Below are 72089 nucleotides of genomic sequence, written 5' to 3'. Positions count from 1 at the left end.
CAGTTTGAGATCTCTTTTCTTCTAACACACTGGTCATCCAACACGCATGATGAAACGCACAAATTACTGCAAAACTCTGGCTATCTAAGTGATCTAGTTAGCCTTCCAATTTACATATCGACTAAAGAAGGGATTTAAAAAAAATTTGTTGGTTATGGGCTGGATGTGGAATTGGAAGAGGCTTTTTTTTCTCTCACAATGTCACAATCAAAGTGCGTTTGTCTGACCTGTCAATCTATCATTGCATTTCCAAAGAAGGAAAATGTGGAAAGACACTTTCGAACTGTTCATAAAAACTATTAAACTGACTTCCTCTCTGAAAAGTGATCTGAGAAAGGAGAAGGAACTAAAATCGCAGTTAATTGGACAGTCGTCATTTTTCACTCGGCTGAATTCAAAAGCAAAGGCAGACACACCGAAGCATCGTTCCGGGTGAGTCACTCGATCATTAAGCATAAGAAGTCCTTCCAAGATGGAGAGATGATAAAAGAGGCCTTCGTTGAGGCAGATGGCTAGGGAGAAATTCCGGCTGAGATTTCAAGACCCCTGGCCAGAGAAAAAGGAGTTTCTCCTTGTCATTAAACATGCAGAATACAAGCAACTTAATAACGATCAATGGCCGCTAGACTTGGCATTTTTTTCCGATCTGTTCAACATGTCAAATGAGCTTAATTTACAGCTGCAAGGAAAACCACAGTCAATATGATTAGCTCAGTTAATGCTTTCGAACGAAAAATGCAACATCTGTACTCAAAGTTGCAGCGCCTTGATTTGGGGAACATCCAAAACCTCGCGTCAGAGCTGGAGACGCAATGGAAGGCGTGTGCACAACTTGACAGGATACGCTACACAGAGCAGATTGAAACTTGTCTGTCAGACTTTGACAGACGGTTTCAAGACTCAGCTTTACTTGAGCCAATCGCTACATTTAAGTGCTATCCATTTAGGGAAGATGTTGAGGGTGATTCACCCGCATCAAAAATTGCAACACTGTTTCACCTAAAACTTCTCTACAGTGGAGGATGAGATTTTGACACTACAGGATAACATTCAGCTGAAGTATGGGGCTCATGGACAGTTTTGGAACTTAAGTACCCAAACATAAGGAAATGTGCTACCTCCTTGACTTCATTATTCGGCTCTACTTATTTATGCGAGTCAGCCTTTTCCCACATGAAGATTATTAAATCCAAATACTGCAGTGACCATAAATGTATTGAATTGTTATTGTGCCATAAGGGTTAGTCAGTTATGCAAGATACAACAACATATATTTTATGTATAAAGTATACTCAGTATATATATAGCATTTTTAATGTAGGTAGATCATTTCGACCTGGTCATTTTAAAAGTAGCTCGCAAGCTGAAAACAGTGTGGGCACCCCTGCCCTAGCACAAGAAGTACTCCCGGGATAAATAAAAAAGAAACCACTTGACGTCATCCAGACGACTGAGAGTCAGGTGTAGAGGATGACAAAACTCACCTGGGTGGAGCTGAAGAGAAGAAAGAGAAGAGCTGGGTTGTTGTGTTTATACCACTGTTTGAAGCCTTTTCAAAAGGTATTTTTGAAAATTAAAGGTTTTAGCAGACTTAGTATTATTTTTAAAAAAGTGATCATGCTGATTCACATAGCAATAGACCAATAAATTGAATGTGTATCATGAATAAATTAATGGCGAATCTTCTCAATTTACATTTTTCTAAAGTTTTTGCATGCGAATAACTTTGATAATTTCAAAGTAGCTACAGGGGCTGTTACAGGGAACTGCATTAATTTGAGAATTGCAGAAAGAGACGTGTCACTAGGATTAATAAGGCTGAAATTAAATCAATTCACCATAACCAGATAACATTCATCCAGGAGCACTCAGAGAGGATAGCAATTAAATCTATATATTGTTAATGTAATCTGAAATAACTGTATGCTGGGGACATTTACACAGACTGCAGGCTTTCATGTGCCCTATTTATAAAAATTGTGATCAGGCTGATCCTGATAATTAAGGCCAGTAATCTTAACATCTATCAAAGTAAACTAAAGAAAGCAATTATTAAGGAAAAGAAAAACTCGTGGACACACTCACTTGTGTACTGGACCCCATCCCCACCACACTACTTAAATCCTGCCTTCATGCCATAATCCTGACTGTTACAACAATAATAAACTCATCCCTTAACACTGGCTCTGTGCTGCTCACTTTTAAAATTGCTTCTGTAACCCGAATGTTTAAAAAGTCTGGTCTTGATGCTGACAATCTTAACAATTTCCGGCCTATTTCCCACTTACCTTTCCTGTCAAAAGTTCTTGAGCGTGTTGTAGCTTCCCAACTCACCAATTACCTAACCTCTAATAATTTGATGGAACCCTTTCAGTCTGGTTTCAGGGCGCGGCACAGCTGTGAAACTGATCTGCTACGGGTAACCAATGATTTGCTTATGGCAGCAGACTATGGACAAACCAGCATATTAATTCTGTTAGACCTCTGTGCAGCATTTGACACTGTGAGACATGACATCCTACTGTCCAGAATGGAGAACATGCTGGGTATCTCTGGCACTGCCCTCCAGTGGCTCAAGTCCTATCTGACTGATAGGCAAGAGTTTGTTAGTCTTGGCAACAGCAGATCCAGCTCAGTGCCAGTCACACAAGGAGTTCCTCAGGCCTCTGTCCTCAGTCCTCTGCTTTTCTGTATTTACATGCTTCCCCTTGGCCATATTATCCGTAGCTATGGACTAGGTTATCATTTTTATGCAGATGATACTCAACTCTAGTTCAATGTTAAATGTGGAACTTCATCAGAGCTTTCTCAGCTCACAACCTGCCTTAGTGAAATTAAAACCTGGATGGAGCAGAACTCTTTAAAATTAAATTGCAATAAAACTGAACTCCTGCAAATTGGGACTAAAATGCAACTTAATAAAATGAGCTCCTTCCCAGTCTATCTTGGCGGTGATCTCATCAGACTCATCTCATCTGCCTCTACTGTAAAATATCTTGGTGTCATTTTTGATTCCTCCCTTTCTTATTCTGCCCACATAAATCACATTAAGAAACTTTCTTACTTTCACCTCTGTAACATATCCCGTGTTCGCTCCTTCCTCTCCTCTAATGCTGAGAAACCTGTCCATGCTTTTATCACATCCCGCATCGATTATTGTAATTCCCTACTGGTCCCTTCTAATCTTATATCACAGCTCCAGCTTATTCAAAACTCAGCTGCAAGAGTCCTTACTCGAACCAGCAGCAGTGAGCACATCACACCCATCCTGCTCTGCCTTCACTGGCTCCCTGTGTCTTACAGAATCGAATATAAAACCCTACTAATAACCTACAAAGCCTTAAATAACCTCGCACCAAACTACAGCAGTGACCTTCTTCATCACTATGTGCCTGCCCGCCCACTAAGGTCCTCTGATTCTGGCAATCTTGTTGTACCCCACACTAATCTACACTCCATGGGTGACAAGGCCTTCAGGTGTATAGCGCCCAGACTCTGGAATGACCTGCCGAAATTAATCAGGTCAGCTGACTCCATGAATTCTTTTAAAAAACAACTCAAAACTCATCTGTTCAGGAAGGCTTTTAGCTCTACTTGACTTTACTACCCATCTCTCAGTTTACTTCTCTGTCAAGATGCTCATGTAACCTGTATGTTTGTGTGCTAGACCATCAATTATGTTGTCTGGTTTTTTTTTCAGAATTCACTGTCTTAATCTTCTTTCTTTATTTATTTGTTTGTACAATGCTATATACTGTATATGCTGCCGTTCTTTATTATATTCTGTAAGTGCCTTGAGCATGGGAAAGGTGCTATATAAATAAAATGTTTTATTATTATTATTCACACAATTAACTTACCATGCATATTTGGGATGAGGGAAGAAAACCACAGTACTCAGTGAAAAACCCACAAAGACAAAGAGAGACCTTACAAGCTCTACTTAGATAACAAGTGGGTGCAGCATTTAAACTCAGGACACCAGATCTATGAGACAGTAGCATTAACCACTGCAGTGAAATGCAACTCTGAGACAAGAAGACATTGAAAAATCCAAAGGAACAGAATGTATTTAAGGCTGTTAAGATATGCAAGATTAACATGATGGATAAGGTGTAAAGACCATTCTGGGACACAGGCAACACACACAAATGTTGGGCGTCAATTTCAGTTTCAGCTCAGATTCCATTAGTTGGTGCATAACAATTCTCTTGACGTGATCTTTGGTTTATGCATCATTGTTGTGGTTACAGATGGGCTGCAGATAAGTAAAACATTTGTAGTTCCACACACGTCTTTTAATATAAGAAATAATGTAGTTTTATAATAAATGATTTAAGCAATCATGATAAAGAGAGAAGACAGCACTGCAGTATACAACTGAAAATTCACAAAAAATACTTACTATGCATAAGGAAAAAAGAGCTTTCATTGGGTATGCCCAGTGGAAGGAGCTCTAAACTTCAGCGTCATATTTTTTTTTTTTTTTATTACAATACACAGACTAATATTCTAGTAAAACTGTAATTCCATGATGTATTTATTTTGGGAGCATGATTAAGCAGAGTTGGAAACGAGAACAACTATGTAGACCAATCACTGCTTTAGTTGTGCTTTATAGCAACTCTGCCCAATGAAGTGTACTTTCTGTTACCATATTCTGAACTCCTCTAACTTCCTGGAGCAGATCTTTTTTCTTCCTAACATTGTCTGTGCTAACTTAACTATATAGGAAAATTCTGAGTGAATGTTTTGGTCATATATAATAGATTCAAGACTGTCTGTACTGACATAAATGTCTTCTCGAAGCCGAGACACTTCATACGGTCTCAGATGCGGACTTGGAAAAATTCCCTGCTACAGCATAATAAGGTGCTTTTATAAATATAGGGGTCACCTTCAAGGCTCTCAGAAGGTACCAAGACAGGGCGCCATCATTAACTTAGTCTTCTCTGTTCACAGTCCAGAAGCTCAGAGACCTCACTTCAGTTTTCCGCTCCAAACCACAATCTCTTAGAGACACCAACACGTATAAAGGACCCTCTGACCAGAAGCTAGTGTTCATTGGAACCAGTTCAGTCTCTGCACTAGACACTCCACTTTTGGCTAGCTTGTGGACATTCCACCTTCATTGTGATCTCTTCATGTGCATGTACTTATTTTTTGACCTTGCTTTCTTTATTTACTGTATACAGGGTTTTGTCAGCTACATATATTAAAACCATGTATTTTCCCAGTGGTATGATGAACATATCATCAACAAATATCTCGCTAACTCTGAAGTATTCTTGGTTCAGCTCTGCATTAACTGGAGATTAAAGAAATTATAGGAAATTAAGTAAACCAAGTCAGCGTTAAGACCTTTTTCTTAGTACAGGCTTATTTTTCCAAAGAATTCACAGTCTGGTGCAGGCATCTAGTAAGTGGCATAGTAAGAGTCTTGATAAATAAAGCGCTGAGCAGTAAAGTCTGGACCCTTATTACAGCATGATTATTTGACATGAATGGTTTAGCCCTCCTAACTAATAATAAGCTGTCTGGCATATGATGAAAAAGCACAGCAGCCAATCTTTCATGAGCGCAAAAATCAATGTTGTGCATGTACATGGTTATTTATCAAAGGTTCCACAGTCCACAGCTAGGCATATTTGATGCTGCCTTGGGACTTTTAATCTATTCTCTTTGTTTTTCATTTTGTTTTGTTTACTGACGATCTTCCACTGTTTCTAGCGAACCTGGCTGGCCACCATGTGTTGGTGTTGTGGTCATGTGATATGTTGATCATGGTCACTTAATGGATATTTGATGGTGTGGCCTTGATAATGTTGAGTGTGGTCATTTTCGTGTGTGATATAAATTTACCGGCTTTTGAAGAAACTGGGCTCAGCTTTTTGACATTTACTTGCTTTTTTACTTTGAGGAACTTTTCCATCCACGAATATTAACTTCAATTGTAAATTACTTATTGAGACTGTGAACCACCAGGGGGCATACCACAACTCCAAACCCAGACACAGACAGGCTAAGACACAAGACTTGCCAGACAATACACCTTTATTTAAGTGGGGAAGCGTTTTTCTTTTGCTCCCCACTTCACAGCACAGTACAAAAGCACCAACTAATATAACACCCAGTCTCTTTTCTTCCTCTCTCTTTCTCTTCTTCATCTCTACTCCTCCTCGCAAGCTTTGTCCTCCACTTCCTGACTCTGGGCCCTCGCTGTGAGGCTGGCAAGTCCTCTTATAGGGGCCAACCCGGAAGTGCTATTGTTTTTCCATCCACATGGTCTGTAAGCACTTCCGGGTTAGGCGGAAACCCCATATCATATGGCTCCTCCATTTTTATAGCACCCCCTGGTGGAACCCACAGTACTCAACAGGGCTGAGATAAACAACTCCAAGTCCCATAGTGCTTTGTGAGAATCTGGGGGACCGCTGCAGTCCAGGGGAGCTGCCATCTAGCGTACTTTAGGAAGCAGTGCCCTAAAGAGGCTGCCTTCCCCAATCCTTCCACTTCTTGGGCGTCCCAGTCAGGTTGGACTGTGGGCCGTCTCATACAACATCCATCCATCCATTTTCCAACCCGCTGAATCCGAACACAGGGTCACGGGGGTCTGCTGGAGCCAATCCCAGCCAACACAGGGCACAAGGCAGGAAACAATCCTGGGCAGGGTGCCAACCCACCGCAGGACACACACAAACACACCCACACACCAACCACACACATTAGAATCGCCAATCCACCTAACCTGCATGTCTTTGGAATGTGGGAGGAAACCGGAGCACCCGGAGGAAACCCACGCAGACACGGGGAGAACATGCAAACTCCACGCAGGGAGGACCCGGGAATCGAACCCAGGTCCCCAGATCTCCCAACTGCGAGGCAGCAGCGCTACCCACTGCGGCACCGTGCCGCCCCTCATACAACATGTTAAAAAAAAATTATGGCAATTCTATAAATAGTTTTGAGGCAAAAGCAAGGGTCAAAACACTAATAATTACAGCTTTGCAAACTTGTCCTTGGAGAAAGTAAAATTTTAAGTCATAAACAACAGTCCTTACTTTTGAACTAAGATAGAAGGTTCTTCAATCTATGCGTTAAAACATGCAGAAAAATGTACTTCTCGGGCCTTGTAGTTGTAATAATTCAGACATTGAGAAGTTTATGACATCTACAGTATATGCTCCAAGTCAGAAAAGGTTAAAAAAAAAACATGCTACATTAATTTTGAAAAAAAAAAAACCCTCAAAAAATCACTGACAAGGTTGATTTACCTCTTCTCCACTCTAAAGGCATACATTCCAAGTTATTAGATATCTGCATTTTGTAGTAAGTTACAGCAGCCTATTCAGCTTACAAGGGCTCTTCCAAGTTAGTAGCTGTTATTGTATTTTACGAAATTTGAAATTAATGAGCTATGGAGAGCTATCTTCACTTGTGTCTTTCTTGTCATCTTTCAGTAAAATGACTTTCTAACTGGACTGTCATTTTCAATAAATCTGTTTGAAACAGAGCTCAAATCTTAACGTATTAAGGTCAAGAGCTGATGCAGAGATATGGGGATTGTGTAATGAGCTGACATAAATTTAATTTATTCTTTTATATTTAAATTCATGTTTGTTTACATTTTATGTCACGTTATTCACATAGTTTTAATGTTACTCTGTGCTGTGCTGTTTTATTGGATACAACGGGTAAGCACTTGCACACATGAAATCACAAGTCATAGCATCAATTAGTTCTCACTTTCCAGGCAAAAAGTGCTTAAACTTGGGAAAACCATTAATAAAATAAAAACCATAATTATAAAAAAATAATAATATTTCATGAAATTTACAAATTACTTTACAATTCAAGACTCATGACTTGTTTTGCTATATTAGGGTTAGAAAATCTGATCATAGCTTACAGATATAGGTATAAAACTCTCACTCCTAAAACCTGTAAAAATAAGTAAAACATTTTGTGATGTAATTGTAATGCCTAATTACAATCAACAGAATGACTATCAAAAACTTTGCCCTTTAACATCTGTAATAACAGTTGCTATTGTCACACATGTATGTTGGAACATCAGCTTCCAGTCTGATCTGAGATATGTAACACACCCAGGATGAGAGGGGGCAATGTATAAATTGTGTCATCTCCTTTCCTTCCACAGTGCTGAGAAGACACCCAGCGAGAGCAACTGACTCTGCCCCATCTGGTCCACTCCCAGAGGAAGGCGTCTATTAGTGGACTAAGCACAGGGATCACAGGACAGGGATCCTACAAATGCTGATGCACTCAAAAGAGCCAACTAATTCAGCCTCAAAAAGGCTATGTTTTTTGTTTTGTGTTAAAGCCCTTTTTCACGCCAATGAGTGTTTTTGCTTTAGAAATTCAATTGATTAAATGTATCGATCAGGTTGCCACCCAGCATTTCTTTTTGGACTCAGTCATTTCCCTCACCCAACAATTCTACATACCAGTAATAATGTTCCAATGCACCATGGAGGTAGAAGTCTGAAAATCCATGGGAAGTAGTGTAAAACAAGGAAAGGTGAGGAAATCTTAAGGTTCTGTTCAATTGTTTTTTATGGTCTTACAAATGCTAACAATCAGGAGAAGAAGTCATGTAGCTGACACACAAAACAGAAATATTAAGAACAGAAGCAACAAGTCTGAAAATGGGAACATTTAAGGGGAAATGACATGTGGAAAAGTAAGGGAAATAAACTTAAGTCACAGTGGAGTCTAGAGGAAGAGAATATAAAAAAAATGTTGGAACAAGGATCAGACAAAAAAAGATATTGGAACACAGTGACCATCATCTGTATGTCCAGGCTATCTTGTTATAATATGTATATGCAACATGAGAAAAATATCGTATCACAGCATCTTTTGATTGCTATTAGGTAGACTTTAGATTTCTTCAACCATCAGTTACAAAATTTGGTTATTATGGGAATATATCCATCCATCTGTTATGAAATCAGCTTAATCCAGTTCAGGGTGGTGGGGGATGGAACCTACCATGGTGAAAAGTCAGGAACCAATGCTTAACGGTGTGCCAGTCTACCACAGGGCACCACTTACTCTCACACCCACATTCATTCATTTGATAACAATTTTAGAGTCACCAATTAAACTAATACTCATGTTTTCTGGATGAAAATTAGGGTTTATAGTTTAAATTAATAGAATTTTACAAGTTTTACAAGAGGAAAATAAGAGATCTTCATTTTTTTCAGATATGTGATTGTAGGGTCTCAGAGATTTTGTTGAAGAAAAGGATAAGAGAACAAAGCCTTCATTGTTGTTTTTTTAATGTTAGGAGATATTGGTGAACTCTCAGAGAAGTTTTCTGCTTACCATTTACAGTTCAAATACTGTATTTTTCAGTCTTTCCAAGAGAAAAGTGCCAATATACAGTATAGGAGAAGTCCCATCTGTTGTTACATAGAATATAAAATTCACTTCATCACATTCTTCTATATAAGGTTAAGTGGTTGTGCATGGAGAGTCCTAGTCTTGATGGTCATAGAGTGCAAACAGCCTAGAGCCCTTTTCACATCGCAACTTGTAGAGAGCTCAGTGTCCAGTGCTTCTGAGTTTAAGTGCAATTGTGACCTGTGATGGCTGAACTCTAGTTCATTTTTTTGGAGAAACTAAAACATAAAATAGGAAAGAGGTTAGATGTGTCCCAATTATCAGTCATTGCTTTAATTTTAGAGATGCCAAAGTGTGTTTTTCACTGTTAACAAGAAAATCATCTGAGTATCCAAACCAAAAGTTGGACTTCATTACTTTGGGATAATGTGAAAAACCAAAATGAATTTCACTGTAATCAGTAAATTTGACAATAATGCCCCTATATATTAAATGGTTCCCAAAAACAAAACACAACACATGGAACTGTAATGACAATAAATAGAAGAAGGGCAATGGTAGTGCTTAATTTATCTGTTTCAGAAAATATGTGTATAGCATGATTGACCTCCAGCCTGCCTGTGAATATACACCCACACACACACACAAACACATACACACACGCACACATGCATACACACACGCTTGTTTTCTTAGAATACAGCATCAATGAGTTTAGGGGGACAACATCCTTGGATAACACACCATAGGACAAAGTGGGCATTGCCCATTTTGCTAGGCTTTTTATTGACACTCAAGGCCCGTTCAGACAGCAGATTTAACAGGTATGCAGAAATTCAGCTACAACCCACCTGCATTCCAGGATGAACACTAAAGTGGATAGCCAAACTGCAGCTCATACTAACACTTTGGTCAGATCTATACTTCATCTAATAGCAAAGGAGTACATTGGAATTGAGATGACAAGCTGGCAGAAATTCTTGTAACAAAAAGGAAACCAAATGTACATTTATTTTAGGCTTGCAACCACAAACTGAACTCTTTTGGATGTGATGGACAACATAGGGCAAATATAAGCATGCACCAGATCAGTAACTGGAAGGGACCAGGATTCAAAAACCAGAGGTTACATCTTCCTTCAGAACTAGCTGAATTCACCTCATCTGTCTCTTTGGGTACCTGAAAGCTGAGAATCTATTCTCTTTGAGGAAGCTGAATGCTGATGATATGTTCTGTTTGTGAGCAGAAAGCTGATGAACCACAGTCTTTGGGGTGAGAAGCCATCGGCTCTCAAAGAGCTTTCAAACTTTCTTTGGCCTGGAAGCTACTCTCCATGGAACTTTAGAGATGGATGGCCTGAACTAGCTGTAAGATCCACTTGGCCAAGCCAAGCTCTAAGTCAGTAACTGGGCCTGTTCTAAGAAGACTGAAAAGCAGCCACTACTTCAAATAGGGAACTTCAGCACCTATACTTTTGTGCCAGAGAGAGTAATGCTTTTCCCTGTTAAGTTGCAGAGGGCATAGCAAAGAGCCCAACAATGAGCAGAGGAAGGGAGCATCACAAACACCACACCACAGGCAAAGGACCAAGTAGCAAATACCAAGAGTGTACTCCAATGCCAGAAGAGTCCTCCACTTGAACCTGAAACAACATCACCCTTAAAGACTTGGTATAGACTTGAACAAGATAAATCGACAACTCTTAATAGCCAATATACAGCCAGTCTCTTCTGTGTATATTGTTTGTTTGTCTCATCTATCTTGCATTCTGCCTTCTATGTCAGCCAATATGCAGTTGTCAGATTTCTATAAACCTTCTGTTTATCAATAAATTGCATTTGTCTATTAAAACAAGTTTTGATTCACTTACCTTAACATACGTCTAATGACTGGAAAACATTATGACAGAGAAAGGTAAGGAAAATAAAGCGGGAGCCTTAACAAATGTTTAATTAATTACCAGCATTTCCAAAGATAAAACTGATAATTTAATAAATCATTGATTAACATCAATCAATTCTTTTTCTCACGTTCTTACACATTTTCTGACATTTCATTTTTTGGTGTCCCTGGGTGGGCAGAAACAGATTCCCTCAATTTCCCACAATAACTTGGTGTCCATGGGTGGGCAGAACTTAAAATTCTCACATGTCCTACAATATGACAATGCAACTGATATACCAGTTTGTAATATCTGGGGAAAGGTACAGCCCAAAAACATTGCAAAAGAGGATGAACTTAAAAGCGTGGGTTAAAGTGGAAGATATAGAAGGGTTGTTCAGTCCTGCTCCTGTCATTTACTGTTCAATCATTTTCAGCATTTAATCTTTTTTGTTGTTTGAACATCTCAGCTATTTTTAACTTGTTTTATGTCAGCAATCTTAGAAATTAGCAATAGTGCTGCTTTTATTTATTTGAAAGTGAGGACAATCATCACTGCATAATTTTTTCACATGTTCAGTTTTTACATTTTTAAAACATAATACTTTAAATGATTTGCTTTTTGAGAAACTATTAGTTGTTTCTTTTTCTTAATCAGCAAGTTGCTAATAATGAGACACACATAACAACATGGTTAATAGTTAATGTTCTGTTTTTTGCCATTTTTACTTGTGCACGATCCTGAGTAATTCAATCTAAAATAAACAGAAAAATAACAGAAATGAAAATAAAAATGGGGGAATGAAAGATTCTGATATTTTCCAGCATATAAATAAAATATGAAAGAAAGAAAAAGAAAGTAAAATGTATGCTAGTGCTGTTTGAAACTTCTTTGGAAATAGTGTAAAGGCACACATAGCTAAATCGGTTTCTATTTGAAAAGTCACAGTCCTCAAAATGATTTTCACTCCAATTGTCCTGATGAAGGTTGCAGTAGCAACATGCTGAGCTGGGCTGATCAGGCCGCCATATCCTCAGTAACTTCTTATAAGATTTCCTGGCAAATTCCTAGAGGCTCCCAGGCTGGCTCAGACAGATTCAGTTCCTCCAGTATTTTCTGAGTCCTATCCCAGTGGGCCGAGTCTCATACACCTCCTGATGTTAAGGGAGATTTCTAACTAAATGTCAAAACCACCTCAAATATCTCATTTTGTATCAATGGTGCTACTTCTAGATCCTACCGTATTTTTAAGTTTCTCACCCAGTGACTAAGAACAAGCCCAGTAGGTCAGCATAGCAATCTGATTTTGGCTGATTTTGTACAGTAATGGGCGGTTGATTCATCTCTACCTTGCACACATTCTATTCTTCCACTGCCAGCTCCTTGATGTACTTGATGTAGCTACAAGCTATAGATACTCTTGTGTCATTCCCAATGTTAATGGTAACCCATGATCCACATCCTCAACTGTGAGCCGTAATCATTCCCAACTTGAGCTTTATCTGGGGTGTAAAGTGCATATTGAGTGCACATTTTTCTAAACTGAACATTATAGTTATTAAACTTTAACTGAAGGACATCTTCTAAGAAACTATTCATTTGTTTACTGTTTAGAGGCACATATTTTAGGCTCCTTGTGTTAGCTCTGTGGTCAAAACTGTGATGTTTAAGTTCTACTGGTGCAAGAGGAGCCAACACTGCTCATCTCAAATTTATGGAGAAGATTATTGTTTCCTTCACTGATGTACCGTTCAAGTTTCAGTGCAGAAGCTTGCAACAAGTCATCCCAGCCTTTCAAACTGCTGTTTAATCATTAGATTCATGATCTTCTCAATTACTGTCCATGGAAACTGCATGTGCTTCCAATTTCCAGTTTCTCTGTTTTCAATTCATTCCTCTGATTTGCCAGTGAGGACTTATGTTTCTGTTCATTATTACTAGACTATGGCAGACTTCTGGATTATTCAGTTTGCTTTCCTGCCTTTTCTTGATGCTGTCTTGATTGTCTCTGACTTCCTGTGATCCCATAAAGGAAAAATGGATTGGCTGGATGGACAGATTTATTTCTGCATTTTTTCCCCTTTAGTCTCAACATAAAACAAAGGCACTCTTTTTGGTTCTTTTCATAGTCTGAGGTGACCACTACATGGCGCACTCATGAAGTCCTCTTATACAACACACACAGCTGGACTTGACTTGTTGAAGAACCTTATCTTTAAAGATTTTCTGTCCACAGGCACTCCTGGAATTGCCTTTCTAGAACCATATTTGAAATAATGCAGGCACAAAAGCAGGTTGCAATTAACTTGTTGTCCTGATGTTTTAATCTTCCAACATTATCCTGTACTCAGTTCATTGCAAAAACAATACAAAGTTAATCGTCTGTTCTAGGGAAAAATTCAGAGGCGGACCAAATGTAGCAGTTGCAAACTAAAAGAAAATTGACAAATACATGTCTTTGTTCCTCTCCAAGAATAGATTTATCTTGTAACAAATTGGGTCTCAAACCTCTGAAGCTTAATATACTGTAAAAGTGTTTTAGTCAAATGAGAGGTACAAGCTATACAGAGTACTCTTTTACCAACAGTGTTTCTCTTTCAAAATATACACAGTGTGCCAATGCAGAACACTGTTAAGTTATCAGTCAGTGCAGACCAGATTAAGGCTAGGGAAAGTAATTTAGTACCAAACAAAATAATTACAAAGGAGGAAAAAGAAAATATTATAGAAAAACAAAGTACAAAAAAACTACTCCACTCTGGGACTCTTTAAATTTCTTTATTTTTACTTATAGAGAATGCAATCAATCAATACTCTCCCTCTTACCTCTCTGCACACCTCTTCAAAGACACCTGCCACCTCTCCCTCCTCACCCGGCAAGCCGTGGCCTTTGCTCTGCTCTCAAATCCAGGTTTGTCTGACTAAGGAATAGGGAATATTTCTAAAGAAACATTCCACCTAGAAATTATATTTTTGTATGTAACTTATTTCAGGTTCGTCCCTGAGAAAAATTTTTAATGTAATGTTTTCATGATGAAATGTTATAACGAAGGTTCTGATTGAATGGGACCCAATAGTGACCTATGCTGGACAATGGCAAAAACAATGTGAAAAAAACAAAAAAAAATCTAACTTGAGTTGCATAATCCACATGTTTGTTATCAATTTGTATGCTCAGAATGTGCAAAATATATTAATTTTTGCTAAAATGTTATTAATACTTAGTTCCAGAAAACTCAGCATACAGTATAAACAGAAAAGGCCATTCAAAATCATAGTATCATGGTGACCATGTACTAGTAAAGATCTACCTCTCCCCCTCATTCATTGGTTAAGAATACTGTCTTCAATTTTATATCAACATTAGTAGGGGTCTGTGCATGAGTGGGCCCTTCAATGGACTGATGCTTTGCATCTGATACAAACTGGATAGTCTCTGCCAGTGGATTAAACAGGTTTGAGAATGCAATACTATGATAGGAGTACACAAAATGCATCTATATCTGCAGAGAGAGGTTTTAGAAGAAATAATTCATCTTTAATTAACAAAAAAAAATACCATTGTGTCATGAATGATGGATAAACCCCAGTATGGTAGAGTATTGCTTACTAAAGGGAGGAAAGAAGCTACAATAAACAAGAGACAGTACATAGCACATAATATTTTGTTGTTATTGTTCCAAAGGTTATTAGCCACGTGAAATCAGTGAACAAGGCACATGTAAGGTTTGATTTCATTGCACTGCGTACACATGACAATAATCATGAATTGACTTGATCAAGTTTGATCCAATACAAAAACATGGAGCAGATTTGAGACACTCCTAAAGGTAAACAGTATATGGTGTAATGGAGGAGATAAAACAAAAATTCCAATTGCCATTTCTTGACAAAATAGCCTCTGCAGGTTCATAATCAATTCTAACAGGCCAAGTTACAATCTTAATGTCCTGCTGTTTAAGTAATAATTTGATGGAGGTCTTTGTAAATCACACAGATGGCTTGCTTGTACATTTCTGACATTTTAAATACTGTTAAATACCACAAAGAAAGGACTCAATGTAAAGAATCGCAGTTAGAGAGTGAAGGAGAGGTGTAGATATTAGCCCACCCTTTGTGAATGATTTATTACAAGATTCAGCATGTTTGGAAAGTTATTCCTATATGGTCCTGATGTCTGACATTGCAGAAATCCCTATTCAGAGAACCCTGAGGGCAGCTCTGAGTTTGAAGATATTGTATCAGATTACATTGCGTTTCATTCAATGTGGCTAGTTTAACCGTGGGAAAAACACTCTGTACAAAAGCTTTTAAATACAGTATATGGAAGAAGCAAACTCTCAGTTTTCTTAGAGCTTACTGTGTGGGATCAGCGGCTGTCTGTTGGCTGTACCATGTACGGCACTTATTGCATGTTGCTTTGAGGTTTTAAAGCCAGCTTTCTCACCTGCTCTTCTGTTTTCTCTCTGTTTTGTGCAGACTGTATATAGCTCCATCCCAGACTGAGTTCCTTTAATCTTAACCATAAAGTTGGAGTAAGACAAATGATTAAGAAGCTGTCCAGTCTGTTGTGTGTTCGAATAAAAGTTCCAATAGTAAATAAAGTCTAAATACTGTTTTCTAAATATCAAAATAAAAGTCTCTTTGCTCAGTTATCTCCTACCTGTCTTTTGTGCAACTCAGAAATGCAACAAGTGGTACCAGAAGTGGGGTGTTGCACAAATGGATCCTTATCAGAAAGCAGCAGCCACACGATATTCCCCTTCCTCCTGAGCCAGATTTGTGCCAGGGATATGCTCCTGAAGGTGGCACCTTCGGTTGACACCTAAGATTCTGGTGGCGCTGTGTCTTTGTCTCTGGGTGAAAATGGACAAGGATGTGGACCAATCTTGTAAGTCTTGCCCTGACTGTCAGATTGTGTCCATGTGCAAACCTTTGCATCCTCTTCTCATTCCAATGCTAGTTTTAACCATGCCTTTTCAAAGGGTTGACATGGACATTGTTGGTCCAATCTCCAAAGTAACAATTGTTACCAGTATATACTCATGTTAGTAGACTATGCTACCAGATATCCTGAAGTAGTTTGCAGAAAGTGAATTTGCAGGCTGTGGTGAAGGCTCTGTCTTAAGTTTTTACTCAATTAGGCATATCTTGTGAAATCCTGACAGATCTTGAGCCTTGCAATTAATAAATCAAGCACGACTGTTTATCATCTGCAAAAGAATGGGCTGACTGAGTGATTTAATAAAACATTGAAGCAAATGATTAGGCATGTTGCTCATGAAGACTCAATGTCCTGGGACATTGTGTTGCCATTTTTGATGTATGCTATGAGAGTGTTGCCTCAGGCTTCTAATGGCTTGATTTTTGATGGAAAGCCTTGGGCAGAATGGGATGTTCTTCTGGAGGAATGGTTGGTTTGTCAGGATAATGATCTGAACTTTAAATGTGTGCCATTTTACTACAGGAGAAAATTTCTAAATTGCCCTTGATTACTATGAAGCATTTGCAGGGTGAACAGGAAGCAAAGAAATGTTTGTATGATTTAAAGAGCAAAGTCTGTGAATTCAAAACAAGAGATTGCATTCTTTTTTAGTCCTGCACAAATTTCTGGCAAAGTAACAGGGTCCGGCTGTGGATGAGGAATGAATCAGCCTAGTGAATTATAAAGTTTGAATACCTGGCAAGCGCTGTTCACATGTTGCATGTCAACCTTTTGAAGCAATGGCATAATTTAGGGAAGGCGTTGGTGACAGTTACTGTAGTTTCTCAGACTGAAGTGCTATTGGTAAAGATTTGACTGACACAAAGAAAGGTGAATTGCTTGCATTGATTGAATGTAACAGTGATGTTTTTTCTTCCCTTCCTGGTAAGACTATAAGCTCTCTGAGCATAATATTGTCATAGACACAGGTGTTAAGGTGCAGATGCACCTGTATCGGACACCAGAAGCTAGAAGGAACATGGTTCCTGAGGAGGTGAAACAGATGCTTGAGTTGAGGGTAATATGTGAGTGGAACAGTGAATGGTGTAGCCCTATTGAACTGGTTCCAAAACCAGATGGGTCCTTTCGCTTTTGCATAGATTTCAGGAGATTGAATAAGGTTTCAGAACTGGATGCATGACCAGTTCTACATGTTGTTAAACTGTTGGAAAAACTCTGTCAAACCTTTTAAATACGTACCATGGATTTGATGAAGGGATACTGCCAGGTGCATCACAAGGAGTCTAACTGTAAGAAAACTGCATTTGCTGCCCTGGATGGTTTATTCAAACTTATTCAAATTTACTAGGCTTTCATGGATCAGATTATGTGTCTGCATGCCAAATGTATGGGGGTATATTTCAATGATGTTATCATTTTCAGTAATGACTGACAGACAAACTTTATACACTTATTGATAGCTTAAGGGAGACTTGTTTAATGGCTGATACCAAAAATGTAAATTGGATATGTCAGAGACTCACTACTTGGGTTATTCTATGGATAAAGATTTGAGTAAACCACACATTAAAAAGAGAGGTTCATTGACAGACACAGAATCAGGTCTGTGATTTCTGAGGGCTGGTCATTTATTACAGGCATTCAATTCCCAACTTTTCTAGGCAGAGCTGCACCCTTAACAGACTTGACAAAGGGCTGTCAATATATTGTCTGATTGGGAGAAGGTTTTTTGTGATTTAAAGTTGGGATTTTTTACCCTGTTCTGAGAAATCCTAATTTTACCAAGGATTTCATATTGCATACATATGTCAATGCTTTTGGTTTGGGTGCTGCCCTGTCTTAGGTTTTTGATGAGGATGAAGAACCAATTATGTTTTTGAGAAGGAAATTACTTTCCAGGGAACGTAATTATTCAACTATTGAAAAGGAGTGTCTAGCAATTAAGTGGTGTGTCATGGGACTCTGTTATAACTTATGGGGTCATAAATTCACCTCCCATTCAGTGGCTCTATAGGCAGAAAGACACAATCTCCACATTCACTAGATGGTTCATTTAATTTTACAGTTCATCAGCATCCGGTTGCTCAACACATTATTGCTGATGTCCTCTCTCGTTAACAGTGATGTGAATGAAGCTAAGGGCGAGGGTGTAACCAATTGCGCTGTGCCTCGTTCCCCTGGGCTGATTTGCCACAGAGAAAACACTCTTTGAAACAGCTTTTACGTATGGAAGAAACACATTCTTAGTTTGTTTAGAAAATGCTGTGTGGAATAAGCTGTCGGCTGTACCAATTTAGGTACATATCACATGTTGGTTTGAGCCTTTAAAGAAGGCCTACTCACCTGCTCTTCTGTTCTCTTTCTGTCCTGCATAGACAATGTCCAGCTCTGTCTCAGTCTCTGTGCCTGTTTCTCTACAGCTGACTCGTACTGAAGAAGATGCTTTCAAGTTCTTTTAATCTCAAGAATAAAGCTGAAGAGAGACAGATGATTAGGAAGTTGTCCAGTTTGCTGTGTGTTTGAATAAAAGCTCCAATACTGAATAAAGTCTAAATACTGTTTCTATAAGTGCCAGAATAAAAGTCTCTATGCCCAGGTCTCTCCTGACTGTCTTTTGTACAACTCAGAAATCCAAATGGGACAATATTAACAATCCAATGAATACCAGCAACCTACATATACAGTGCCTTGGAAGTTTTCACATTTTATTGTTTAACAACATTTTATCACAATGGATTTAATTTGACTTTTTTGGCACTGACCAACAGAAAAAGACTCTTTAATGTCAAAGTGAAAACAGATAAGTTCTAAATTAATTACACACATAAAACACACTTCCCATGGGCTCACCATATATGGGAGGGGCCAAGGAGGTCGGGTGCAGTGTGAGTTAGGTGGTGGCCGAAGGCGGGGACCTTGGCGGTCCAATCCTTGGCTACAGAAACTGGCTCTTGGGACGTGGAATGTCACCTCTCTGAAGGGGAAGGAGCATGAGCTAGTGCACAAGGTCGAGAGGTTCCGGCTAGATATAGTCGGGCTCACCTCGACGCACAGCTTGGACTCTGGAACCAATCTCCTTGAGAGGGGCTGGACTCTCTATCACTCTGGAGTTTCCCCGACTTGGAGTCTGTTCATTGGGGTTTACCCCGGTGGATGACAGGGTAACCTCCCTCCACCTTCAGGTGGGGGGACGGGTCCTAACTGTTGTTTGTGCATATGCGCCGAACAGCAGTTTGGAGTACCCACCCTTTTTGGAGTCCTTGGAGGAGGTGCTAGAGGGCATACCTTCTGGGGACACCCTTGCACTGCTGGGAGACTTCAATGCTCACGTGGGCAATAACAGTGAGACCTGGAAGGGCGTGATTGGGAGGAATGGCCCCCCTGATCTGAACCTGAGTGGTGTTTTGTTATTGGACTTCTGTGCTCATCACGTATTGTCCATAACAAACACCATGTTCAAGCATAGGGGTGTTCATATGTACACTTGGCACCAGGTCACCCTAGGTCTCAGGTCGATGATTGACTTTGTGGTTGTGTCGTCGGACTTGCGGCCACATGTCTTGGACAGTCGGGTGAAGAGAGGGGCGGAGCTGTCAACTGATCACCACCTGGTGATGAGTTGGCTTCGATGGTGGGGGAGGATGCCGGTCAGGCCTGGTAGGCCCAAATGTGTTGTGAGGGTCTGCTGGGAACGTCTGGCAGAGTCCCCTGTCAGAAGTAGCTTCAACTCCCACCTCCGGCAGAACTTCGACCACGTCCCGAGGGAGGTGGGGGACATTGAGTCTGAATGGGCCATGTTCTGTGCCTTTATTGTTGATGCGGATGACCGGAGCTGTGGCCATAAGGTGGTCGGTGCCTGTCATGGTGGCAATCCCCGAACCCGTTGGTGGACACCGGCGGTGAGGGATGCCATCAAGCTGAAGAAGGAGTCCTACAGGACCCTTTTGTTCTGTGGGACTCTGGAGGAAGCTAATGGGTACCGGCAGGCCAAGCGGAATGCGACTTCAGTGGTTGCTGAGGCAAAAACTCGGGCATGGGAGGAGTTTGGGGAGGCCATGGAGAATGACTTTCGGACGGCTTTGAGGAGATTCTGGTCCACCATCCGGCATCTCAGGAGGGGGAAGCAGTACAGTGTCAACACTGTATATGGTGGGGATGGTGCGCTGCTGACCTCGACTCGGGACATTGTTGGTCGGTGGGGGGAGTACAGTAATCCCTCGCTACTTCGCGGTTCACTTATCGCGGATTCACGACTTCGCGGTTTTTTAAACATAGTACATGTAGTAGTATTTCCTAGTCTAAGAACAACAAAACAAGTTCGGTGACTACGTGAGTTGTAGCACGGGCTGTGATTGTCACATGGGAGGGAGACGACAAGTCACAGCTTTCCGCTTTCTAATCGGGCCTGTGATTGGTGCTTTGACTGATGCCTACTTCCCAAAGTATCTCCCCTTGTTATTCGCTTCAAGCTTTCTCGCTGAGCGGTTTACTTTACAGTGTGCAGTGTGTGATTTTTTTGTGGATTACTGTATGTTGAACTTCGCTTCAATTTTCACCCCCTGCAATGGCTCCCAAACGTGCTCCTTCTTCCAAGGCTGGTGCTGAGCCTAAGCGACAACGAACAATGATGACGATCGCTGAGAAGGTGAAACTTCTGGATATGTTGAAGGAAGGGAGAACGTACGCGGCTGTGGCCCGCCAATATGGTGTGAACGAATCCACCGTTCGCTACATCAAGAAGGAAGAGGCGAACATTAGGAAGACGGCTACCATCACCTTTCAAAAGTCGGCGAAGAGAGTGGTTACGGCTCGTAATAAAACAATCGTCCGTATGGAATCTGCTTTGGCCGTATGGATAGCCGACTGCCGAAAGAAGAACATAACATTAGATTTGAACATTATCCAAACAAAGGCTAAGAGCCTGTACGAGACCTTTGCCGCTAAGGAACCAGAAGACGACAGTGGCGACCGCGATGAAGAGGAAGAAGATCCGCAGCCAGGGACCTCCAGTGATTCACCACGTAAGAAACGGCAATTTTCTGCTAGCAAAGGGTGGTTTGCAAAGTTTCAGAAACGCTACGGCTTAAAAAGCGTTTCCCTGCAAGGCGAGGCTGCTTCGGCTGACACGATTGCTGCTGAAACTTATGTGAATGAAACGTTCAAGAAGATTACCTCCGAAGGTGGATATCGGCCCGAACAAGTTTTTAATATGGATGAGACGGGCTTGTTTTGGAAAAGAATGCCATCGCGAACTTTCCTGTTCAAAGAGGAAGCAAAAGCCTCTGGCTTTAAAGCATACAAGGATCGTGTGACCCTCGTGATGTGTGGCAATGCTGCTGGATTTTTGTTAAAGCCAGGGTTTATTTACAAGTCAAAAAACCCAAGGATTTTAAAAAACAAAAACAAGAATCTGCTTCCCGTACATTGGATGCACAATGCAAAAGCCTGTATGACGAAGATGCTGACCTCCGACTGGTTCCACCAGTGTTTTATCCCGCAAGTGAAGGCGTATCTAGCAGAGAAGGGCGTGCCATTCAAAGTCCTTCTCATTATGGATAACGCTGGTGGTCACGCTACTGATCTGTCTTATTCGGGGGTACAGATTGAGTTCCTGCCGCCCAATACGACGTCACTAATTCAGCCTATGGATCAGGGGGTTATCAGGGCATTCAAGACCCTATACACGAGGAATGCCTTAGCGAACCTGGTTTCTTCCGTGGATGCCGCCCAAGAAGATGACGATTTCAACTTGAAGGCATACTGGCGGCAGTACACAATTGCTACGTGCCTCCAAAATATCCAGAAGGCATTACAAGAGATGAAGCCTGCCACCGTTAGCGCCAGCTGGAAGAAGTTGTGGCCCGAGGTTGTTTACGAAGACAAAGGATTTACACTTGCTGAAATCCAACACTCGGCAGTACAGAAAGCTGTGCAGTTGGCTGCGATCATTGGAGGTGAGGGCTTTGCAGACATGACTGCGGATGATGTCAACGAGCTACTAGACTGCCACTCCCAGCCGCTAACTGAAGAAGACCTCGAAGAGTTGATAAAGTCGGCGAGTGAAGAAGAAGAAGAAGAAGAGCAGCAAGAAACAGAAGAAGTTGTCTCCCCAACTGGCTTGACTTTGGAACGGCTCGCTGAGATCTGCAGACTGGCTAAGGATCTGCAAGAGCGGTCACAGGAATGGGACGACAATATGGTTCGATCGATCCAATTTTGCAACAAGATCGACGACGTCATGACCGGCTACAAGCTGCTCTTCGACCAGAAAAAGAAGCAGCGGCAGCAACTGCCGATCACAATGTTTTTTCAGCCTCGCAAAAAAGAGCCAGTTCCTACAACTACGGATACACCTTCGGAAACCGTGGAGGGGGTGCCCCAGGAAATGGCACCGCCGTCTGAAGAGACGTAAAATACAGTCATCGGCTGCGCAGTAAAAGTCACCATCATCCTTCATCGTCATCATTTTTACTGCGCAGCATATTCATCACCATCATCACACGGTAAGTGTAAACTTATCTACCGATTTCATATTGCTATTATATTATTGCTATTGCTATCATTATCTACCGATTTCATATTGCTATTATATTATTGCTATTGCTATCATATTATCTACCGATTTCATATTGCTATTATATTATTGGTATTGCTATCATATTATCTACCAATTTCATATTGCTTAGCAGTTGTCCCTGTTATTAATAGAGTAAAGGGTGGGTTGTAAACAATACAGGGAGGGTTTAAAAACGTCCAAATACACGTTTAATAATTAAATAAATATGGTGTCCCTACTTCGCGGAAATTCAGTTATCGCGGTCGGCCTTGGAACCTATCTCCCGCAATAAGTGAGGGATTACTGTACTTCGAAGACCTCCTCAATCCCACTAACATGCCTTCCAATGAGGAAGCAGAGCCTGGGGACTTGGAGGTAGGCTCCCCCATCTCTGGGACTGAGGTCACCGAGGTGGTCAAAAAACTCCTTGGTGGCAGGGCCCCAGGGGTGGATGAGATACGCCCGAAGTTCCTCAAGGTTCTGGATGTTGTAGGACTGTCTTGGTTGACACGTCTCTGCAACATCGCATGGACATCAGGGACAGTGCCTATGGATTGGCAGACCAGGGTGGTGGTCCCCCTCTTTAAAAAGGGGACCGGAGGGTTTGTTCCAACTACAGAGGGATCACACTCCTCAGCCTCCCTGGAAAAGTCTATTCTGGGGTCCTGGAGAGGAGGGTGCGTCAGATAGTCAAACCACGGATTCAGGAGGAACAGTGTGGTTTTCGTCCTGGTCGCGGAACAGTGGACCAGCTCTACACCCTTAGCAGGGTCCTGGAGGGTGCTTGGGAGTTTATCCATCCAGTCTACATGTGTTTTGTGGACTTGGAAAAGGCGTTCGACCGTGTCCCTCGGGGAATCCTGTGGGGGGTGCTCTGGGAGTATGGGGTACTGGAGCCCCTGATAAGGGCTGTTCGGTCCCTGTACAACTGGTGTCAGAGCTTGGTCCGCATTGACGGCAGTAAGTCGAACCTGTTTCCAGTGAGAATTGGACTCCGCCAGGGCTGCCCTTTGTCACCGATTCTGTTCATAACTTTTATGGGCAGAATATCTAGGCACAGCCAGGGCATTGAGGGGGTCTGGTTTGGTGGACTCAGGATTGGGTCACTGCTTTTTGCAGATGATGTTGTCCTGTTTGCTTCATCAGGCCATGATCTTCAGCTCTCTCTGGATCGGTTCGCAGCCGAGTGTGAAGCGGCTGCAATGGGAATCAGCACCTCCAAATCCAAGACCATGGTCCTCAGCCGGAAAAGGGTAGAGTGCCCTCTCAGGGTTGGGGGAGAGATCCTGCCCCAAGTGAAGGAGTTCAAGTATCTCGGGGTCTTGTTCACGAGTGAGGGAAGAATGAAGCGTGAGATCGACAGGCAGATCGGTGCAGCGTCATCTGGGAGGGGCTCAGAGTAGAGCTGCTGCTCCTCCGCATCGAGAGGAGTCAGATGAGGTGGCTCGGGCATCTGATCAGGATGCCTCCTGGACGCCTCCCTGGTGAGGTGTTCCGGGCACATCTAACCGGGAGGAGGCCCCAGGGAAAACCCAGGACATGCTGGAGGGACTATGTCTCCTGGCTGGCCTGAGAACACCTCGGGATTCCCCCGGAAGAGCTAGAAGAAGTGGCTGGGGAGAGGGAAGTCTGGGCATCTCTGCTCAAGCTGCTGCCCCCGTGACCCGATCTCGGATAAGCGGAAGAGGATGGATGGATGGATGGATGGATGGATGGATGGATGGATGGATGGATGGATGGATGGATATAAAACACAACATAGCTGATTCCATAAGTTTTCAACATCTTTAATATGGTACACATAATGGTATTAGAAGTCCTACAATTAGATAAATGGTGATCACTTGTCTGTTGTCGAGTTATTTCAATTGATTATAGTACAACTGCACCAAATCTGGAAGGTCCAACTTGTGTTATGTCAGTATTGTCGTCAAAACTACACAAAATAAACAAAAGAACCCTCCATGCAACTCAGAGAAAATGTGATTGAAAACCACAGGTCATGGGATAGAGACAAGAAAATATCCAAGTCACTCAATTTCCCTGGAAGTAGAGTTAAATCAGTGATTACGAAATGGAAAGAGTATAGCACAGCTGGAAATTCGCCTTAAAAATGAGTGGTCATGCAAGAAGATAGATAGATAGATAGATAGATAGATAGATAGATAGATAGATAGATAGATAGATAGATAGATAGATAGATAGATAGATAGATAGATAGATAGATAGATAGATAGATAGATAGATAGATAGATAGATAGATAGATAGATAGATAGATAGATAAACGACAGAGGGAGCCCACCAACAGACATATGAGAAATCTGAAATAGTTACAAGCTACTGAGATTGAAGTGCATACAACATCTGTTGCCTGAGTGCTTCATCAGTTGCAAGATGAAAAACACGCATAACATCTCAGCAAGAGACTCTGAAGTTAGCTGGAAGATGGTCCAATACTCTGATGAGACCATAGTTGAGCTTTTTGACCATCAGTCTAAGTGCCATATGAAAAGCACACTAACCCCACTGTAAAGCATACTGCTGGTATTATTGTACTATGCTTGTGAGGTTAGACAGAAAACTAAATTCAGCAAAATACAAGGAAATCCTGAAGGAAAAACATCATTCATTCTGCAAGAAAACTGTATTGGGAGAGGATTTGTTTTCCAGCAAGACAGTGACCCTAAGCATAAAACCAAAGCTACACAGGAATGGCTTAAAACAACTATGTTAATGTCCTTGAATGGATGACTCAGAGACCATAAGTCAGTCCAATTGAGAATTTTTGTTGGATTTCAAAAAGCCTGTCCACTCACGATTACCATGCAACCTGACAGAGCTTGAGCAGTTTTAAAAAGAAGTCTGGTGAGAAATTACAGAGTCCAGACATGCAAAGCTGACCGAGACCTGTGGACACAGACTCAAGGTTGTCATGGTGGCCAAAGGTGCATCTGCTAAATACCGACTTGAAGGGGGTGAATACTTATGTGAGCAGTTATTTTGTATTTTATATTTTTTAATTAATTTTGAATTACTTTGTGGAGATATGTTTTCAATTTTACATTAAGCTTTTTTTCTGTTGATCAGGGTAAAAAAAAAACAAATTAAATCCACTGTGATTCGGTGTTGTATAGTAATAAAATATGAAAACTTCCAAGTGTGTGAATACGTTTTATAGGCACTGTAAATCATCTCTTTATAATAAACACAAAGTATTATGGATTGGGTGTGAGGGCAACTGAGCAGCTAAAAGATTTTTTTTCATATTTACCAGCTTTCTTTTATTACATTAAAAGGATAAATATGGGTTGAGCATTACCTACATTGATTCACTTTTGCCAGGTGCTATCTTACAAGGCTTATAAGGGTCACTGAAAACTCACAGTGGTTATTCACCCACGCTTCTCCACATCACAGGAATTTGAAGCACATCCCACTTGAGAACAAGCCAGCCATTTGAATGGGTTTTGAAAAAGAAATGTGGTGATCGTGACTAAAAGAGCCCTGGAAAGTTAATTGTTTCCTGGCCTGCTGAGAGAAAGAACTCTGAGCCTTGACCAGAGGGATTCAGAACACATTCAATTTGACAAGGCACTGCAGCACACCAAATAGCCTTAATGTTAAACACCCCTCCCCCCCCACCCCCTTGCCTTCACCCTCTACACCCAGGGAAAAACTAGACATACAGGAAGGGAAAGATCTGGAAAGCTGTGGACCGCAGCCGCCTCTCTGACATGGCTTGCGGTGATAAGGCTGAATCATTCCTTAATGGCAAATGCTCCCCAGTGCTTGCCCAGAAATGATTCATTATTTACAGAAGAGTTGGCCTTCAGCTCCACCTGAGGGTGTCTCATCCTTCCCCCTCACTCCTCTGATTGGGGTTGCAGACTTATGCCCTCCAGTTTGCTTCATCATGCCAGGAATACAGCTGCACATAAGTAAAGACAACATTGCCAAAATAAGACAACAACCTTCACAGAGGAGAGCAGCCTGAACAGTCCCAGGAGCCTCTTCCTGTCTTACACGATGGGTGAATGCTTTACATAACTTGCTAACACCCCTTCATTGTCTTTTGGCATGAAAGGTAACAGCCTCTCCTTTCAGAGTTGACGAGGATGATCACATCTTGAAAGGAGTGTGGCTGAATACAGATTTCCATTCTACAGCAGAGCACTTTGATCAGATTATTAAAGAAGTAGCAATCTCCGCCTCTGCTCTAACGCGGCTTCCTCTTTTTATATCAATTGACTGATTTTATCTTTGTTTCTTGGCCTTATCTGCCACCTTGTGGTTTCAATTTCAAGTGCATATTTTTCACTTTCTGACTTTGCCTCTGATTCCGGAATGTAGAAACAAATGACAGAACGGCATTGTACCATGGAGGAAATGAAGTAGGAGGAACAGGGATAATTTGGGTTTGAAAAATATACAGATCAACATTTTGAGGGATTTTAGTGGAGAATTGTTAGACATAAGAACCAAAGTGAAATGATTCTGAATTTTCATGTGTGCCCTCTTCTGCGGTGTGTTTTAAACTCAACTTGAATTTTTCACACTTTTTATTTGTTATGGTCCAAAACTCTGCTGCTGTCTCCTGCCTGCTGGAATTTACTTTTGGTAAAACTGCAAACAGATTTATCTACTACATACTGTAAGTAAGACCTGAGGGTAATTTATGATGGAGCACACTGGTACATACTAAAAAATATCTCTAGACATGAAATCAACAGTGTAGCATGGCTGGTCTAAACAGTACATGACATTAATAACATGACATGTATAATTCTAGGCAATGCAGAGGCAGCAGGGGTGAGGACGTGCACGGTGACACCACTTGTTCTGCAGGAAGAGTGGCACAGCTCTGAAGCGGAGTGCCAAACAGTATAAGTGATAAAAAGAAAAAACTCACAAAGATGTTGGTCACAAAATTACAAACACTTTTCCTGAAGAAAGCTGATGGGCTTACCAAGGCTAATTTGCAGTAAGCTAGCTCACTTGAGACAGCTTCCATGACACCATCTTGCAGAAGCAAGATACTGTAGCTCAGCATTTAAAGTAGGACATTTGAGGAAGAGTATTAAAAATATTGTTTTGCTTATGTATAAGGGTAATTGTACCAGGCACTTTATCTCATACAATAATATCAAATGGTACCTGCAGCTATGAGAAGTGGTTTGGGTTTCCTGAGGTATTATCTCAAAGACTGTTTATGTTCTGTACAAGTAAGACCGCTGTTTGTTGACCTGTCACTTATAACGTAGAAAGCCCATTTGGTTTTTATAACATAGGGAATGGGAAGTTGTTATTGGGATTGAATTCCTTGGTACTACTTCAGTGCTGCTGTCCTCCATGTGAACACACATATCAGTTAAGTGCTTTATGAATTACACTGCTAAACAGAGCAAAGCTCATTCCTTCCATGCTTTACATTCTAAGATTTTCTATTATCTGGAAAAGATTTTATTTTTATAACACTGATCTTACTAGTGGGCTAAAAATTAGCATAAAACTTGCAAATACCTTTAACCACAAAATGCCAATGCTGAAAAAACCTGTAAATGTGTCAGTGTATCTGTGTTTTAAAGGGGGTGTCACTATTATTAGGTAGCAGCGCCAGTGAGCAAGCATGTCAGGGTTTAAACAAACTGTACCTTTCGGTTTGAAAAAGGAGTGCCTACTATCGAAGCCTTAGTGAATTCATGCTTCCAGTTTGTCACTGTCTGCAAGACATTTTACTTTTCTAATATTTAATTGTATTACTTTTATCTCAGTGACATATGGAGGCACAGTGATTAGCACTGCTGCTTTACAGCTCAGGTGACATTTTTGGCTATAATAATCACAACTAAGTTGGCAGACATTTCCCCAGCTATCAGTAGGGTTACCATATTTCCCAAGCCAAAAAAAGAAGACACAAAAATGATTTAAAAAAATGGCTGTTACCTTTACTGACAAATATTCAGTCATAGCAACATGTAAATGTACATATTCAAGGACTTCACATACGTTATGACAGCATAATGTTAATGCTTGAGCAGGATGACAGAATGAGGCTTCCAGTGAAGCAAGTTCATGCAGTGCCTTGAAAGATAATCAAAACGTGTCAGTGTGCTTCACGTCACAAATGATGTAAATATGCTTTAGAGTGCAAGCTATTAACATCTACAGCATCTCCATGGCAGGTTCTTCAGATGCTTGTTGAGAATTGTAGCGTAAGTAAAATGGCAAAACAGGTCATAAACTGAAAAAAAGTAAACCTTGTTGGGAACAATGGAGCTGCAGTGTGAAATCCTGGAGAAACAGTTAGTTAGTAAACTACCAAAACTAAAAAAAAGGATGTTTCCTGGGAAAACCGGACGCATGGAGACCCTAGCCATCAGGGACACTTAAAAGACCAATTGCACCATTTTTAACCCATTCAATATGACTTCATATTCTTCTTCTATATTGACTCCAATGCCTTTTGCTGAGTTCAGTGAAGTTTCTAAACATTTTTGTGATTTTGAACTAGAGATAAGGTGAAGCGATTTCAGTGGGGCTCTCTCATTACTAATTATGAATCTACCACTGCTTCAAAATACATGTAAATGATGGCCATGTACTGTATGTTGATGTTGCAAGTCACCTCAGACAAAGTCCGAAGCCAAATATACAATAATAGCAATCCATTTCAGACACTTCCACAGAGCAGCCTTCAAAGATATGATGGCTGGAAAATGAAAAATAATTATGGAGTGTGAGGTTTTCTTTAAGGGTATTGTTTAAGTTTACAGAGGTTAATCAAAACCAGAGCCATAAGGTGATACCAGATTCTAAGAAATATACGGCAATTGTTTTCTTTTCAGCTCTGACAGAATTAGACCCCAACAAATGAAAGTGCAGGATATTCAAAAACAGATATGATCAGACTTCAAGACTGTCCGGAGAATAATAGGATCAAGTAGAGTCTGTTTTTAAGATATTGTGATTAGAGGAATTTCAAAGCCATTTTAACTGTTGGCTAAATTGAGTTTTTAAGAAAAGTTTCAATTTAGGACTTAATAATAAAATTGTCAAAATAAATCTGTAGGTTCTTTAAAAGAAGTCTGAACTTCATTTTAAAGGTCTCTCCGTTTTTTTCTGAAAGCTCTGTCAGGTGATTTTTTTGTCCCAACAATCCCAAGATTCACACTCCAGATTCACCACAATGTGTCCTACAGGATTCATTTATCAAAACAGGTTTATGTGGTCTTTGACAAATTAAAAATAGAACAGTCAATATTGAATTAGGAATGAGGAAATATTTAACACAGAGCTTTTTACTCAAAGACAAGCAAAGACAACATTTTACATACATTATGAAATTAGCCCTAAGCTATTTAAATACCTTAGTTGCAAAAGCTAACCCTTTTTATTTGTCTAATTTAAATTACTTCAGCTAAAAGCACTGAGCTATTAAAGTAAATTTAACTCTGAAAAGAAATCAGACCATTTGAAAAATGTTTAAAAAACAAATAACACTGAACCATAAATGTTAATCCTTTTTACAGAGACCGTCTACTAGCGAGCAGAAACTTGGATTACATGAAAAAGTCATAGAAAGTAACTCAAGGTTTGTGTCACAACATGAAGCACTGACTAGTGTGTCTCTAAATTACTACAATGTCTCATTGTTCTTTTTAATAAGACAGTCATTCTTGTTAAATACAATACAGTCACTCCTATATTATCAGAAATAAATTAAAAGGAACAGAAGTCACATAAAGAATGGCAACACTTCAAAGACTCAAAGTGAAGTCTCCCATCTTGATTCTAATATTACCAAATGTTCCAGACATTAATATTACAATAAACTGAAATCAATTGACTACAGACAGATGATTTCCATTTCCCTCCAAACCAGTGATGAGTTAGGTATCTCATGTTAAAAGGGGGAATATTTATCGACTAGGTTGTGTTTTATGTATGCGACTAACTTAGATCACTCTTCAGAGATCTGTTTTCTCTTTGATATTAAAGAGTATTTACTGTTGATCAAGATCAACAAATCAAATTAATTCCATTATGAGTCAATGTTGTATATGAATACAATTTGAAAAATTCCCAAAAGATGAATATTTTGATTATAGGCACTGTATAATAATTTTTGTTGCGTGTCAGCTATTACCTCTGCATTAAGTTACTTACCAGAACTCTAAAATACAATAGTATTGTATGTTCATAGCACTGCTTTGTTTTGTGTAATAAAAAGCCAATGCAAAATTAATTGGGTTCAAATTATTAACATTCCTATTTGTACATTTTGAATGTTCCATGCTAATGTAAATTTAATGATCTATGCACATTGTGACATTTCATGCGTGATTGTTTCAAATTTTAGCAATATCCACAGCATTTATCCTATCATTAAAAAATATGACAATCAATTATGCAATTGTGTTATTTTAGCTTGAACATTTTGGTGTGATGCAGTGAGCTACTGCACAGATAAATAAATAAAAAAACAATTTTTAGTAGGAAATACATTTATAAAATGTGAACAAACGTGTCCTTAGAAGATAATCTGGCAGAGAAACCGAGGTAAAGAACAAATAACTAGTGGACTCCTGTTCTGTTGTGTTTTTCAAATTTAAAAGTGACTTTAGTAACACATAATAACAAGGAAGTGGGATACTGCTACACACTACTAGACACTTATTGAGTGAAAAATCTCACATATTGGTCTTTGAAAACCAATTAGAATCAGGATGATTGTGGACTTTCTGCTGACATAACATTCTTTTTTGTCATTAATTGAAAGATAGATTTACCAATAATAGATTATCAAGTTGTCAGTAACTGCATCTCTCCAGTTTGTGATGACTGTTGATTTTTAGAACCTCTTTCAGTTAGTTATAACAACATCCAGCCTAATTACTGAAGCTATAAATGTCTCAAAGTCACTCTTTCTTCTCAATGAGTGTGTATATCTTACCTCTTATAAAGAAAATAAAGCTGAATTTCATCTGTACTGTACAGACTGGACTATGTGCACAACATGATTCTGATGAACGTCTTCTGTATGAGTGCAGGCTTTAGGAACCAGCTTTGGAAACGTACATAGTCATCTCTGAGCCATTCTTGACATCGGAGCTGATTGATGAGATGAATGTCAACCATGGTCTGATTACTGCTTGGCTTCTGTTCTTGTTAATTTTAGGCAATGTTCTGTATGAAAACTCTTAGACTGATACACTATTGGAACAAAACAAAACAATTGTACAGAAATCAGTTTTGTTGATTTAACATTATCTGTTGGTTCTGTCAAAATATATTTGTCAAGAAAAATAGATCACCATATTTTTCTCTTTGCCAGTACTTTACCTCAATTATTTTGTTTTGAGTGGAAGAAGTTAACTAACCTATAGTAGATGCTAGATAAAAAATGAAAGTAGATACTGAATAAAAATGAAATTGAAATACCAAGGTGAGATTGTAATTTCATCAAAACAAATAACCATTTGATTGCAGGCAGTGGTTCTCAAGTTCAGTTTCAGGGGCTCCCAATGCCTGCCAGTTTTCATCCCCACCCATTTCTTCTTTTAATTGGATTCCTGCCTTATTTAATCCATTTCTAGTTCCTTTTTTTGCACCAATATGTATTTGAATGAAGCAAAATACTGTATATATTAGTTTGGTAAGAATTTGTTCTTTTTTTGATATTTTATTATTTTTCATGTTCTGGTTGTTTAAGTTATTATTTACTAATACTACATAAGTGGGTAACACTGAAGAAACTGCAGGAATTCAGCGTTCTTTGTCCTGCTGTCTGCTTTGCTACTGGAGTATTTGGGTACAGTTAAAAACAGAAAAAGGAATTAAAAGGAAATAGTTCACCATTTAAAGCTAACAGCAAAAACTTAATTTTTTAGAAATGTAAATCTCACATCACCACACTTTCCTGAATGAATTAAATAATGAGATTAATTAAAGGTAAAAAAATAACCCAACGATTATGAAATTGGACAGAATAAAAATCTACATCTGCGGGACACCACCAGGGATAACCATGAAATCACTGATAAACAAAAAGTTTAGTGCTTAGCGCTCTTGATTAAGTTATGTGGTACTCACTCTGGAATTTCAGGATCAACACAAGTGCAAGACTTTTCTCAAACCCAGTACTCCTCGTGTATCTCACACAGAAGTTGAGTTTCTTTATTGTTTTGAATATATACAGATGCAAAATGTATAACAGGTTAATTGGTGAATCTCAATTGGAATTGAGTGTATGTGAGTGTGACCCAGAAAGCACTGGTGCCTCATCTAGGACCATTTCCTGTCTCCCACCATGTTCGGATAGATATGCTTAGTCCCAAAACCCTGAAATGGGTTTGTCCAACAATAGGTTTGTCATTGTTATGATAAATTATTTCAAAACAATATATGTTATTTTAATATATATGAATACGATATGCAGTACATGATACAATTAAATATATCAACAACAGTATGTGCACCATGTAACACTCATATTCCATTTCTTCTTCCCTACTGTCATGGATTTCTTTTAAATAAATGTTCTGAACTCACTCTGCAAATGGTTCCATGTATATAAGAATATTCCATTTATTTTCAGAGATTTTAATTGAAAGATCCATTTCCCATTGTTTCCTAAGACCATTATGGATTGAGTTCCTTGTGGTGTTTTGATATGCTCTGTTGGTGCTGTCTAAGTCTTCATCTACACTAGCCAATATCACCTCAGGAGTAGGTGAAAGATAAGGGATGTTGGGCATATTGGTTTTGACAAAGTCTTCTAATTATCATATAAAACAAAAAGTGTGTAGCTGGGAGATTTCATTTATTGAAAAATAGTCCAAAAATGAAAATAAAGTTTCAACATTGAGAGCTAGATGTCACACTCCTTAGTGCTGTCCATAGATTGAATACTGCATAGATTAAAAAGGCTGAAATAAGTGATACTGTATATAACTGGCAGCAAATAACAACTTCTCTACCTTAAGTTGTGTCTTAAATTGGCTTTATATCTTTAAAGATGAACCATTGGGTTTCTAGTAAATTGATAATAACTGATGTTGACTGAAACACAGAACAAAGCATACAAAAAAGATTTTGAAGAAGATTTCCTTTCCATTGTTAATTATAGAAATAGAAACTTGTGGACTTCTGTCAATTTCCAGTATTTTCTTGTCTATTGTATTGTATATTTATTGTATTGAATAGCAGTAGAACTGAAAGGTAGATAGTGCCGTGTCACATTTTGCTTTAAATATTTGTAGAATTGCCATTTTAATGTGTGGCTGTTTTTGTTTTCCAATGATGATGATACAATTCACTCTAGCTTTAAAAAAAAAAATTGTTAGTATATATAATGAAAATTAGTTTAATTTTTCACTGTCATATATGGGAACATCTTAAAATTATTCCTCTCTGAGTAAATTTAATTTTCTCTGATTTAAAGAAATGGGGGCCATCATTTTCCACAGCTATATTATTAACAGATTTGGATTCTTCTTGCTGCTCACAATACTATGGTAAGTTTTGCAGTGTACTTTTTGGATTCTGAATGATTGTTATGCTATAGTGTTCCATTTTCCCAAAAAAGAGCATTCAGTAGATGAATATTTACAGTATTTTTAAAAACCTTGTATTCTCATTTAGTAATTTTTGTTTTTGCCTCAGATCATTTTTTTCAAATAGTGGGATTTAAATATTTCGAAAGCTTAATTTAAAAGGTTAATTTTCATGTGTTCCTTTTAAAATATTTGTTTGAGAAAGATATTATTTTATTTTTAAGTGCATCACACCTTCATTTTAGTATTTCAGTTGGTAGTTACTAGGTTGATAGGAAGCATTGTATGGTTGATAGGGACCACCTCCCAGTAGGCACTACCATTCACAGTGCAAAGTCTTCCTTATAAATTGAAATGCAGCACTATTAGTCCTTTGTCTGAGATTATGGATTTGAACTGTGAACAAGTGTTGGCTTAGTACTCTAGGTTTTCATTTTGTGGTAAACACTCATTGGTTTCCATGTCTTAGTTTGATTCTCAGTCTTACCTTGAATTATTGTGGTCTTGTTAATGAACATTCCCAATTGCTGTCTGACTACAACAATGTTTTAACTATCTGGTTTTTGATTAAAAAAAACATCTGTGCTGACTGGAGAATGTCAGTTAAAGTTTTCAAAGAGAAAAGACAGGGAGAAAAGATGTTGTACAAGAAGTGATTCGTAAGTCAAAACCAGAAGTCAAAAACACAATCAACAGATCCCAAAACGCTAACCAGAAATCAATGTCAAAAAGGATTGTGGCAGAAATCAAGTACTAATAGAAATACAAAGAATGCATGCAAAATGTAGTAGTTATTATTCTATCTTGGATATTGAAGAACAGCTTAGGTGACCTTTATAACAATTATGGGATTGTTTCCAAAGAAATGGGTGACGCAAACACCCCAAAACACACACACACAAAAAAAAATCATAAATGTTTAAATAACATTTCTTATTGAGGAAACAATGACAGAAATTGATCCAATGAGTAAGAAAGAAAAAAAAAACTTGTATAACATAATTAAGAGCTATTTGAACAGGATGGCTGGTAATTAAAAGGTAGGCAGAGAGCATCTGCACTGCCATCCAGCCAAGCTGCATCAAGTACTCACATCTGACACAACATATGAGGCTTTTTGATATGTAGGTGAAGACTGTGGCCCAGTAAGGATTAAGCCAAGGACATAACCAAAATATGGGTGTAAGGAAGGCAGAAAGCATATCTAACAAGGATGTTCAAGCTAAGAATAAAACTTGTACTGTTTTTAATTATGAAAGATGCATAAAATTAGGCTCATGATGCACCCAAACTGAGGAAATGTAAAGTATTGTCTAGCATTTATTTTCTAAGAATGAAACAAAAATCATCAGCCCTTTCCTTGTATTAGTAAATGTTTAATTATAAAGGCACAACCATGATTTTCAGATACTTCCTTCGTCAAAGTAATTTAGATATAGTAAACCCTCCATAACCAAAAAAGAAGAGGGACTAAGAAAGAGAGCAAAGCTGTTTGTATAAAAGTCTTAAGAGTTATAGTAGTAAAATACATTTATGATAAAGTTATTTAAAGGATAGATAGATAGATAGATAGCAATTTACTTGTCCCATGGGGGAAATTTACCATTTTTACAGAAACTCAAAAATATGGAAAAATTATAAAAACAATAACATTATTTAATGTTTGTGTGTCAAAGAGAAGAGATGCAGCATTGTTCATAATATCACTCAGTTTTGTCTTAATTTTCTCCTTCACTGCTACCTTCATCTATATATGTACAAGCCTTTCCATATATTAAACATGGTGTTTTCTAAGTAGGGATGAGAGTGTTTGTAATTTTTAATGGTGCAATTGATAGTAGCAGTTCTGCCACCTGGTGTTTCCAGAACAGATACTCAGTTTTCACTGAGTGGTGAATGATCAAGTTGTTGTTGTAAGGCTAAGTAATAATTTTGAGTCAGCAACTAGCCAGCATAAAGCTTTGGCAAAAACACCACACAGAGCGTCAAAACTCTTTGCCACTTGTATACCCATTAGAAAGAAAGAACAAAAACAAGGCAATAAGGCAGCCAGCCCTGATTCCTTCCAGTTTTTCTGCCTAAACTGGGAACGGTTGCAAACATATAAATAATTCAGTATAATTTCAAATATAAGTCAGAACAATAGCTAATGGAACAGTAGTAGATGCACAGTGCTTTCTAATTTTATCTGTTACATTCACTTGAAAGACAACATACATTAAAAACACTGGTGGAAAAGAACTGATGTGGTTTTCTAAGTAGGTGTAATGAATGACTACAAGTAGAATTAATATAAAACAACAGTTACATAAACATTTTAATATGTCAACATTTACTACAGATCATAATTTCAAAAAATGCCAACCAAATGTCTGAAGCTTCTTTCACAGGTACAAGGTAAGCAAGTGTCACACATGTCAATAAGCCCTGAGGTGAGTGAAATATTACGAGACAAGGGGTAGATATGCGATACTAATGCCTCTCTCTCTCTTTCATCAGACAAAAAGAAGAAAAATAACTCACCTTCCACACTTCTGGGTTCCCAAGATGGCATCCAAACGTCACTTCCGCTTCTGACTCCTGATGATGACATCACGTCCTGTGCCCTGGCCATGATGTCACTTCCGGTGCCTTTGTCATGACGTCACTTCATGCTCAATTTCGATGACGTCACTACCAGCATCATCTTACTTCCGGCTCCCAATGATGGCGTCACTTTCGCCTGACAGTTATGACGTCATCTCCTGCCAACTCATTTCTGCCAGCCATTTTTTCACCGTATAAAGACGCCATTTTTGTCAAGCACCAATGTCAATTGCTGTAAAGTACTTTGATCATATTTTTGCCTTTTTTGCATTCGTTGCCCATTGGACATTAACAGGGACGTTCCCCAACTCTTTTTCTTGTTGTGGAAGATTCTTTCAGAAGTGGTAGCTTGCTGATGGGAAGAATCTTCTTCAGTAGCTATTTGTGCAATATCCTGTCCAGAAACTCTGTATTACTTGGCAATTTGGAGATAGTGACTGATTCTTTTTAAGTTGGAGAAAAACACCAATAACTGATCACATTATTTGCCATGATTAGACACATTACAGGTAAAATCTTCTTTTTCCAATCATGTATTACTAACATAAGGTTGAGTTTAATACCTTTAGTGGGCCCATAGAGAGAGTCTTGTGGCTTAATCACATGTGACATTTCATTTCCATCCAGTGGATGGATTGAGCAGATAACATAATAAGGTTCTTACCATTGATGAGCTAGTTTACACCTGGAATGTGATGGATTCCTTTGCCAAACCATAAGTCCTTATTTTATTCTTGTCATCCTGGGCTTTCTGGCGATGATGGGAGTGCTAGGAGAAGCAGATGAGAGCTCTCCAGGGGCCTCATGTATAAACGGTGCGTACGCCCGTTTCCACACTCACATCGCGATGTATAAAAACTAAACTTGATGTAAAGCCATGCACATTCTCATGGCAGCACAACACATTGCATGCGCACATTTTCTGCAAACTGCCAGCACACAGAGTCAAAGCAGTGCTACTGTTTTTGTGTAGTTTCCCTTTCTTTGTTAGATTCACATCCCTGATGCGGCTTTATCAAGTACACTGAAATTAACCACATATCGTTTATATATTTCAGGCATCTAATTGTACTTAACCTGTAACAATATAATGGTGCATGGAATGGTCAAACTATGCTTTAGCATTGTTACTCTCAGTGCACCACTCAGAGTATTTTAACCCACTGTATCTAAGTGTTCAATCACAGCTCTTCAGCAGCAGATCAGAAAGCTCTGCGGCGGATTGTGTCGAGAGAGCAGAGGATCATCAGGATATAGTTTTTACCTCTGGAGATCATTTATAGCACACACATAGCCTCAGCCATGCGCACAGACTATTTGAACTTCCCCCATTCAGTAAACACTTCAGAGCCTTTCCTGTAGGGACCTTGAGGTTCAGAAACAGTTTCATCTCAAGAACTATAAACGCACTAAAGTCCATCAAGTTCTCCTAGTAGAACTGTTTGTATTTATGTATAACTACATTACTGTAAACTTGCACCACAGTTGTAATATTGCACAACCTGAGCCACTTTATGAACAATTTGTTCTATCTACACTATATGTAAATGTATATTACACTTATGCTTTCATATTGTATTTTTTTAATTGTTTATGTCATATTATTATTATCATTGTTATTTTAGAGAATAATACATTTATGTAGGATTTACATATTGAATCTCATTGTACCATACAAATTAAAATAAAGGACTTCAATTCAATTCAATTAAAGAGACAACATATTTACTGATGATGACGACTGGATTTAGATTTTCAAGAGCTATCTTCTTGGAACTCTTGATATCATTTTTAAGATGAATAGATGGATAATTAAACATGTACTACGAAGATATTTCAATGTTCCTTAAAAGTTTTTAAGAATCGGTGTTCGAAGCTTACAGATGGCTTGATATTTATTACAGAGCTTATCGTGTGGTGATTGGTTATGTGGAGAAAGAAAAGGAATGACAGGAATTGGGGGTTGGTATGTTTGAAAGAGACAGCACTGCTGCAATAAATTATTTCATTAAGGGTCACACACATCCCAGCAAGCATCTTGCGGAAAGCAGGAACAACCTCTGGATGGGGCACCAGCTCATCGATACTACTGTGCCCCCAAGTTTATTACATGCTTTAATTCAATTCATCATGAAAATGATATCAAATATACATCTTAGTATTTAAATTGTTAAGAGAGCTGTAAGAAAAAGCCTGTTTAAGAAGCACGTAGTGATTCACACACATAGAGCACATAGAAGAACGCACAGAATACGAAGCACTTAATGTACTACTTTAATTATGATGGGATCTGAGAAACTCTAGTAATTAAACATTGATTTTAAGATTAAGTTTACAATATTCTAATTTAATGACAAAATAAACAATGAGATTAAAGTGGACCTTTTTATTCAATGTGTCCCTATTTGTTTTTCTTTTCTCTGTAACCTTATTGACTTCAGTATGACACTCAGACTGTGGGCTACGACTATACTTTGATATCTGACACTTCCTTTTTATTTCGGGCAGTGTGCAACTTTCTGAACTTGAACTTTCAAGTTTCTCTGCCATTCTGTATCACTCAATCAACTTCCTTTTGTTTTATTATACCACTGCTTAAGCCAACAAAGAGTATGTTTTTCCTTGCCTCCACTTCGCATTCACTGAAATTCTTTTTTTCACTTTCTTTTGCCATTGTCTTTTAATGAAACACTGAATGGAAGGTGATATTTATATTGATCTACATAAAATTATGGGAGTGTGTGGAAGTTGGCTTATGCACTGTTTTGTGCATTTGAATTTTTTTGTGCATACGCACATTAATACTTTTGTCCATACACCATTTTCAATGTGAATTCTACGCACAGTGTTATGCATGAGGCCCCAGGAGATGAAAACAATTAATGAGACAATAATCTGTTTTCCTAACTATATGTAATACAAGGAGAAAATGTGTGAATTCAGTGATATTGTAGGAAAGCCAAGTAGAATGCAAAATCAGTTCTGTTCTGTTTACCTATTTGGTGCTTCAGAATTTAAATAAAACTTTCTATTAGGCCATTCCCTTCTGTGTAATATGGGTGGTTCTTGTTTTTGTGATTTGTGTAAATAAAACTGTCATTATCCATTTTGCAATGCTAGGAACACAAGTCCTTGCTTAAAAAGCCACTGCCAGGCATTCTTAATATCAGCTCAAGAATGTCAGCTTTTGCTGACAGGGCCTTTCTTTGGAAGGCAACCTCCTTGTCTTATCTGATAAAATGATCAATCACAGGTAAAGTGACATCCTAAAGATGCCTCTTCAAGGCACCATCTAATTGCCCAAGCTCAAAAGAGCTATAACTCAATAATTGTCAAACTTGATCAACAAATCTTTGCTCCAATATTCATCTAAAAATGATAGGCTTTGTGCACCCAAGAAATCAATGGAAAGATGTCTATTCCTTCTTTTAAAAACCCTTGTACACCCCAAATTTTCAGTCTCTTCATTAAGTGCACTGCTAACAACCTGTGTGTAAGTTCTGCTGGACCAATTCCGTGTAGGGTGAGGCCGTAACAAAGGCTGGAGCAATCCTTTTTACTCCAAAAGACAACTGTGCTAGATTCAAAGATTTGAAGACATAACTGTACTGGAGTTGAATGAGAATACCATTAGTCCTGTTTTTGCTGAGGAATACCAAGTGTATGAACAGGGAGACCTACATTCATCATCCTAATGATAGGGCTGACTGTCCTTAACTACAAAAGTGTGATCAAGGCAAAGAAACTCTGGAACAAAGAATCAAAAAAAGAAAAGCACGCTTAACCTTCACATGTACCAGAGAAAGTTGACCAGGAAAGGGATATTGATTCCAAGAAATATTGACAGAAACTCAGTAGTTAAGATAAATCCAACTGCAACTGAAACTTAATAACCTGTGTGAAGGATAAGTATTTAGCTGTTGTATGTTTCTTCCTAACTTCAGTAGTAAAGTTCAGTGCAGCGACTCAAACACAAACAAACTGGTCATGTGGAGGGTAGGCCACTGTACACATGCTGTGAGTAAATCAACACAACCTTCATAGTGCGGGCACAAGGAACATTATAACTTTCTAAAGAACTCATCCATCTTTACAACATGAATTGAAAGATCAGAATTCATCAGTTATGTGCCTTTTTCTATAGGACAGAATAACTTAGACTAAGCTATTGCGCTTTTAAGTTTTGTGTTGTTTGTTATTGTCTTTCGTTTATGTATATACCTATACATGTATACAGTATATCTATATATATATATATTTGCATATATCCATCCTCACTTATTCTTATGTTATTAATATATTGTATTGTTTGGTTTATTGCAACAAGTGTGCTTCGGTTATTTGTTGAAAATAAGTCTATTGATATGTTCAAATTGCAACAGGTTAATGAGCCTCGTTCTTAAATTGTATACATCTCTTCATATTTCCGACATCCTGGCTGGAATGTAAAACAGAAATCCTTGAGTGAGCAGACATTAAAATCACATATCTAATAGATTAATTTGGTGTCCCTGGGTGGATGTTTTACTAATATATTTTTTAAATTAATTAGTGGCATTACCAAAGGCAATTCTGATAATTAATTTAGCTAACTGATTGATATCAAATAATCAGTTCTTCTTCTTACACCGTACGGCATTCTTCTACATCTGCTTGAAGATATTGTAGGACTTCATACTCAGTAATACATGTATACTGTTCAAAGATAAAGAGTGCAGCAGTAACTGCTCCTGGTCCCTCAGCGCATACATACTAACTAAAATTACGTTGCATCATTAAAGGTATTAATTGGGGGTTATAGAAAGCTCAGTAATGTCTGCTTCCACTTTAAGAAATGCTCAATTGGACTTAAATGTCTGGAAAGAAGCCAAAATGCTCCTTTAATCCTTCTCCTAATAATTGTTCAACAAACTGACAAACTAAAGTGTTTGCAATATCCTTTAAAACCCTCAAAACCCTGTTTTATATATACATTGTGAGATGGCAGCTCATCACCACGTGTATTACATGAGAAGCAACAGACTAGTCAATTGGGTCAACACAGTCTCTGAAGCTGTCTCCAGAATATCTTACTGTGAGTGACACAGCTTTTGTCTTTTTCCATATGTCAGTCACTGCATCACTGTGATCAACACATGCAAATGATAGCGTCAACATGCATCTTTTAAAAATAACATAAAAAAAGTTGTATTATTGTTGGGGGGAGCAGGGCTCGCTAGATAAAATAATGGGTTGAACTACTTTTGCGCACACAAAGCATAACACACACACATTCACACAGAAAGGCACTTAAACACACTTAAGCACTGATTATGAATGATGCCTACACAGCCTATCACTCCTTAGTACTTCACAAAGGGACTCACTTGCTTTGGCTTCAGCAGAAAGATGGGTGTCCACTAGACAATCCATGCTAACTACTGAAGGTATCCCTTTTAACTTGCTAACTCAGTGAGAATTAAGTAGCTTTCTATCCACATCAGGCACCCTGTATTTACATTATTACCTCAGTTACTCAAGATGTGTAGACAAAGTATAGAAGTTCAAAGCAAACTAGTATTTATTAGTAAGCATGATTAGTGACAGCAAAAATCAACAATAGCAAGGTCTTTATATAAAGCTCAAAATACATCCCTATTTCAAAGTGAAAAAACCTAAACAATTTTTTCCAAACAGATTTGGAAGTGTCTGTACAATGGAGAGAATAAGGGAGCTTGACGTAATGTCTTGATTCAGAAATCAGGATGGTGCATGGACTCTGAAGACCAGAAGGATGTTCTTTTTCAACCTCAGACAATCCATTGTTTATGCCAGTTTCCCACATAGCATTCTGGACCCAGTGATGTTACACACAGGTGTTACAAGGGGGAGTCAAGCTAAATATAGAAAATGGGATTTATTAGAAAATAGAACGAACCTTAATAAAACTGATAATGTCATTTCTCAATGTAGTCTTCACCCTTCTCAATGCACTTGCGCCACCTGCCTGGAAGTGCCTGGATTCCAGCAGAATAAAAGGTTTTGTCTTGTCCTCACAACCACTTGTGTACCCAAGTTATTGTTGAACACTACAGGCCGAGGGGTACTACAGTCACTAGTGCAAGTTATTGTGACTTGCTGGAGACCAATGTGAAGCCTGCTGTTAGATTCAAGTGGCGGGGACTGCTGTCTCAAGGAGTCCTTTTGCTGCAAGACAATGCCTGCCGACACACTGATAAGAACACCATGGCTTGTTTGGAGAAACTGAAATTGGAGGTATTGACACATCTTCCTTATTCACCAGATTTGGCACCATGTGATTACCACCATTTTGCATGGCTAAAAAAACAGATGAAAATGTGAAGAAAGTGGTGCACGAGCGTTTGTGAGGACAAGACAAAACCTTTTATTCTGCTGGAATCCAGTAATTTGAACTCAACGTGCACTGTAGTGTCTAATGAATCTATATAGCAGACCATGCCTTGTAGTAATGCCATTCCAATCCAGACTACTGATGGTTATGACAAAGCCTAATTACTTTATTCCAGGTTTAATCTACATCACAAAAAAATCAATCAATGAGTTGCTTCAAGGTGCTCTAACCTTCAAGTTCAAAGCCAAAGGTGAAAAACACTCCTGAGCAAAGATATACTGAGAACACTGCAGGGTCTAAGAGCCTGCCCAAGCAACTTGAAATCAGACTAGTGGCAACAGATACAAAGAAAAATTCAGATTCTCCAAAAATAAATATTTTTCTAGACAAGAAATTGAGTTGAGCACATTATGAAAAATTGGAAAAAATTGATTATGACAGGTATGTTGAGTTTACTCACTATTTAATCTTTGCACAAAACAGTAAAATCTGAGGAGAGGGGGTGACCACTTGCCTTGAAGTAATATGAGGGGGGACCCCAGAAAACTGGAATTTGTTTATAAAAAAATTGTGTATTTATTTTTACATTCATAGTACTTTCTGTTTGATGTAATACACTTATCAAGATGTTTTTTTCACTGCTCAAAACAGTTTTGGAACTCCTTGAATTTGATCCCTTTTTGTTTCACCTCTTCCACATCGGCAAAATGTTTCCCTTTGAAGACTTTTTTCATCCGGGGTAACAAAGAGAAAAGCCACACGGGGTGAGATCAGATGAATTCTGTGTTTACAATCATGTCAAAAGCCAAGCAAAATGACACCTTTTATTGGCTAACTAAAAAGATTACAATATGCAAGCTTTCGAGGCAACTCAGGCCCCTTCTTCAGGCAAGTTGCCTCAAAAGCTTGCATATTGTAATCTTTTTAGTTACCCAATAAAAGGTGTCATTTTGCTTGGCTTTTCTCTACATTCATAATGGCTAACACGGTACAACACCCTAGTACTACAATCATGTCAAAGAAACAGATGATCATTGTTTTCACATTCAAAACTCACTAGTCATGTTTTTTTGGGTCATGTGGAAGAGGCAGTTTTCCATTGGCTGGATTGCTGCTTTGTTTTGGGGTCATAACCATAGCACCAAGATTCATTTTGCAGTTTTGATTTTGAAAAAAAAATCAGTCAGCCTCCAACTGCTCTTTCAATGCATGGCACACAACCAAGTGATTGTCTGTTTGTTGTTTGTTGCAACTCGTTTCATGCCCAAATCTTAAAACAAAATAGGCAAACTTGTTGAAAGAGTCTTCGAAAAGAATTCACTGAAGCTGAACGCAGCACCTCACAACAACACCAGTTGGCATCCTGATGCTGAAGAGGTTTCTAGAATATTCACCTAATAGGGGAAGCATGCACTAAAAGGGGCCTGCCCTCCAGAAGATAATTCCGTTTTTTTTAATCCCCCCACGTATCAGTGCTACCACAGTTATAGGTTAAGCATTATTATATTATGCACTGCAAGTTTATTTTCCATGTTGCTGATGTCACTAAATAGCTAAACTTGAAGTCTATGTCCCCTTCACGATCTGGAGCTAGTGCGGAAAGTCTTACAGCTTTATTGTCAAAAAGGATCTACAAGCAGACTATAAAACGACAATTTGAGAGTAGTTCAAACCCCAACTCCTTCTTTGTCTTTAATGTGTCTTCTTTGGAAGCTGCAAAATGACGGCTCAATGGCTAGTGCTACCTTCTCACTGGTCCATTGACTTTGTTCAGATTTTATACATATTAATATTCCTCCAGGTGTTCCTGTTTTTCTTCAATTTCACAGTCATGCATATTAAATGATCCATTGTCTCTTAAATGGCATGATTTGTACATAGTATTCCATCCATGATTGATTTCCGCTCTGTTCCTATTTTTTTAAGGATATATTCAAGCTTCTTGCAACCCTGCATTGAAACAAACAAGTATGGACAATTAATGAGTGAATTAAGGAAATAGATTGTGTCTGTTTATTTATATAAAAGTATAAAACTTAACTAAATTTGTTTGGAGAAGACAATACTTGAAGTAAACCAAACGTGATTATATCTTTTGAATAGATTTGGTTACGTTGAAAATTAAATGACTAAATAAACCTGATAAAAATTCACCCCGAGTTCCCAAAGACTCTAGATATTTAGGGGCTGTCTTGGCTGACATGTCTCTTCAACATTGTGTGGAGATCGGAGGCAGTGCATCTAGATTGGCAGACTGAGGTGATGAAAGGGGACTGGATGATACTGTATGTTGCAACTTTAAGGGATCATACTCTTCAGCCTCCCTGGGAAGGCCTTTGACAGAGTTCTGAAAAGGAAGGTCTGCCTTTTGGTTGAACCTCAAATCCAGGAGGAACAATGTCGTTTTCATCCCAGTTGTGAAACACTGGACCAGCTTTTAACCCTCACTAGGATTTGGGTGGGTTCACGGGAGTATGCTCAACCAGTCTACATGTGTTTTATGGACTTGTAGAAGGCACACAACCACATTCCTTGTGGTGTCCTGTACGGGGTGCTTTGTGAGTTTAGGGTACAGACTATTCGGTTCCTATACAACTGGAATAAAAGCTTGATTCATATTGCCTCCAGTAAAGCAGATGCATTCCCAGTGGGTTTGCAACTCAGCCATGGCTGCTGTTTGTCCCCAATTCTGTTCATATTTTTAATGGACAGAATTTCTAGGCACAGCCAAGGAATGGAGGGTGTCCAGTTTGGTGGCTTCAGGATCGCTTCTCTGCTTTTTGCAGATAATGTGGTCCTGCTGGCTTCATCAGACTGTGACCTCAGACACCCAGTGGGGCAGTTTGCAGCTGGTTGTGAAGTGGCCAGAATGAGGATCAGCACCTCCGAGTCTGAGGTCATGATTCTCAGCCAGAGAAGGGTGTTGTGACTTCTCCAGGTTGAGGATGAAGCACTGCAATAACCAAAATAACTTAAATATTTTGGTGACTTATTTTCCAGTGACGGAAGAAGGGAGCAAGAGATTGACAGGCAGATGGGAGTGGCATCCACAGTTATGCGAATGTTGTACCAGTCAGACGTGGTGAGAGACAGCTGAGTGGACACCTCCCTGGAGAGGCATTTCAGGCACATCTAGCCAGGAGGAGGCCATGGGGCAGACGCAGGACATGCTGGACAGAATATATCTCTGGGCTGGCCTGGGAACTCCTCGGTATCCCCAAAGAGGAGTTGTGGGAGGTAGTGGGGAAAAGGGACTTCTGGGCATCCTTGGTAAGCGGATAAGCATTAGAAAATGGATGGATGGATTAGTGAATGGATGGATGTTTAAATAAACCTGGGCTGTGCTTGCTTAGAATAGCAAGCTGAACCAAGCAGTCTGAACTGAATTTCTGGTTTGAATTAAACTGCAGTGAAATAAAGCAATTTTCACAGAACACAAGTGAGAATAATATAATTGAATTAGCTGGCACTAGACAATTAAACCAGTAGAAGGTAGTAGCCGAAATCGCAATGAGAACCGTAAACTGGCTAACACTTGCATATGCTTAATTCAACAACAACTTGGAAAAGAAAGGCAAAATAAAATATGTTTGGAAAATTATATTTAATTCATTTGTAGGAACAATAGGACAGGGTAATAAGAGTGTTACAAAGGGAGGTGAGTTAGGGAATCACACTGTGATAAATTTTTTTTCTATTTTAAATAGAACTTTAGCTTCTTTAGTTAGGTGAGTAATTGCACACTTGGCCACTAGATGGAACAGTTTACTAACTTTCTTAGTTGATCACATTTCATGGGATTTATAACACAAAGAAGACAGAAGAGGATGATTATTATACTTTACATTCCTTTTGATGGTGATCTGGCAAAGGTATTTATTAAGGCATTAAGTTCCAAATATTGTATTTCACAGCAAGATATAAACTCAAAATCTGAAGGCATTCTGAAGCAATTTAGGTGGAAGGGAATACAACGTTAAAATATATGTATTTTTTCCTAATGCTTTGTCAACTGTGATTCTTCCATTTAGAGATTATGAATTGATCAGTTTAAAGTGCTTCAAAAATGTCTGGCCTATGTGTTGTCATGGTGAGTTTTCACATCTCCTAGCAGTGACCTTAAATGGTTCATAATTCACTCCCTGTTCTCTCGAGACTAACATATCCATTTGACATTTCACTTGCAGTGGAGAGCAGTAGAGAGATTCATGCTTAGGTGTCACGCTACAAAGTGTTTTAAAAATCTAATTACTGACTGAAAATTCAAATTTCAAAAATTACATTTTTCTGCAGGTTTTGTGGACTTATTGTCAGTGACCTGATGATAACCCCTCAGAGTTTAGCTTCTGCTTCTAGGGTCCAGTCTGAATGCTCTGGGCTCCTTATGGGGGCATATTTGGTACGAGTGTCCTGAGAGGAAATACGTTTAGCTGTCTTCATTTTTAGTTATATTGGTACTTTCTCATCATTAATCATCTTGTAACCAATGATTTTTTTAATAGTCTTGCTTTGTCATAAACTGGAATATTGTAAATGTTATAGCATATCTGTGCTGTGTGTTAGGAGCTGTCTTTATATATAATACGCTACCGTGGCTGTTCATCTGTCTGTCCAGGACTTTAAATCACCTGTAGCTCACAAACCGTTTGAACTATTGACCTGAAATTTGGTACACATATACTACGTGACATCTATTATCCACTTTCGGTGATGATTGACTTTCAAGGTTATTCCTCTTTTTATTTTTACTTTATTTTATGGTAGAATCAAGTCCCTGCAGCGGCCGTGAGGCACATGCGTATGGGCGTCATTCTCATCCCTACCACCTTCGCCATCACTTCCCCTACCTCTTCATATCTTAAATCATTCTTGAGGCAGATTGATGACTTAAGTGCCAGCTTAAGTAAAAAATTAAAGAAAACGAACTAAGCAATTGCAACACAAACACTGACTTACAGTAATCAGTTTTAACGCAAAAAGATGCCTATGAAAGGAGAAAAGAAGTGGAGCATTAGGGTGGAGAAAAGAAGAGCTGCTAAGGAAGCAGCAAGCGCATCAACCTTTGAGCAAAGGAATGCTAAATGTGCAGAGAAAGAGGAGGAAAACTAGGAATGCTCAAGTCAGGTGTATTCACTGCACGTTATTGCTATCGTTATTACTGGTATGAAATAATCTTTGAGAGATTAAGTAAGGCACACAACCCACTGAAAGTAGTATATCTCTTACTTGCTCTGGGTTCATCTGGCATCCTTATCCTAGGGAGAGCTGGGAACCGTTACTTGGTCAAAGAGTCTGGTCAGTGTTGCTGTCACCAGGACTTTCACTTTGGAATATAGATGGATGGCTGTTAAAATTATACAATACTGTGTGGGACTTGTAACCTTGATTCCAGATGTTTTTGCTGTTCAAAGGCATTTTTGATTTACCAGTATCAGTGATACCCTGGAAGATGTCACTGTGTTTGGAGGGGAAAGTTTTGACTTCATTGAGTGGATTATTTTTTTAGGAGCTTTCATTTCCCTTTCCCAGTACAAAGATATCCTGTTAGGTTGACTGGCTTCTCCAAAATCACGGTGTCAGATGTGCTCTAACCAGATGCTCCCACACTATTGGAATGAATTGCCACAATTTAAGCAATTTGGCTAGAGTGAACACCAGGATAAGCAAACAAATTAAACTGGCATAAAAGATAGGTATAAAAGATATCACTTTATAATTCCTAGCATTAATCCAAAAAGTTGTCTAAACAACAGGCAGAGGTCAAAAGGCACAAAACAACAATGCATAGCACAGGCAAATGTTTCCAAAAGCACTAGACAGAAGTAGAATCCAAAAAGGGCTTTACCAATGGCAGATTGCCCAGTACTAGAATGAAGTGCCCCTGCTTAGGTCCCCCTTCAGTTTGTCCCTCTCATCATTTCACTGCCACCTTATTAATGTTACAAAGAAATGGCTACTGAGTGTCGGGGCCAAAGCAGGTAAAAGGAGTGGCTGGGAATGCCTGGGAGCAACTCCTGATTTTACAACATATCTGTGCTATGTGAGGAGCTATATGAAATAAATTTAATAGATTAAGTGAGGTATATGACCCACTGAAAGTATTATTTTGCTTATTTTCTTTGTGTGAACGGGACATTCTTATCCTAGGAGGAGCTGGGAACCATTGCTTAGTTAAGGAGTCTGGTCAGTACTGCAATCACCAGCACATTTAATTTGGAATATGAATGGATGGCTATTAAAATAATGTAATACAAAATGATATAATGCATGTGTCCAGTTGTAGGGAGTAATGCAAATCTCAAGAAAAAATATTAGGAACAGACCTTTTGATAAGAACAGGCCATTTAGGTCTAAAGATCTCTTTGGTTCTTATTCACTGGATGTGTCCAAGAAAATAAGGAAATCTGGTGGTTCTCAGGTGCACTATCATTTAAATTGATAAATGCATTGGTATGAAATAGTTTTTAAAAGTATGGTGAAATCCAGTCTTAACCAGATTCTGTCTTTGCCCCCATGTTCTTGCAGAAGATCTGTTTTTAAGTAACAGGTGGTTTTAGCCTGCTAATTCTCTTCATAATGTTAAAACCTTTAATACAAAACAACATAAACCAATTTAATGCAATACAGAGATATGAGGGGCTGGAAACCATCTCAAAAGCCCTGGCTACAGGACAGGAAACTGGCCTAGAACGTGTAGTAGGCCATCCCCTGACCAATTTTGATTCATCAGTTAGTTAAATCTGTGCATCATTGGGGATGTGAGAGGAAAACCCACATAAGATACAATTAAAATGTGCAAACTCCAATTAGACAGCAACCAGGAGTGAGATTCAAACCCAGTACGCTGGATCCATGAAGCAGTGGCGCCATCCACTGAACTACCATGTCTCTCTCCATGCCGCTCATTTCACTCCTTAAACTTCATTTGGTAAAACTGAAAAGATTCAACAACCTCATTGTTTTCTTATAGCTGGTACTCTGCACACAAAGAATCAGTCTAGTCATCATTAATCCAAAAAATTAATTCCAGAATTTTAATAATGGTAAAACATAATGCCATCTCAATTATAAGTCCTTATTTAGTTTGAGGTCTGGTGACTGACAGAGCTGTGGTCTTATTTTATGTTGTTGACATGCTCTTCAAACTACTCACTGGCCACTTGTCAGCCACATTTGTCCCCAAAGACATTTGAGGATTTTGCTACCACCAAGAATTGAATTTCTCCCAACAGGGTGAATGTGATCTTTCAGAATTAACCCTTTTCCATAAAATTTAGAAATGATGCATTGACAGGTAAGTCCACTTCATTTTAGTTTGCCAGTAATGGATGACATTTATTCTGCTTCTCTATTTCCACTTCTAATAATTGATTTTTGTGATGTTAGAAGTATCGTTGAAAAGTACTGCATAACAAACGCATCAAAACTGAACAAGAACAGTATGATTTCAGTGGAGGAATTTGTTTATAATTATTAAGGTAATTCTGTTAACTTGATTATGCCAGTATGCTAACAGTTTCAAGGAACCTGTTTTTTTGTGTATTTCTTGTTAGCTTGCTCGTTTTGACAGATGTCAGTATCTTGTAATTTAGAATAAACAAGGTAAATGACTTGGCCAGACTCCAAGACCAGGCTGTTTCTAATGAGTTTGCACGCAGTTTGTGTGAGGAACCTGCAGATTTGGGCACGACTGCCGATCCTAATGTGATGTGGGAGACCTTCCGTGACAAAACCCTGAAGGTTGCTGAGGGCTGTGTTGGTGTTACCGGTGTTCCCAGAATTAGGTGTTCCATCTCGCAGGGCACCCTGGATATCATCGAGAGGAGTTGCAACGCACGGCTCAATGGCAACTCTGGTCTGTACTGGGAACTGAGAGGGATGGCTGTGAGGGCTCTGAGGGCAGATAAAGAGGCGTTTCTTAGAGGAATCTGTGAGTAAGTGACACACCATCTGTGGTCTAGTGACTCACATCCTGCTTACAGATGAATCGAAGCATTATGCACATCTGAATCTGTTCCTCAGAGAGTCGCAGTCAGGGCGGCTAATGGAACGGTCCTTACGGATGACACTGCAGTTGTGACGAGCTGGGTTGGCTACTTTGAGCAGTTGTTCAAAGCTGATCCTCCGGCTAGGACGTTGGATATCTCTGGGTCCACGGTTCTTGGGGCTGATCCTCCAATTAGCTGTAAACCACCCAATCTCACTGAGATTGCACAGGTGGTGAACCAGCTGAGGAGGGGAAAGGCAGCAGGGATCTGTGGTATCCGGGGTGAACTTCTCCAGGCTGGTGGTAAGGCTGTCCTCCTGGCATTGCAAGCAATGTTTACTTCCATTTGGGAGACTGGCATCATCCCAATTGACTGGAAAACGGGACTTGTCATCCCTATCTAGAAAGGGAAGGGTGATCGCCTGGATTGCAGCAGCTACAAGGGGATAACACTGCTCTCGGTGCTGGGTAAGGTCCTTGCTAGAGTTGTCCTCAATAGGATCCGTGATCACTTGCTCACCTACCAGCGACCGGAACAGTCTGGTTTTACGCCTAAGAAGTCTACCTGCATCTGGCACTGAGGGTTCTCATGGAGCGCAAACGTGAATATCAGCAGAGTTTCTTTGCAGCCTTTGTCGAATTTCGCAAATTGTTCGACTCAGTTGATCGCGCTGCCCTGTGGGACATCCTGAGGATTCACGGGAACTCCTTGAGGTTGCTGGATATCATGGCTGGCTTGTACACTGGTACTGTGAGTGCTGTGCAGAGTGGAGGCAGGACCTCTGCGTTTTTCCCAGTTGATTCTGGGGTTCGTCAGGGGTGTGTTCTTGCGCCTACTCTGTTCAATGCTTGTATGGACTGGATGTTGGGCAGGATCGTGGGGTCCAGCAGCTGTGGGGCATCTGTTGGTGAAGAAAGATTCACGGATCTTGACTTTGCTGACGATGCTGTGATCTTCGCGGAGTCAATGGAGGTTCTGATTGGGGCGCTTGAGAGACTGTGCGAGGAGTCTGAGTGTCCGGGCTTGCGAGTGTCCTGGATAAAAACCAAGATCCAAACCTTTAATGACCTCTTGGGCACAGCCATCAGCAGTGTGTCTGTTTGCGGAGAGAGTGTTAATCTTGTTGAGAGGTTTACTTACCTTGGCAGTGACATTCATGTCTCTGGTGACTCTTCCTATGAAGTCAGTAGACGGATTAGGAGATCATGGGGGGTCATGAGGTCGCTGGAAAGAGGTGTGTGGCACTCCCGATATCTATGCAAAAGGAAGAAGGTCCAAGTCTTTAGAGTTCTGGTGCTTTCTGTCTTGCTATATGGTTGCGAGACACATTGTGAGGGAGTGTTAGTTACAGCACTACGGTCGTGTGGCGCATTTCCCCAAGGGTGATCCAGTTCATAAGATCCTCATTGTTGGGGACCCAAGTGGCTGAACCAGACCAAGGGGTCACCCACGTAACACCTGGCTGTGGCAGATAGAGGGTCATTTCCGGAGGGTGGGACTGGACCGCGTGTCTGCCTGGGGGGTTGTAAACCAGGATCCCGAGTTGTTTCGTTGTGTAGTGGGTGCGGCAATGCACTGTACCAGTGCATGCTCCCCAACTTGACTTGACTTGAAGGTAAATTAGTCATACTATTATAAAATAACCATATTTGATCTATGTTTTCATAGCAACCATTTATCATTGCATTGTTTTCAATTTTTTTTATTTACTGTATGTTTGTTATATGTGAGTTACTAAATTCTCAACATGAAACACACAGACATTGAGCATTTAAAGTTATGGTTCATATTGTTAGTCAGAGAAAAATAATTTAATAACATTTCAGTTATGTTAAGTTGTGTACACTGACTAGGAGCAGGTGCCATTGTATAGTCGTGTTACACCTGCTGTGCTGTTTTCTGTCAGCACGGATTCCCACACGTTAATTCAAAGACAAGCATTTGCCCTTTCAAAAGTCGATTCCTGTGTCAGTGCAACATGAAAGTTGTTCCCGTTAAAGGAGCAGCACAATGTTAAGGCAGGACGTAAACTTTGTGTACTGAAGCGATTTAAAGAACTGGATACAAACATAATGGCTGCAATGTTATATAAAAAAAAATCTGTTCTTTTATTTCTTTTGATTTTTGCATGTTTTATCTTTACCACATCTCATCAGTAGGAAAGCTGTTGAAACTCTGTCAAGGATGTTCATGTTTAGAATTTGAACAAAAAGGAATACTACTGAAGCTCGTCTTTCATAGTTCTGCCATTGTTTTTATGTTAATCATAAAAGAATTTACGTATTGATGACCTATCCCAGAAGACAAAACATTTGGAAGTATGAAAAGGGCAAATTGCTGTGCATATATTGAAATTCACCTTGCCCTTTAAGGGAATTATTATACATAAACCATAGTGAAATAATGAATAACAGAGCCACCAGAACCATTCAGTCTGGCAAACAAACATTCAGGTCTGTTCTGTAGTTTAGAATAAGGTAGAGGACAACTCATCTGACCCGATTACCTATTTTCGCTTTTCAGTACATCACTGCTTGTATTATTGCCTACACTTATTACCACCTTCCCCCACAACAAAGCTATTCTGTGAAGTTCTTTCACCAACTGTTCCAATCCACAATTTCTTCTTTGTGTTTTTTGTCCTTGCATTGCAGTCGAGGCTTTACAACTTTGTCCATCGCTGCCCCTAACTGTCTCATGCCTCACATCGCCTTAGCCACTAACCCTTGTGAAAAATTACCAACGTAAGCAGTCTTCATTAGTAAACCCCCTGTTAAATGTACGCTTTCTTAAAGTCATAGAGTTGTGTTCTTCAGGTCTGGATAGCCAAGATGTTGAATACCTGCAACTTCCCTGTATCTTTATACATTACCCTAAGTATGATAAGATGTTAAATGCTTAATTATCTCAGTGATCACAACTTTGTAGAAACATCTGCTTACATTTTCAATTGTATCCCATACTTAGTTAAGTGTTTTCTTTATTTTGTTAGTTATCAGGGTGTGTATTGTGTCTGTGCAGTGTTCAGAACTACCACAAGATGGCAGTGTTGAACAATTTTCAAGTACAATCCTCGAGTCACTTTGAGTTCACTGTGGAGAGTTTTTGCGGTGCCTTCAGTCAACAACAGATCTGTAGTATTAGAAGATAATTATTGCCTAAAGACTAAGGCAAGTTGAGAGTAGAAAACAACTTGAGCAGTAATGAATGGGTGAAAGGAAAGCCTGCTGTAGTCAGGATGTAGTGACATTCCAGACAATGAAGCCCAAACCGCAGGACAAAACACAACATGCTCGTCCAACACTATTAATAGGAAAGAACGAGAGTCAATAAAGCCATTGTGGGCTTATGGTTGCTTTGTGTGGTCAGGGAATACTGGGCCTCTTTAGATACTTACTGGTCTCACAGCTAATTATTTAATCTGTGGTAAGGAGAAAATTAGGCTATGAATGAAATCTTGCATTGAGAGGCTGTTGCCAGACCAAATTAGGTGCTGAGAATTGCCTGGGAGGGATCAGTGAAAGCATAAAGGCGTCAAGAAAAGCTACTGTTGTTATCTGAAGAAAGCGTTAACAGAAAGGCTAACTGTGCATGTCTTACATCTTGCGGTTGCTTTTTTAAAACTGCTGTTAGCTTCTGCTGTTTCATTAGTGACCTTTATTGAATTGAGGCAAATGGGAAGGGGAGGCTCCAGTCGTACACAAAATGCACGTCTGAAAAGCCTCTGGTGGCATGTTCACACGATCCCAATGGTGCGTCTGTTTTGACTCGTGTCACAAAGCTATAGTGACTCACATTGGAATTTTTCAGATACCAAGATTGCTGCTACTTTTGGGTACCTCACTTTTTTTCTTCAATTAAATTAATAAAGTCATTATTCCACATTTTATATGTTCAAATAATTTAAGTATAAATTGTTTAATCTTACTGACACATGCAACACATACCCATGCATTCTTGGGCACAAAGGGCACTAATTAAAAAGAACATAAGCAAGGGCCAGAGTACATTAACTAAGGCAATGCAAAAGATACAATGCAATGTATCATATACCAAATTTTATTTGTCACATACCAATTTTGCATACAATACAATGTATAGGGAAATGCTTACTTTACAGAGACTCAAGAAAAAAATATATACAGTATGTAAATAAATAAATATTATAAAAAACAAACAACACCCCCCCCCCCCCCCCAACGCACATAAGAACATCTGGCTTGAAGAAGAGAGAAGCTGCTTTCGATCACAGACTTGTAGGTGGCAGTGAGAGGTGATCAGGTCTTTGCAGTTCTGTTGCAGGTTTGCATTTAAAAGCGTTGACATTCAAAGAGAGTAAGTCCAGTTTGTTGTAGGGAATCCATTTTTCATTGCCGCATTCTCGGGAATGAAACTGCTGTAATTCCCCGGAAAATGGGAACGGGCAAGCTCGCATATAGAACAAGTGTATCAGTATCTAATGATTGTGCCGCCAACTTCAGTGGAGGCAGAGCGTGCTTTCTCAGCGGCTGGCGTACTTCTGCACGAAGGTGCGCTCTTGCCTGGACAACCACACGCTGGACACATTGTGCTTTCTACGCTCTTATTACCGCAACTAAAGATACATGTACTTATATGACTGCATGAACTGCTTGTAGATAAGGTTAGTCTTTTGTTTGTGTCAACATATTGCAGTAGTTTTATTAAAAATAAGTGTCAGTCGTTATAAAACCATTCACATGTGAGATGCCCGTGCACTATGTCATCCCCGGGAGCCCGGGATTCCCGGGAATGTAATGCGGGATTCCCGAATTCCCGGGAATGGATAAACCCGTCCGGGAATGGATTCCCTAGTTTGTTGTGTCCAAAATCCAGTATGCCAATTGAAGTTTATTCATTCCTATGCCCCTCTAATTAAGGCACCAGCATTCTAGGATCAGAATGATTCATTTATTAGAATATTAGTACAAAGTGAATCACAATAAACACCAATATAATCAACAGATTGGACTGTTGTTAGCAAAATTGACATTCTGACTGATAAAAGAAACTGCCCAGTTGTAAATCATCATTTATCTATTAACTGATTCCATTCAGTCCACAGATTTGGGTCTCACCTTAGCAGCATCAAGGCAGAACATAACCCTGAACCAGACACCGGTCCATGTCAAGTAACATTCACACACACTTGTGCTGGGCCAGTTTAGAGTCACCAGATGACCTAACCTTTACGTTTTTGGAGTGAGAGAAGAATCTGGAAGAAAGTCAGAAGAAACCCAATCAGACACCTCATACCACATGTGACTAGGACAGGATTCAAACTCCGTGTCTTGGATATAATATCATATCTTCCATGTTGGCTCACACGTTTAAGGCTAAACAGTTTGCTCCATTCCCCTTCCATCATTCCACCCCATATTCTTCTCTTGGATAAAGACCCTTTACATCCAGTAATTCCTTAAACTTTCCCTGGGTCAATGGTTTGCCCTGCTACAGTGGTGAAAACCTGGACCAAAATGTTCAGGAGGCATGATTTAGTTCTTTTTTGGTATTTGTATCAACAGAGAAACTAGCAAACTCTTGATTACATTATCTAGCACATTCTTGATGTATTTAATTAATTTTTTATAAACTTATTTTTTATTTTTTATTTTTTAATTCTTAGTGATAGTTTGAGTACAGCGTGCATGCAGAAGAAAGCCATGTCAAATACTCCATGTCTGCTGTCCCCTGCTACATCAAATGAACTGACATGCTGCTGTTGTACTGCCCTGTGAATCGGCTGGGAAACATGAGGTCTTCGGTTCAAGCCTGGGAGGAATTGACTGGCTCCCTTTATAGGGCACCCGGAAGGACTATAGGCGCCCAATGAGCTTCTTCCAGCCACACTTCCGGGTGTGGTAGAAGTGTGGCCAAATAAGGCCATGCTAATGTCCAATGCGCCCCCTGTCCATGTGGTGGCCATGGACCCCAACAGGGTTGAGCTTCCATGCTCATTACCTGTGGCACCGCTGGAAACCAAGGGGGACTGCCCTTTGTCAGCCCAGAGGAGAAACTGTCCTGAAAATACTCTTTCCCCTGGTCCTTCCATGGTTAGGGCGTCCCAGCCAGGCAAGGACTCTGGCCGTCCGCCACAATATATATACTATACACTATATACTACAGAGAGTGGTACTATTACATATTTATTGGATATGCTAGTAATAATATCACTTTTTAACCTTCGTAGCATTAACCCCGAGTGTCTGTCAGTCTTGGAATTCTGTGTTAAGACGGTTAAGCCCAAGTGTTTCTTGGTTAGGCTGTTATGATCCAATGTAAATTTTTAATCCTGAATAACATTTAGGACAATATTCTTCTTCCTTCTAGTGGATACATTATAACACCATGCTGCAAAAGAAATAATCATGAATATTTCTATATGTTTTGCCACTCATCAGTATTTATAAGTAGGGTGGAGTCTTTAATCAAAACACACAATGGTAAAGCCAGTTTAGTGCAAACTGAAAAAAGCATTAGCTAAATCAAGTGATAGTAATAACAATGTGAACTGGTCATCAGACGTTGACACAGATAGTGAAACTGACGGATGTTGCACTGTATGACTGAACTGCCATCATCCGTGTAATGCTGCAATGGGATGCAGATTCTACATGGCAAAAACGCAAAATGGTTGTGAACAAGTGCAAGAACAAGGCAGATGTTAGCCTACTAAGCACTGTTCATAATCCAGCAACCGCCAATATTTGTGTCAGGAAAAATGTGAATGTTACTAAGTCTTGCATTGAGGCAGCCTACAATAACACATAGTGGACACATCAATTATGCAAATCAGGCACTGCCATTCTACCCACTCATGTGCAAGCAACAAAAAAAATTAAATGAGAAAATTACATAAAGAAACACACTTTTACTGTCCCAATTGCAACATCAGGTTGTGTGTTGGTGACTGTCTTAGAACATATCACATGAAGGATGTGCACTAAATCTACATCAATATAGCAGTGAACACTAGGCATACCTTTCCTATTGTATTTATGTTGATGTTTTGGTATTAACATGTTTCTGTTACACATAATAAGATTTTTTCTTGTTAAAAAACTAAAATCAACGTTTTTCGTTCGTATTCCTTAAGGTGGACATACTGCTAAGAAGGTTAAGGTAACTCAGAGTTTGCTAACCTAGACCAACTGGCCACCCCAGGTCTTCTGTAGTCATTCTCCAATTTATTAGATTGTACAATCGTGTGTGACAATGTTAAGACCCTGGGTCTGTCACCATTGACATATCCATTCCCCCCATCCCTCTGAGATTGAGTTTCAGGACCAGGAGAGGTACATATGGTCAAAACAAAAATGACACTAAGCACTGCAGCATTATGCCACAGATGGGAAAGAGTTAGTGACAAGAAGCCACAATGGTTACCTTAAATTACAGCAATCAAGCAGCCAGTAATTGAATATGCACATCTATACCAGCAGTGCTAACAGAAGTAAGCTATGCTTAAGTGACATGTCTTTAGCCTTCATTAGAATGCTGATAAATATTTATATGCTCTATGCAGTTGTGCCTTTAATCATCATTACAAACAGCTTTGAAGACCTAGTAAGCATTCCCCCAAGTCAGTAAAGAGCTCGAGTGATGCATTTCTATCCGTAAGTGTGAAAGTACAGGCCCAAAGCACTAGAGAATGACAGAAACAAGCAGATGTCAGCCCCACGAAATGGTGAGAATTAGATCATGGCCAGCAGTGGTTTTAGCTGTGTAAATGGCAGGCTCGCTTATCTGTTGTGAAGTCACATGGTACAGTATACCATTTACAGCTACAGTATAAATGGGGTCCTAGGGTTGGTGATAGAGTGGCTACCATTCTCCCACTGACATCAATCATTGAGTGAGGATTAGTGTAAAGCTACTTAACACAGCTAAAGTCATTTTATGTATTACATTTTATCAAAAAGGTGGCATAGTGTTTGGTTCTGCTGCCTCACAATTCTAAAGTCCTCAGGTCAAATCCTTCCCTAGGTATTTCCCAATGTTCCTTTAGATTTTTCTGTAGGTGCTTTGAGTTTCTTCTACATTCTAAATATGAGCAACTTCTGTTATTGGGTGACTCAAAATTGGGCCAGTGTGTGCCCAGCAATGTCCTGGTGCTTCCCACAACCCCCCAATAATGTGCTTGTTTGGATAATGCATAAAATGCTGTGTTATAGTAAGCAGTTTTTTTCTGGAACCACTTTAATGAAGAAGGGCTAACAGAATATGAAAATATTTTGTAGTTCATCACCTGAATATTGAAGATGGAAATTTTTACATATTAAAAAAAGAAAATATGTGTTGAAGTGATGAACAATTCTCCTTCACTTTCGCACACTTCCCTGCCACGACCTTTCAGCAGGCAGCAACAAACCTTATGCTAAACTATCCAAGTCAGCAGGACAGAGAGGATGTCTCAAAAGGTAAGGCGCTGTCTGTCTTTCTTTCTGATGTTACTGCGGAGGTCACTTGTTGCATTTCTGAGAGAGACAGCCAAGTGAGGAGATCACCGGCTTTTCATTTGCATTGCTGCAGATTTTGCTCTTCTAAAATGTCAAACATGCCAGTGTCTGTCAGATAAGCCTCATAAATCTTGTTTAGCAGCTCACTGACTATGTTTACAGTGATGGAATTGAAAGAGCTCTGCAGACGTGTGCCTTAATGAGGGGGTCTGGCGTGTTGCCTGACTGTTCCCCAGGAGGGTGTGCTCTGTTGTGAGCACCATTGATGAAGCAGAGGCAGTGACCCTGCTGCCTGTACCATGACACCCCCCTGTTGGAGTCAAAGGCAATCTCATGTGAAGCCTCTTTTGCCTCTTATCGTTTTAGCTTGTGAACCATTCATGCAAATCATTTAGGATCCCACCACTTGGTGTTAGAAACAAACTATACAGTCAAGTTGACAAACAGGATCCCTCTCTATTATGATTCAAAAGCTAGCTATAGAAAAATGATGAAAAAAAGAAGAATAAACTAATGGTTTCCTCTTATTTTATATTTCAGTTTTTATAGAGTTCACAGTTCTAATTCTTTGTTATGATTGTTTTGATTGACTGAAACAAAAAGAAAAGTAGATTAACAGTTTGTAGTACAGTGGCACAGTAGGCACTGCAGTGTTACTGCCTCACATCACTTGGACAGAAATTCAGTTCCAGCTGGTTTTTGAGAAGTTGCCACATTCTGTCCATATTCACATGGATTTCATTATGTATTAAATTTTCTTCTTATATGATCCTTAGAGTACCTCTCAGGTCAGTTGCCCTTGTTTGTGAGGCTGTGCTTTTGTGAGGAGTGCCATTCCATGCAGACTTAGAACTGCCTTACAGATGATCACTTAGTTGCTGTCGTGTGACTAATATATAGTATCCATAATGCAACACAAGAAAAACTTTATTAAGGGCTTGAGAATAATCCACAATGTTCACCTACCTCATATATCTCAACTTAGAAATCATCCACTGCCACCAGTGTGACTGCTGAGTATGACTTGCAGTCTGACCAAGGCTTTCAGACACCTTGATCATAAGACCACACTTCATGGTTACCTCACATAATTCAGCATAGTGCCCACTAAATGGCTACCAGTGTGCAAGCTCAATTGTACCCATAATTCAACATAAGTAAACCCAAGAATGCCTTGGCCATTAGTCCAGGCTTTTTGTGTACCTCATATACCTCAGTTTAGTGACCACTGAATGGCTGCTGTGTTACTACTAGATAGTACAGATAGTCCAATACAAGAAAACTGGAGAAGACCTTCAGGAACAAGTCCACACCTATCGCCATCCCTACAGACTCAACTTACTGATTACTGTATTGCTGCCAATTTGATGTCTTGGTAGTGGTAGTATCCATAATCTGATAGTTCTAAACTTAAAAAGGTCAACATCTTGCTCACAAGTCTAATCTACCTTATATGTCTCAATTTTGAATACACAATGGGCAGTCAGAACATCGAGAGTACACCTTGTGAGAGGGATTTAAGAGTCATAGTGGACTCTAAGCTATCGACTTCCCGACATTGTTCAGAAGCCCTTAAGAAGGCTAACAGAATGTTAGGTTATATAGCATGATGTGCAGAGTAAAAATCTAAGAAGGTTATGCTCAACCTTTATAACACAATGGTAAGGCCTCATCTGGAGTACTGTGTACAGTTTTGGTCTCCAGGCTACAAAAAAGGACATAGCAGTGCTAGAAACATGTCCAGAGAAGAGCAACGAGCTTGATTCCAGGGCTACAGGGGTTAAGTTATGAAGATAGATTAAAAGAGTTGGGCGTTTTTAGTTTAAGTAAAAGAAGATTAAGAGGAGACATGACTGAAGTGTTTAAAATTATAAGGGAATTAGCACAGTGGATCGAGACTGTTATTTTAAAATGAGTTCATCAAGAACACGAGGACACAGTTGGGAACTTGTTACGGGTAAATTCCGCACAAACATTAGGAAGTTTTTCTTTACATAAAGAACGACAGACACTTGGAATAAGCTATTGAGTAGTGTGGTAGACGGTAAGACTTTAGGGACTTTCAAAACTTGATGTTTTTTGGAAGAAATAAGTGGATAGGACTGGCGAGCTTTGTTGGACTGAATGGCCTGTTCTCATCTAGATTGTTCTAATGTTCTAATTTAGTGATCACTGGAAACTGGCCAGTGTGCCTACTGGCATGTATACATAGTTGTGCATGACTATATGACGAAGACCTTTAAATGCCTTGGTTGCCAATCCACACTTTTTACCTACCTCATTTTTATATATATATATATATATATATATATATATATATATATATATATATATATATATATATATGTATATATATATATATATATATATATATATATATATATATATATATATATATATATATATATATATATATATATATACGTATATATATTATTGATTATTTAATTATCATCAGCATGGCTGCTAGGTAGAAGTTATAGTGTGACATAAATAAACGTAAATTGTCTTTGAGACATCTTGGTCACTAGTCCTCACTTCTCAGCCATCTCATATATCTCAACTAAGTAGTCACTGAAATGAAGTAGTGGGATTCCTTGGTTGCACTCATAATCCAACGTAAGTAAACTTAAAAAAGCCTGCCAGTGATTTGGCTACTACATCTCATAGGCCTCCTGTTAGTGATCACTGAATGACTGCTAATGCAACTGCTGGGTCATACCTATAGTCATATACAAATAAACTCAAAAGGACTTTCAAGCACCTTGGTCTCAAGGCCGCACTTCTAACCTATCTTAAAGTCTTCAACTTAATGATTGCATAATGGTTGTCAGTGTGGCTTCTGTATATATCTGTAATTCCACAGGAGTAAACTGAAGAAGGCATTCAAACACCTTGGCCACCAATCTACACTTTTTACCCATGTCATATATTTCAGTTTAGCCATCCCTTCAATTACGACCAGTGTGACTGCTGGGAAATACTTGCAGTATGGCACAAGTCGACTGAAGATGGCCATCAGACTTCCTTGGTTACAGGTCTACAGGTCTTATCTACCTCAAATACCTCAACCTAGTAATCATTGAATGGCCATCAGTGTGACTGCAAGAGTAGTACACATAGTCTGACACAAGTTAACTCAAGAAGACCTTCATTTAAAGATAAAGCATCTTCTCAGTTTTTCTTATTTTAGTCTGGCAGCTTTCCTACAGCTTCTAGCTTTAATAACTCCTGTTTCTTGAACGGGGCTTTTTATAGGTTGGCATCTCACCCTACTAACAGTGATGAGAGTGACACACTCTCCTGTTGCTTTACTTTACCTGACAGGATTGCAGTTCTACAGTATATAGCAATAGCTCTGACACTTGCATCAGCTGGGGATGACTTCTTTGCTGAGTCAGCAGCAGTCTGAGTTGGCATTGCATATTCAAATAAGCAGCTTCAGGACTAGCTATGGGAAACCTATCACAGTTACATGATCACCATTTTGGTATGGCTAAAGGAAGCCATCCTTCTAATTGAGCAATGAAATTAGCAAAAATCTATTGGGTTGGCGCTGGTAAGAGCTGTGTAGTACTACAATATTATATAGAGAATGCACATGCAAATCATATTAAGTCAACTCATGACAGATCATAGATCTCATTTATTTAGAAATTGTAGAGAATCAGAAAAGAAAGTAAAAATGCAGGAACATTTCCCTCACCATCCTAAATAGAGATGAACTACAATGGCTAACTTAAAAATGATCATCTATTGTTTCCAGTTACACTAATAACATAAATGTTTCCTCATTTACCTGGGTTACTGGTGCTTTGGTAACACAAGCTGATATGTACTGATAACAATCAGTGATGATGGGAGTCTAAATGCTATACTTGGCCTCCTGTTGGCTATTTATGTTAAGGCAGGTATTGCCACATCTACCTATAAATTGATTTCCTGATTTGTTAGAAAATTGTATAAGAACAAGGAGAGAACACTGGGGCTGCATAATATGCTTTACTCTAAATTGGGTAGACACCGCTACAAGCCTGGTTATCAACAAGCTCCTGCCGAGTCTCTACATATAATTACACAGCAAAATGAGATGGCAGACGTAGCAATTGAGATTTAATTGTGTACAAACACGTGAGCCGTGAATACTTGTTTTAGATGATGACAGTCTAATTAGATTTCATCTTGCTTGTAGTTTGAAACAATTGGCTGCTTTACAGATGCTGTAAAAAATTTGTATGTGAAACACCGGATGAACTGGTGAAGGCAGAGCGGGTTCTGTAATAGCAGCTTCAGATTGTGTGACTGTTCAAGTGATGAGGGCATGATTTCTCTCTTCTGCTGGATGCCATCTCTCATCATTTAGGTGTCTTTTATAAACAGGCACATGTCTGCTTTTGGCACACATTCCTGGAAATATATTTTTTGGGTGAGTACATTCTGGCAAGAGTTGTAGTTACACATGTAACAGCAGGTAGTTCTGAGATCAAGTGTCATTATGTGGAGTCATTGTCCACTGTGGAGACTTTGCTGAGGGTCAGGATCAACTACAACAACAACAACATTTATTTATATAGCACGTTTTCATACAAATGATGTAGTTCAAAGAGCTTTACAGGATGAAGAAAAAAAAATTTATATATAAAAATAAAATTAGGCAATACTAATTAACATTGCATAAAAGTAAGGTCTGATGGCCAGGGAGGACAGAAAAAACAAAAAAAAACTCCAGATGGCTGGAAAGAAAAAAACTAAATCTGTAGGGGTTCCAAGGCCATGAGACCACCCAGCCCCCAGTAGGTATTCTACCTAACATAAATGATCTCAATCAATCCTCATGGTTTTCAGGCTCCACGTGAAGAAATGGTGATGTGGACCTCTGGCCTTCAATCCATCAATGTAGGGACTGCATGGTGCTTTGATCAGGTGGTGGTGGCACAGATCACCACCACCGAAAACCAGAAGAAGAACAGAAGAGAAAAAAGGGGTTAGTACGATCAGAGGCCGAAGAGTGACGTCTACATTCAAATGAGAGAATATATCTACCAGTGGTTTATGAGGAGCCTCAAAAGCACTGGGCCCTATTAAAATTATGTTTTAGGTTGATTGACAACTCTAAATCAGTCTTGAGCAAGTGTGTCCTGTGAAGCACTAGCCTCTTGTTCAGGGTTTCTTCCTACATTAGAACACTAGAGCAATCTAGATGATAACAGGCCATTCAGCCCAACAAAGCTCGCCAGTCCTATCCACTTATTTCTTCCAAAAAAACATTAAGTTAAGTTTTGAAAGTCCCTAACGTCTTACTGTCTACCACACTACTTGGTAGCTTATTCCAAGTGTCTATTGTTCTTTGTGTAAAGAAAAACGTCCTAATGTTTGTGCAAAATTTACCCTTAACAAGTTTCCAACTGTGTCCCCGTGTTCTTGATGAACTCATTTTAAAGTAACAGTCTCGATTTGCTGTACTAATTCCCTTCATAATTTTAAACACTTCAATCATGTCACCTCTTAATCTTATTTTGCTTAAACTGTATAGGCTCAGCTCTTTTATTCTTTCTTCATAATGCATCCCCTGTAGCCCTGGAATCAGCCTAGTTGCTCTTCTCTGGAACTTTTCTAGTGCTGCTATGTTCTTTTTGTAGCCTGGAGACCAAACCTGCACACAGTACTCCAGATGAGACCTCACCAGTATGCTATAAAGCTTGAGAAAACCTCCTTGCACTTGTACTCCACACATTGTGCTATAAAACCCAACAAAATGTTTGCCTTCTTAATGGCCTCTGAACACTGTCATTAAGTCGATAGCTTAGAGTTCACTATGACTTCTAATATACAGTACATGTATGGGCTGTTGCAGGATCATAAGAATTACTGTCATGTCAATCGGACCAAATGTGCTTGTGTAGTTTGAACACATATATGACTGGCATCTCTATCAGGCCATGTGAATAGTCGCTTCACCACAATTTCTAAAAATCACACAAAACGAAATTTAGAAGCATACAGCTCAGCAACACAAGTGCCATGGAAAGTAACTCTTCTATACCCATTATATCGAAATACCGTATGTTTGTCTTGTATAAAGGGTGACCAATCAAGGAATGAGACGTTGTAATGAGCGTGATCCAATCAGGAAACAGCCACATAATGAGCAGAGTGTTGGTTCATGCTAAGCAACACAGCAAGTACCATGGAAAGCAACTCCTCTATACCCGTTATTTTGAAATATATTTTTCTTCCATATTCATTTTCATTTTAACACTTTGTATATACCTAGGGAATGTAGCATCTTGTAGCATTGTCTCCTCTGGTCTGGTGTCTGTCTTGTACCTAAGTTATTAGCACATGCTACAATTCCCTGATAAATATGTATGTGCTATACCTTTGCCATTAACATAAAGCTTCCTACAGACTAGTTCTGTCTCTTCACAGGACTTGATAATATTTGTCCAGATAAAACTCTTTCTTTCTCTCTCTCTCTCTCACATACCTACTCCGCGTTGTCGTCTGTCTGAGGCATTTAGCTGACAGCATTAAAAGCGGTTTACTTTCCAATAACCAGTCTTTCCTTCTAATTGATTTATCACAGCTCCAAATGAGATTTTTATTGCCCAAGTAATATTACTTTCTGTGTGGGTGGGACTCCGCGACAGATTAGTCCGTAGCGTTCTTGAAGACTCGTAACAAAAGGCTCACACTGACACCTGCAACAAACCCCAATGCCCTGAAATAAAAATTAAAGCAAAAACAAAAAAAAAGGAAAAAAGAAAAGGAGAAAAATGTATCATAAGGCTTTTATTAAAAATTAATGGGTCACACTATTATGGATTTATTCCCAAGGCAATTGAAAAAGTAATTACATTTCAGCAAAAATTTGGTATTCAAAGAGAGCTTGTCTGGCAAGAGGCCCTTTCTGTGAAATTGAATTTGGCTGGAGAGTGCAGATGAACTGCTGAATGCTTGTAAGGGACAACAACAGCCAGCAAAATGTCCTGCAAAGTGACAGAGAGTGGGCCTCCTCTTGTGTTGTGTTTTTGTTTCTCTCGGACATTGGTTAGCTGTGTCTGAAATTGCAGTGATGAAAACTGCCCATTAAAAAGAGGGGATACCAACTGGCCATTCAACTTCTGTTACTCTTTCATTTGCTGGAACAACAAAGGACTTCTTTCATTAGGTATAACCTTTAAAGGCACATGAAATAGAAGTCAAAGACACTCCATCACTCTTAAAATTGCCATTCCCCAAGCTGCACTAGGGATATTACAGTAGTGCAATAGTTGTTATTGTTGCTTCAGACCATCAGAGTCATGGATTAGACCATGGGCCTGTGTAGAATTTGCATGTTCTTCTAGTGTTGGTATGTCCTTTCCTCACATATCTCAGACATGCAGATTAGGTCAATAGGCAACCCTGTGGAGGTAATCAATCTTTCCTTGGCCTTATATAATGATCAGATCCTCCTTGACACCCACTCTGGATTTGTCATCACTGGAGATGCCCTCAGGTCATTTGAGTACTACCTTTTGGGCAGACACACAATGTGTTCCAGTGAGGTGAGATGTCAAGGGTGCACCAGGAAACCAATTGGATGCTACAAGGATCAATGCTAGGCCCTCTCTTGTTTTCTATATACACCTCTCTATCTTCCTGTCCCATGGTCTCTCTTATCAGTGCTATGCCATTGACACACCACTGTACATGTCATTACCTCACAAGAGCAATATGGTATCAGCTTGAAGCCCTGCATGTTCCACTGATATTGCAACCTGGATGAAGGAGCACCATCTCCAGCTCATTCAGGCAGGGATGGACACTTTTGTTATTCCAGCTCATCCATCTATTGAGAACCCCATCCAGCAAGTCTACACACAGCCTTGGGGTGACGATCCATAACCAGCTGTCCTTCACTGACCATGCTCTAACAGTCTGTCGTTCTTGCAGATTCAATTTATTCAACATCTGCAAGAACAAACCTTATCTGACAACAACAACTCCTGGTCCAGGCGTTGGTCCTGTCACTTCTGGACTACTACAACTCTCTGCTAGCAGAAGTACTGGCATGTATCACCAAGTCACTGCAGATGATCTAAAATGCAGTGGCATGTGTGGTGTTCAACCAGCTGAGGTGTGTATGATTCACCCCCCTTTTCAGATCACAATATTGGCTCCCTATAGCAGCACATATTAAGTTCAAATCCTTGATACTTAGCTACAGGGTAGTCAATGTGTCTGCACCTATATACTGTATATGGAGACACTTGTGAGTTCCTATGCCTCTTCACAACTGCTCAGGTCTACTGATGAATGGCATCTGGTGATGCCACCTCTGCCCAGCACCAAATCTCAATCCAGACTATTTTCACGTGTTGCTGCTAGCTGGTGGAATGAGCTGTCTACCTCCATTCAAACTGCTGACCCCCTTAATGTGTTTAAGAAGTGTTTGAAGACTCTCCTGCTCTGTGAATTTCTGTCTAATTGACAATGGCTTTGATTGGTTCATGTAACCTAGGAACTGTAAATAGCTTGTATTTTGTTCTGGGCTCTTCACTTGAGTTTATCAATTTTATAGCTTTGTCCTGCAACACTTGTTCCCAAAAATACTCCCCAGACTGAAATTTCCTCAGTTATGTTGATTTCTTTTCTAAGTCATTTTGGATAAAACCATCTGCTAAGCGAAAAACTTAAATACTGGTGCACCATCCAGTCCTGGTGTCAAGTTCTTTGTAGTCCTAACTTGAAATAGCAGGTCACAATACAGATGGACAGATGGGCAAGCCACAGTAAATATGTAGCATACACTTAACTCTAAGGTTGACATGCCACCATAAGAGTGATCTATGCCTCCATGTAAACCCCACTCACACCATAAAAGGGTGCTTGAATGACTAAAGGCTGGTAGCAATCACTCCAATTATTATGAAGTGTTTTGAGAGAGTGGTGCTGGCCCACATTCAGAGCAGCATACCGGACAGTCTGGACCCCCTGCAGTATGCCTACTGGCCCAACAGGTCCACTTCAGATGCCATCACAGCCACACTACATTATTCCCTCTCCCATCTTTAGAACAAAGACTCCTAAATCAGGATGCTTTTTGTTGACTACAGCTCTGCCTTTAACATAGTTATCCCCCATAAACTAACCCATATACTGTCTGCACTTGGCCTGCACCCCACCCTCTGTGACTGACTCCTAGACTTTCTGACTAGCACGCCCCAGTCTGTCAGAATTGGTAATAGGATTTCAGCCATGATTATCACAAACAAATGCACCCCACAGGGATGCATCCTCAGCCCCTTCCTCTATACCCTGTTCACCCACGACTGTGTCGCCTCCCACAAAGATAACATCATCCTAAAGTTCACAGACGGCACTGTAGTGATAGGACGCATCACTGGAGGGGACGAGGTGGCCTACAGGAGGGAGGTGGCCAGTCTGTTGTCATGCTGTGAGGACAACAACCTCACCCTCAACACAGACAAGACAAAGGAGATGATAGTGGACATGAGGAAGGAGAGGAGGCCTCACTCCTGTTCACTCCGGCCACTGTTCATCCGAGGACTTGAAGTGGAGAGGGTGAGAAGCATTAAATACCTGGGCGTCTACATCAGTGAGGACCTTACTTGGACACTTAAAACTACACAGCTAGTCAAGAGGGCCCAGCAGCGTCTGTACTTTCTGAGGAGGCTGAGGAAGTTTGATATGTCGAATAAGATCCTCAGCAACTTTTACAGCTGCATTGTTGAGAGCATCTTGACCAGCTGCATCACTGTGTGGTACGGCAACACTACTGCTATGGACCGCAAATGCCTTCAGAGAGTGGTAAAGACTGCTGAGAAGATCACTAGGACCCCACTGCCCTCTCTGCAGAGCATCTACAACTGCAGAGTCCGCAGGAGAACTGCCTTGATCCTCAGGGACCCCCTGCACCACCAACACGAACTGTTCACACTTCTACCCTCAGGCAGAAGGTATAGAAGTATGACATGCAGGACTTCCAGGCTAAAGAACTCTTTCTTTCCCAAGGCCATTAGACTCTTAAATAACTGACTGGAGTTTATAACCATGGTTCACCTCATTCTATCTACCTCACACAACTGTAACTGTATTTGACTTGTCCATCACACACTTTATACTTCTGTTCTGTTTTTATACTTTATGCTGCCTCTGTTATTTATTATCTATCTGCTACTTATTATTTATGTTTATCTTTATACGTTGGTTTTGTCATTTGGTGTGGACAGCAAAGAAAGAATTTCATTGTACAGGGAAAAGCGTTTCCTTACTGTGCACATGACAATAAACTTTGAACTTGAACTTAAAACACTGTGTTGTTCAATCCCTGCATACTCTGAGGTATCAGATTACCAGCAGTACAGTAACTGATTCAATGCTTGCAGTGGGTTTTATTGACAATAAACCTCAATGTTACTTGAAAAATGTTCAGTTAGACCAAGCAATCCCAGATTGCAGTGCCAAAGACAGGAATTGACTGGATTGAAAATTATCAGCAACATTGGAGACCCTCCAAGAGTGACATGTGTTTAGCTAAACATCTCCCAGAATGCACAAAGTCATGCCTCAAATGAGGGCAAGTTTATTCCAATGGGATTATTTGATCCAACATTTTTTGGTCCCACATCAGCAAGAAATATCATAAGAAGTGGCATTGGCTGAGACAAATGTTAAGACACAACCAACCAGTGTGGGCTTATTGAGGCTATAGAAAAGATAGTCCTATAAATACCTATTTGGGAAAGTTGATTAACAACATCCCATAGGGATTATGTGTATAGTAGATGTGGAAATATGTCATATTTAACAGGCATGGTATCCTACAAAGTGAGATTTGCCATTTTACTAAATGGGACAATGGTGAAGATCTATTTTTGAGAAGTCAAGCACCCTCCCCGACCGAAAAGGCTGTTGTTTTTCTGTAAATAGTATTTGTGTTCCCTCTGTTTCACTTCTCCATGCTTGTTTTAAATAAAGCAAACCTGAATTTTATCTTGGTGGCCACTGGGACACCTTCAGTATGAACGTCATATGTTAGTTTAGTTTTCCTATGTGACCTTCAGCTTCATTCTAAAGCCTGAATACTATATTAGGAGGTCATGTGCCACTCATACTGACACCTTATCTGGTGGAATTTCCTGTCTTGCTGTCAAAGTTTTGGGTTGAGGCTCCAACTCTTGGTGATCCTAAACTGGCCTGGGTGTCAGTGTCATTATATGAAACTGTGGCCACTTCTTCCCCACATGTTGTCAAACATTCTGTCAGACGTGAGTATCATGCACTCATCAGGGAGGAAGATCAGACTAAGTTACTCAGGTGTCACTTTAGCCTGATCCCAGCTACTCAGGTGTCATTCTTAAGCACCAAAGTCCAGAAAGCAGGAACCCAGAAAAGGAAGCCCTCAGATCTAGTTGTCTCCCTTGTGTGCATTTAATACAGCCCTGTGCATGACCTTGCTTTCTCATCTTGTGTAAGCGGGCCTCTGGGGCCACACCTCATATCATCTTGCACTCTGTCAGTTACACACACCGTGGCCTTAACCCCTGTGATCCAGGGTTGAAATGCATTGTTCTATTTGTCCTTTTTATTGCCTGTCACTGTAGCACGTGTAGCTGGCATATTCTAGAATCTTGAATGGGCTTCAGCCACAGGATTGATTGAGAGTAATAACAGCCTGATATGTCAGCTTCAGATAAATCCAAAAGGCAGTTTCATTCATCCTGGAGAAAATGAAGCGGCTGGCATTCCGTCAGCATAGCCGTGGGGATCTCTCTGCCGAGCCAGTGAAAAAGCAGGTTTGTGTGTCACCTGGGAGCAATTAGCAGAGACAGCCATTTATGGATGCAGAGTGTTGGTCCTTTGCAACATCCCCCCTTACAAGGATTGTCTCCTACCTAAACTGATCAATAATGACAGTAATTAGAAAGAGTCAAAGAGTATTGCATTGACAGTTATACCGCAGTTACTGGTAATGATTTCTTCATTAATATGAGATTCTTTTCGTACGCCTGCTTTAAAACAGCAGTAAGCAAGCAAGTGCAGGCCAAATGGGAAACAACATAAATGATTATGCATCACTTTCATGATGCCCAATTTTAGACCCCCCGGCATTCATGTACAACAGGAAAGCAGGCACTGTTCAAGTTCAAGTTTATTATATGCAGTACAATCCGATTCTTACTTGCATGTCTTCCACAGACCTGTGACAGTAGAATGAAATATTAAAAGAATATCATCTAGTATGCTACCCAGCAAAATGTTTGACAGAGGAGGCTTTGGCTGTGGTGGTTTATACTTAGCTGGACAGTTCCTGCTTGTCCATTTCCGGAAAACCTCTTATGTAGTTGTTGCTGGTTCAGCCATTCA

The 72089-nt window shown here is 39.6% G+C and overlaps 1 protein-coding gene across 1 annotated transcript; it reads left to right on the top strand.

Annotated features, from left to right (window-relative positions):
- The first annotated feature begins 20763 nt into the window (after positions 1–20763).
- On the top strand, positions 20764–46178 carry LOC114645318 (tigger transposable element-derived protein 1-like). Its single transcript, XM_051922504.1, has 3 exons — positions 20764–22398; positions 30286–30347; positions 45962–46178. The coding sequence occupies exons 1-3, from the start codon at positions 20764–20766 to the stop codon at positions 46176–46178; spliced, it is 1914 nt and encodes a 637-aa protein (XP_051778464.1).
- Positions 46179–72089: the final 25911 nt, after the last annotated feature.

Source organism: Erpetoichthys calabaricus, chromosome 2 (assembly GCF_900747795.2).
Source record: "Erpetoichthys calabaricus chromosome 2, fErpCal1.3, whole genome shotgun sequence".
Classification (NCBI taxonomy): domain Eukaryota; kingdom Metazoa; phylum Chordata; class Cladistia; order Polypteriformes; family Polypteridae; genus Erpetoichthys; species Erpetoichthys calabaricus.
This window is presented reverse-complemented; position numbering and strand designations above follow the sequence as displayed.

What these genes read in the sequence shown, in the direction of transcription:
- LOC114645318 (XM_051922504.1), top strand. Translation starts at nt 20,764, where the DNA reads ATGGCTCCCAAACGTGCTCCTTCTTCCAAGGCTGGTGCTGAGCCTAAG. An exon ending in AGGAATGGGACGACAATATG is followed by an intron (nt 22,399 to 30,285) that starts GTTCGATCGATC and finishes TCCTTTTTACAG; the next exon opens with AGACCGTCTACTAGCGAGCA. An exon ending in GTCATAGAAAGTAACTCAAG is followed by an intron (nt 30,348 to 45,961) that starts GTTTGTGTCACA and finishes TTTAATGGACAG; the next exon opens with AATTTCTAGGCACAGCCAAG.